Genomic DNA, 72,089 nt, shown 5'->3' on the forward strand with positions numbered 1-72,089 from the left:
GGATCCATCGAGAGAAAGCCTGGGCAAGGAAGGTCGTCCAAGAGCCACGATGGCAGAGAAGATCGCCATTTGTCGATTATAGCGAGGCGTAACAGGAGTGCTACAGCTTCTCAGCTCTCTCGTGACTTGTATGCAGTCACAGGAACCCGCGTATCAAGAGTGGCTGTTTCCAAAAGACTTCGTGAGAGAGGGTTGTTTGCAAGAAGACCTGCTGTTTGCTTCCCGCTCACTTCTACGGACAGGAGAATCCGTTCATCATGGTGCAGAGAGCATAGAGATTTGAGTATGGATCAATGGGCGACCGTTCTCTTCACTGATGAGTCCCGGTTCAGCCTAAGCACCGATTCCCGCCGTACATTCATATGGAGAGAACCAGGGACCCGCTACCTACCTTCCAATGTCCGCGAAATCGATCATTATGGCAGAGGAGGTTTAATGGTCTGGGAAGGCATCATGTTGGATGGCCGCACACCTTTCCATGTCTTTGAAAGAGGCACTATGACTGGTTCGCCTGTGTTCGCCTTTTCAGGGGTGCAGTTGGCCCTGAGTTCATTTTAATGGACGATAACGCGAGGCCCCATAGAGCTCTTCTGCTCGACGATTTTCTAGAGAGTGAGGATATTCGCCGGATGGATTGGCCAGCCAGATCTCCAGGCTTTAATTCTATAGAGCATGTCTGGGAAGCTCTGGGGAGGGCAATTGCCATTCGCAACCCCCCTCCGGAAACCATCCAGGGAATGAAAACAGCGTTGCTGAACGAGTGGGACCAATTGCCACAGGAAATGATAAACTGCCATATTTCAAGTATGAAATCACGCTGCGAGACCTGTATATCTGTAAGAGTGGACCATACCCATTTTTTTGTTTATTCTGCAACCGCTGTGTCATATCTTCCGACTCCAACGAGTGTCACACACGATCATGCGTGTGTATTACAATTATTGAATGGTTATTTGTTTTGTATTGTATCAATGTATATACATATCAAAAAATAACAATAACACAAAATTGTGTTTAAAAGTACAAGATGTAAAAATAGAAAAAATTGAACAATAAAATAAAACATACCAAATATGATATTTCAAAGACGTGGCTCGAGCTTTTTAGTATTTTCAAAAGCCGGGGGCAATGTCCCCCCTTGACCCCCAAATGACGGGCCTGGTTCCCCTTGCATACCGGGTAAGTGCACTAACCAATACACATGAGATATACTTTTCAAATCTTATAACACGCATTAGTAGTGTGAATGTGGTGGTCCAGCAGTTGCTAGTTGCGTGCGTCACATACGTTGGGCTTGACCGTGCTCGAAATTGATACAATTTATACAATCTTTATCAATAAGATTATCCAGTAATTACATATATTTCTGCAGAAACGCAATCACAGCGTATGATTTTTATTTCTATTTACAATAATCAACGTGATACCCGTTTACGCCACTGCGATTCCAGATTTTCCACTGCTAAAGTAGCAGATCTGCTCTTTGTAGTTGCATCTTTTTGTGACATGAATAGAGAATCCGAATGAAGACCTTTCATCTAAACGAGGACGAACACTATGACGACTGGACGTCCAGTCCACTCAGCAGCGTAAGCTGCGGAGCAAGAACCTGAACTGACTATGTAAACATGAGTGGAATATTGGCATACTAGGTAACAGAAGACGCTCACCGAACCTCAAAGACGCTCCTATGGTGCCGAGAGACGATCAACGGATGTTATATGCGAGATTTCTAAATTAATCATTGTTATTGGGCCCGATTGCCCTAAATCTATCTCTGTTACTTGATATTTAATAAAATTCCCGGACACATCCACTCTTCGGGAACACTTAGATATCTCACTGAGCGATGTGATGTGGGGTGTGTCCCGTCCTTCAATATCAAAGCCTTCATTAACTACAGCAATTTTCGCCCCAGTCGGCGTTTTGTATTAAGGGATGGTATTTTCTCGGCCCGAAATATACCGAGAAACTGAAGGTATCCGACTACCTTTCTTGTCACTTTTTTTTTAAATGGTTCTGGAGTGAACTTTAAATACATTTTTTGATAGAAAGTGTCTCGAAATGATGAGAACAGTGACAAATTTTGGTCTATCTATTATATTTTCCATGAAAACGTCGTTTTTATGTCAAATTTTAGGCAAAATTCATGTGATATTCGAAACACGATTGCAAAACATTTTATTAATGAAATGCTTTGTGATTTTCACAGTGCATTTAGCTAGTAATGTTATGAAGGTTATGAACCAAAATTCAAAGGATTGCATGATATGTTCATAAGTTACACTAAAATATGTTTAAGTACGTGTGAATTTTTTGAAATTTCATCCTACATTTTGTCTATAAAACACTGTAATTCAAAAAATATATGTGGGAACACCTTAGATTTTGGTTCATAACCTCAACAATGTATAGCAAAATATCACATTAAGATTTCGTAAGGATGCAATGCATCAATTTTTACAAATCATGTCACAAAGTCAAGTAAAATGTCAAAAAAATAGCATTCTTCGTAAAACACGTTTAAATTCTTTATTCGCGTATTACTTGTATGTAAAAACGCAACACTAAAGTGAACGTAACTTTGATTCTAAGCATCATATAAACAAAACAAGACCCGTTTTGGAATCACAACAAATAGGGCTTTTATAAAAAATAAAAAAAATGAAAATCCAAATTTTCTTCCAAAATGACGTTTTCAACGTAGTCGGATACCTGAAGCAGCGCTTAACGCTAATAATACAAATACAACGCCACAACAGGCAAATTGCCCAACGAGGTGGCTGACTTAAGAACATCATGGATCCCCGAGTCATTTTTTGGAGGCCCTACTTACTACCGCTACACCACCCATGCACCCCGCCCACACCCCCCCTCCTGCGGAACCACCAACGAATCGGTACATGCGGGAATGTGCGTGTACGTGTAGTGAAACCTGACGTGAAGTTTTTTTTTGTTTCTCTGTAATGCTTGTTATGTGTAGTGCTGCCATCTGCCACCAGATTTTCTAACTATGAGTGAAGTGTTATGATTGAATGATTTATCGTTGTAGGACTGCTGCTCTCTGTAGCGAGACTTTTTAACGGGGAGATCGGCTCGCATTTGCGCCTTGCAGTTGGGAACCACAGAAAACCAATTTCAGCCGACCACCACTGTGGGGTTCGAACCCGGATCCTCGCATCGCGAGTCCGTCACTCGCGAGTAACCACTCGACCACCACAGCGGCAAAGGTACCGATCCTGGTACCTCTCGCAATAAGTTACATAATGCGTGTTATAAGGAATTGAAAAATGTTTCTCTGGTGTATTGGTTAGCGCACTTTTCCAGTACGCAAGGGGACCTGGGTTCGATTCCCGGAGGAAACAAATATCTTTTCTTTCCGAATATTAGTTTCGTCATAACATCAAGAAAATTCGATTTCTCAGTATATTCGGGCAGAAAAAATACCATCTCTCTTAATTAAAAAAAGCATATATGGTATTTTATAGGGGGTTCAATGATTTCTGCTATGCCGCTTAAAGGGTTAAAGTTATATCTACGTATGTAAAAACAATAATTAAACATGAACCACCTTTCTCCCATGCGATAAACAAACTCAATCACTCCGAAAATGAGATTCCATCTTATCCGCAAAAACGGAACTACTAATATACGAAGGATTTTCTCCTGTTTGTTTCTGCATAAAAGGGGATTTCCTGATATGACTCCCACGGAAAGAAAACGCGAAAGAATAAAAAGACAACTTATACAGACCGTATAAGCAGAGAAACAAAAACCTAGCTTCGGCCCACAACAAGAGAAATAGCGCCGATTCTTTATGAAGTCTCCGAAGCTAATAAATACCGACACAAATCCCTGTTTTCTTCTTTTGCGACATAAAGAAAAGAATCGGATGATCCACCTTTGGTCAAAGAAAGATTAGAAGCCACGAACCGAACTCATATAGTCTCAGTGATTTCCCTTGAGACCAAACTCCCTCGATGTGGATTCTTTCACAAATATTGAACCTCGATCTCTTTCTATATATAATATGACCATATATTTCCTATTTCTTTTTCATTTATATACGCTTTCTGTTTCTTTTGTTTGAGATAGTATTCCGTGAACAATGTATGGATGGCATGTTTTTACTTCGAAAATACAGAATAAATTCCGTTCCAAATAGATTTGTCTCTACTACTGTCTCAGATCTTCAGAAATTTATGTGTCTTCTGTTGCCTATTATTATGAGAATAAGATCAATTTCGGTGGGGTTTTTTTTTTTCATGTTGTTTGAGCATCGAGATGTCAATACCAAATCGTTGATATTGTATGTCTTGAAGATGCGAATGGTTCTGTTGCTCTAAGGGATTCTTGCAATACTATCTGTCATTTAGAAAGCATTCGAAACAATATCGATGTCCTTTATCTAAGGAACCCTTGAAGTAATTTCCTTATTCTGAGGGAATCTCGAAGTTAAAATGTTCTAAGAATAACACCTGGAAAAAATACAAAATATATCAATGATAAATAAATTGCCATTGGAAACAATTCCCATGGTCTAGGATTCATCTGGAAAAATATTTTTGGTCTTAGAGCCTCTGGTGAAAATATCAAAAATATGTATATAATCAAGGAATTACCTGCAAAAAACATCATAAATACTTAGCGCCAGGCAATCACCTAGAAAAAGACATAATAAATACCTAGCGCCAGGGAATAACCTAGCAACGACATCATAAATACCTAGCTTCAAAGAATCACCTAGAAAAAGACATCATAAATACCTAGCGCCAGGGAATCACCTAGCAAAGACATCATAAATACCTAGCTTCAAGGAATCACCTAGAAAAAGACATCATAAATACCTATGAATTTATAGAACATCAAACACGAAATCTATTTCCTTGATGTTGATTGCGGTCCAGAGTCGAGAGAGCCAGCCTATACTTCTTATATACATATAATTTAGTCTATTTGTGTGGAGACCGACTTGCAATCAAAAGGTAATTAGAATTGACCTTTGAGTAGGAGGAGGATGGATTTATAGAAATATAATTGACGTGATGTAAGCGTTCCCCGAAATGTTGATGAAGTTTGTATTTAATTCATCTCTGTCTTAACAGAAGTTCCGGCACTTGCTCCGTCAATATTCCTACGTTAACACAGCGGCGGCTCTTGTGTAATATCAATTTGTTCAGTAGCGACATGGTTCAAAAGCCCGAGGAAAGGGTGGTGGATGAAAGCCTCAGCGATGAGATATAACAACGTGTTCTCCAAGTTATATCATTGTGATAGGCAACCATTAGTTTCATCCCTGTGTTTCTCTGTGAATGTCTGGTATGTTTCAATTGTGGTTTTGAGAGCACACCTGGACGTGCTTACCATCCGCTTAAAGTTCAAATCGATGTATTGAGATTTATGGTTTCATTTCGTGCTTTCATTAATGTTATTTTCCATGTTGGAATTTTCGATGTAGGGAATTTGAATCTTATATTTTTACAGATGCATATTTATGAGGTGATATACAGGGTGTCCCATGAATCCGTAAATAGTTTAAAAATTCATAAAAACTGAAGGAAATTGTGAATTTGAATCCGTTATTCTCACGAAATGGGTTTTTTTTTCGGTACAGAAAAAAAAATTAGTTCAAATTTTTGTCCACAAAAGGCGCGGTACAACAGCAAATCAAAGAATATTTGACCTGAACCTTTCTCACATCTTTTCTGTGTCCGAAACTTTCGCAAAACTTCTGCCGGTAATTGATGACTGAAGTAAAAATATTTAGCTAAAAGTGCCTTATCCAACAATGAAAACCTTATATTAGCGCCGGTGAGAGTAATATAATATGTATTCAGAAATGAGCTGTTAATGTACACACTGCATTTTATTACTCTTATTTTTCGCATATTTACAGTGATGTGCTTTCGTGCAGCGCCCTCTATTGACAAACATTTGAGCAAAAGAAATTCTGTAGAGAAAAAAATCCCCCTTCACGAGAAAAACTTTTTTTGCAAACCGGATTCATACGCAGTCGACCCCAGCTTATTATAATCATAGATAATGTTATCAATCGGATATTTTTATCGCTTTTGCAAGTAACGGAACAGACCAATGTCATAACGTGGGGAAAATTCGTTCATAGTTATCAGAACTTCGGATAATGTTATCACTTTCCCGTCGACAGTTTTTTTTCGCATTCTGAAGCTAGAAAATAACCAAACCCCTTTTTTTCCCTGTAGGTTATCGTTATCACGCTGCAAGCCTATACTAGAAAGTGTTTTCTTTCACCCCGTTGTTGACAAACATTTCCATTGTGATCCGTATACGCGCGCGTGTGGAGCTTCTTTTTCTATTGCTTTGCTATAGCGAAAGCAAATGCATGACAAAAAAAAGTCCACTATTCACAAATTTGTTTGATCATTTGATCATTTTTGTCGCACCACGGTCATTTTTCTGCACAGAAGGGCTAATTAGACCGGGACCTACAATTTATTGCCGATTCCGAACGGCAGGCTTGTTTTTTATACTCATCGAGAGGTTGGTGCGCTAACCCCTCGATGGGGGACTCCCTGTGGTAGCAATTTTTTGCTGCGGTCAAAGTAGCCGTTTTTTGTTGTACCCCTGTGTCAGGAAAGTTTTCTGACAAGGACGAACCGGGTATCGAACTCGCGACCCTTCTAAACATCCTTTGGTACTTTAGGCGAGCATCTTATCGACCGGGCTACCGCGCCCCTCACCAATTTGTCCTACATTGCATTTTTTGCGGTTAGATACGATCACTTTATGTATGAAAGCCTAATTTTTATTTGAACTCGGATATTAGCTATACCACTTGCATCCGTTTGATTTAATTATAGTTGATTAAATCTACCTGAGGACCATCCCGGACCACCTCTAGTCCGCGGACCATAGGTTGAGAAACACTGTGATAGACCAATTTTTTGAGTGGTTTGAAAAGGAAAGACGATTCAAAAGGGAAAAGATTCAAAGAAATCCACTTCCAAAATGTGATTATACCTGTATTGTAATAAATGGGTCGGCTCTACAAAGATATCAAACACAAAGGAACTTTACTTTGGAGCCACAAGGTAATGATCTGGCGTTGATCTCCCACAAGCGATTCGGGTCTCCGCTTTTTTTCCCGGAAAAAAAAGGACCTTTACTTTATTCGGAAGAGAGGAAAAGAATTCGGAAGTAATCCTGATTAATAGTGTCACGTGGTGGTGTTCAACCAACGAAAACGCTTGGATCGAGATAGGATGAAAAGGATGTTATTAAAAGAATGTATTTACCCTTTCGTTGGTTTTAAGACACAACCAAATTGAACATTTTCTTCTCGTTTTGTTCCTCTTAACACCGCGTTTCATGTTAATATTCCTGAAAACATGAGTGTTATATACACTGCTGGCCACCGTAAATGCAACACCCTGAAGGAAGCATGCAAATAATCTGAAATTTACAACATCATTAGCGGAGGTGAGATATGCAAATGATTAGAATTTCAGCGCAGACGCACATCACGCGCGCCTGTGGCGCCACTTCAAAGCGCTATTTAAGGCTTGGAGATTTCGACAATTTGAAGTACGGCAATTGTGTTTTTCTTGTGGTTTTTTCAAAAAAACGATCATCTTTTGATCAAGTATCCGAGTTCGACAGAGGAAGGATAGTGGCCTACCGAGATTGTGGATTATCTTTCAGGGAAATCGGTAGTCGTGTTGGACGAAACCAAACAACTGTAATGCGGATATGTGATCGTTGGATGCAGGAGGGTACGACGGACCGACGTGTTCGATCGCATCCACCTCAGTGCACCACTTCACGTGATGACAGGCGTATTGTGCGTATGGCAGTGACGGATCGCTCAGCCACATCACGAACCATAGCACAGCACATTCAGTCTGTACCGCATCATCCAGTGTCTGCGCGTACCATTCGACGCCGTTTACAGCAGAGTGGTCTGTCCGCAAGACCTCCATTGCTTCGTCTACCCTTGATGCAGAACCACAGACGTCTCCGCCGCCAATGGTGCGATGAAAGAAGGATGTGGACGGCACAATGGAATGAAACTGTCTTTACTGACGAGTCACGCTTCTGTGTGCAACACCACGATGGTCGGATTCGAGTCTGGAGACACCGTGGAGAGAGGATGCTGAACAGCTGCGTTATGCACCGCCACACTGGTCCTGCACCGGGTATTATGGTATGGACGGTATTGGATATCACTCTCGCACTCCTCTAGTACGCATTGCCGGTACTTTAAAAAGCCAGCGCTACATCTCCGAGGTGTTGGAGCCAGTTGTCCTTCCTTACCTTCAGGGCTTGCCCACAGCCATATTTCAACAGGATAATGCGCGACCATACGTGACACGCATTGTCCAAAGGTTCTTCGTCAATCGCCAGATTGAATTGCTTCCCTGGCCAGCTCGCTCTCCGGATCTTTCGCCGATAGAAAACATGTGGTCCATGGTTGCTCAACGATTGACCCAGATTACATCCCCAGCTGCCACACCAGATCAACTTTGGCAACGCGTGGAAGCTGCTTGGTCTGCTGTACCCCAAAAACACATCCAAAGTCTCTTTGAATCAATGCCGAGGCGTGTGGCAGCGGTGATCTCCAACAATGGTGGCTACTCTGGCTACTGATTTTGGCAGGAACCACACTTCACAGAAGTCTATAAATTTAATCATTTGATGCTTGGGCAACATGTTATCTACAAAATAAATATTGTTGCGATATCTCTTGTCTTTCTTGGTGTTACAATTTGGGTGGCCAGCAGTGTATATATATATTCTTTTTTTTCTCAGTATATTAATGACTTTTTTGCTATTACGTTTTGAACTTTACGTATATAAGGCTATTTTTAAGCTTTTAAAAATACTGTAGTAATTTGAGTGTGATAGAATGTTCGAACAATTTAACAACCAGTAAGCATAAGCGGGTGATATCCTCCTTTCAGCGAAAAAAGTTGCATTATTGATATAGGCGGGAGGGCGGAGGTGAAAATTCACCCTACTTCCCGTTCGAGGAGTCTTCATTCGCTTATGCTTGCAAGTTTTGTGAAAATCACTTCGCTTTAACGTCGGTGATTGGCGGTCCCGACTGATTCCCGTAGAAAAATGTTCATGAGAGTACTTTATAATGTCGGTGAAAATGCAATGACTACAAATATAGCTACACTTTTTCGGGGAAAAGCTTCCGTTTTTACGGCATTTCCCTGTAACTAGAGCTCATCATATGGAGTAAATGTTTTTTAGTCGTTCGATTGATACTTAATGACAAAAATAAATATTTATTACATGCTTGATGCTGGGAAGTCATTATTAGTATGCCCCTTTTATGGGGCATTCACGTATATTTTTCCGTAATTTTACCCAAAGTTCTCTATAATAATGTTCCGTTTTACTTCAATTCACAATCTTTACTAAAACGAAGATAATTTGGATAATTTATGAACTATATAATGCATAATGAATATGAACACTTAAGAATATGCCGCGCAATTTGGCGGATTTGCGTGATCTAATCCTCAGCGACTGGTTTAAACTGGATTCGACGTACCTGCCGAACCTTGTGGACTCCAGGCAGTTATCAAGGCCGGATTTTTCAAGGGGTGACTAATTTCTTGTCTGGTGAGCTTATTATTTAGCAACTGGTTTAATTTAAATTGGGTATAAATACAGTATTTTCGATTATACAGGGTGTTTCATAAAGAATCCTCCGATTTGAAATGTGTATATTACGAACACATAGATACTTAAGATTGATTTTATATCACATGGCTGATCATAAAGTTTTTTACAAACCAAATTAAAATTGCTCAATATCTCCATCTTGGGATGCAAGGCATATGTCTATACGGTATTCAAATTCGTCCAAAACTTTTGCGAGCATGTGTGCATCCACTGTACGAGTGGCCGAAAAGCTCGATGAACAGTTGCTACGGACTCACAATTCGCGAAGTTTAGAGCACCAAACGATTGCTGTTGTGCAGTCACCATCTTGACAAACAGTGAAGTGGTGGCCAGAGGAAGAGCGTTAGCGCTACCTGTCGGCAACTGCCTGAAACTCAATATTTCCCTCTTTCTACCTATACATTATTCGATCAAAACGGATTAAAAGACGAATAGTTACGATATTTTTTAAATCGGACGATTCTTTTTGAAACATATCAATTTTATACAGGCTGTAATAGTATAGTTAATACTAGAATTAATGCTTTCCTAACACTATTTTTCACATATCACCAAAGCCAGGATTACACTATAAAAGTTTTATTCGCGTTTTTTTTTTATGGAACTTGAAAAATGCAACGAATAAGCGTATCGATTATATTCGGGCGAATGTAATCAATAGGCATATTTTACACAAAAATTGCCACGTTTTTAAGACAAATAAATCACACTGGTCGAATGGTCGACGCGTTTCGGCTCTTCAATGGAGAGCCGTCATCAGGACCTCGTGGTCAGAACTCACACGAATGAAGAGTGATGTTTACGTCTGGTCGTCCGAAGAGTTCGCCTTTGTATTTGCTGCGTCCGAGTGGTCTTTGGATGCGAATTGGGGAGCCATCTGTTGTAAAGTGTTGAAAGTTTTTTCACGACTGAGGTTAATAAAGCCTGTCCAAGCTGACGAAATAGGTGGTGTGTTAACCTATTATATTAACCTATATTAACCTCAGTCGTGAAAAAACTTTCAACACTTTACAACAGATGGCTCCCCAATTCGCATCCAAAGACCACTCGGACGCAGCAAATACAAAGGCGAACTCTTCGGACGACCAGACGTAAACATCACTCTTCATTCGTGTGAGTTCTGACCACGAGGTCCTGATGACGGCTCTCCATTGAAGAGCCGAAACGCGTCGACCATTCGACCAGTGTGATTTATTTGTCTTAAAAACGTGGCAATTTTTGTGTAAATTAAAACCAGGCAAAGTTACTCATTTTTTGTGATAATAGGCATATTGGTTGATTCTCAAGTTTTGTAAAATATTTTTTATCAAATTTTTATACTATAATCCCTGCCTCATGGCCCCCCCACAAGGTGTGGGCTGACAAGACTCCAGCCCTGGAGCCCGGGATGGTTTTCATCGTTTTTTTGTTTTTTCACGCTATAAATTCATCATAAAGGGGCTCGTGAAAGTGTGGTCGGGGGTCCGTAAAAGATCCCAGCCTAGGGGGCCCTGCTTCAGGATGTGGGGCCATGCCCGGCCTAGTGCGTAAGCTCTTGCAAATTTTTCAAACATGAAGAAAAACATATTGTTCAAATATTACATCAATACCTTGCACGCATGATAAACAACATGAAATCAATATAACTGAATAAAACTGTTATGCCAAAAAAAGGAAAAAAAAACCGTGCATCCAATGTTTGTCATGTTAGTTTATTATGTAAGCGCAATGTGTTAATCTAATATTAAATACGTTTTCCCTCGATGTTCGAAAATTTGTAAAAAATTAGTATTAAAGATATGTGAATAGGTATGGCGGTACACAACATAGTATCATAGTAAACCCCATAGGTTTCCAACTGGTGTTACGCGGAACCCTGGGATTGCGTGACAGCTTTTTTAGGGTTCCGCATAATCAAATGACTCGGAACACTTAAAAAATCCCGGAACCGGGAGAGCTTACAAAGAAGGAAACTTTGTTGTTATTAATACTCTCGCAATATCGCAAAGCTGCGCTTTATTTTGAATTTTAACGATGAGTGCCGTTAAATACAAATACAAAGCCACAACAGGCAAAATGCCCAACGAGGCGGCTGAGAAAAAGAGGCCCATAACAAATATGGATATCATATCTTTCAAAAATACAGAAACCCAATTAAAACGTACAACGTCGTAGAAAAATCATTACAAACGTCGTTTGAAACGTCCTCGTACCCCTTTGCATAGGGGCTTCCACGATAAGATCTGGCACAATGATTTATGACAGTAAATTAAGCGATGGCGCCTAAGCCTTCTTTGATTTTGCCCTGGAGCTATAATGTTGTGGAGTCGAGACGGCAGTAGGGACGCACCTTTTTTTGGATAAATATTCGAAATTTGTTTGATTTCCATAGAAAAGCCTCATAATAATCAAGGGTTCCGCGGAACAACCATGTTACTGTCAACGGTTCCGTGAGAAGCTTTACGTTGGAAATCCCTCGTATGTGCAATAGAGTTTTTGAGGTATTTTGATCGCGTTAAAAGTTATGAGCGCCCCCCACCCCTCCATTGCAAAACCTTGGAAACGTCTTCCTCAGTTATAACGACACTTCGGTTATAACGACAGAAGTTTGTGAAATCTTCTATCTTCATCTGATATTTTGACCATACATAATGACTTACAGTCACTTGTCTACACAATCATACTAGGCTTAAAGTAGTTCTCCCTCGATTGTTTCCGATTTCAATCTGATTTCTCCCTTAAAAAAAATGTCTCCCCAAAGTAAGCGACAATACCTGAATGGGTAAATACGTTAATTAGACATTCTTTTCCCATTTCATCAACCAGTTTCTAATGATAGAGTTTGGGTTCAATTTCCTAAGCCAAAATACAAGCTAAATTTGGTTATATCTCCCCAAATTCGAGCCGATTTTTCCCAAAAAGGAAAAGTCTCACCACAACGATCAACATACTAACTACATTAAATTTTCCGAAAATAGAAGCTTCATCAAAAAGTCATCAAACACGCCGAACATAGAAGTCCATTAAAAATTAATAAAAACGGATAGGGATTTTTTTTTTTTTAATATTAAATGTATAAACATAATTACAAAACTTATTGTAAGGGAAAAAAAATCGGGAAAAAAAATATTTTCAAGAAAAGGGATTATTAGCAAAAGTCCTATCGGGTGTGTGTGTGTGTGTGTAAAACACCATTGCCAGATCCTAAAGATTCCTAAAAAAAATTAAAAATGGCGTAATGTTTCATTTTCTCTATAACGTTGTAGTTTTCTTTTCTTTCTTACTTTTAAGATCTTAATCCTGTATTTGTTTTTCTTCGTCTTGAAATTGTTTACTAGTTTTTTATGTTTGTTTTCGTTCATTTGCATAAATCAGTAGGGAAAAAGTTTTTAATAACAGACAAGTTTTATCTGATTTCATCAATGTTTAAGCTGTTTTTTGGGATAGGAAATAAGAACATAAGCTTTTTTTTTTCTGTTTCAACATTTTTTCAGTGAGAAATGGGGAATACAGTTTAAAAAATCGCCAAGAAGAGCCAAATATGGCCCATACTCTGGCAATCACGAATTACAATTTGGTGTGAATCACGTGAGCAAATAAAAAAATTTAGAGGAGACCTTCACATCCGACAGTGGATCGAAAATGGTTGTTACTGATGATGATGATGATGATTTTGATGCAAAAGATTTGCACCCGCATGCAGCACAAAAATTAGCAATGTATGGCAGCATAACGCAAATTATTCATTTTCATCCTGCACACCGATTTCAGAACCCATCATTAATATTGAATGAAATGTGAATAATAAATTATTTTTAATTTATTAACGTCGGGTTTCTTTAACCACTTACCTGATTTGCCCGTGTCAGACGTGGGCATTTGCTTGTTCTTCCCGAAATGGCAAAAATTACGGGAAAAATTACGTCCGACTAAAATTGCGATGTCCGTGCTAGATTTTTGACCCTAAAGGGCGCTAACTTTTAACCAAAATTAAAAATTTAACTAAATCAATCTGCACAAAAGCTATAACTTCATGCGACATTCGCCTGCAGATCGTGACACTAGATCAGAGGTTCCAAAACGTTTTGTTACATCACCCCCTTCTTCCGAAATTTTTTCTCCTCATCGCCCCTGAACTTGAGAAGAAACCCATAGGATTCTAAGTTATACCAGAAGCTTCTAACGCCCCCCTCCCGGACCATTTCATCCCCCAGTGGGCGATAATGCTCACTTTGGGAAACACTGCATTAAATGCATAGGCGGAGATAAACTTGTAAGACTGGGGGGGGGGGGCAAGATGATGATGATGATGTCGATTCATCTATACATATATGCATTAGATCATTCGGCTTCACCTTTGATGTTGGGGGGGGGACAATGCCCCCCACGCCCCCCTGTATTCCGCCCATGATTAGATGAAGGGGTTATGGACTCCTATTATAGCGGTATTTGGGTCCCCGATATACCAATTTTAGCTCTGGTAATCTTTTACGCTTTGGTTCTGATTTTCCAGTGTTTTTTCTATTTTCTCCATCTTTTCCTCTAGAGGGTGCTAACACCATTGATATCCAGATACATGATCTTGCATAATCTAATTACATAAATACATAATCTAGTTCAGTTAGGGTGGTATTCACCGACATAGTTTAAACTATATTCACAATTTTTTGATAAGAGATCGACACGGATATTGGTTAAACTTAGGTTTTTAACCAATCTATGTGTTGATCTCTTATCCAAAAGTTGTGTGACTACAGTTTAAATTATGTCGGTGAATGCAACCCTTTTTTTAGCCGTTTTTCCGTTTCAACTCATTCATTCGGTTTATAAATTCCCTTAAATAATTTTTTGAAAAGCTTGTTGATGCTCGCATGTAAAGGCTGTACAATCGACGTAAGTTTATCGGGTAGCAAATCAAACAACACTTTTGATTTGTTTCTGGTATCGTTAGTTCTGTGGGTTGGAACTGCACCTTCTTCAGCAGAAACCCTCCGCGCGAAGCTTTGACGTCACTGAGGTCGTCCATTTCACCTGCAGCCAGGCCGACGTATACGAAATCTTTACCTTTTTTTGCAGTATATCCATAATAACTATAGGTGAAATGGACTACTTCAGTGACGTCACGAGCTTCATGCGGAGGCTTTCTGCTACAGAAGTTGTTGGTTGGAACATAGCTACAAAAAATAAAATCACGCAATGATTAGTAAGTAGCCTAAATTAGTGCAATCGCGTCGCGGATCTTCGGGCAGGCCTCCAGACCAACCGTGACCCCCGCTCTGTCCCCCCTAGGGCAGGCATCTTCACAACCCGTTGCTCAGCACCTATAGTGCTCGATGTCCGTGTTCGATTTCGTGCTGGCGAGCCCGTTCTAATTAAAAACCTTGTGCAAATTATTCATTCAAGGACTGAAATCACACCTGATTTGCATGTCAGACTTGTCGTAAGGGTGCTCTTCTTTTGATGATTGGTACAGGCAGTGCTCGCGGCTAGAAAAAGGTTGAAGACCTCTGCCCTAGGGGATATAAGCTGGCTTGTCACAGGAGCTTCAAGCTGGCCATATGGTTTGCTTCGCTATATGGTTTGGTGAAGTGGGGGGGGGGGGGGGGTCGATATTATCCTCCTGAAAAAACTGAGCCATGTGAAGTCGAATACCGTTATAACGAACTCCAAGATACCGGAGAAATCATTTCGGTATAAAGGAATTCCAGGTTTGTGTATTGTTCCCATGAAAACTTATAAAGGGGATTAGAAAAGTGTTCGTTGAAACGAGATTTTCACTATAACGGTATTCGTTAGAACGGGATTCGACTGTATAAGCCGACTCTCTTCCCCCAATTGAAGAAACACATTTTTCAACAAAAAAAGAACTCGGCTTATACATGAGTATATATCATAGTTTCCCAACCTTTTTTGTCCCATCGCCCCCTTCATCAGAAATTTTTTCTCCTCCCACCGCAATCTAACCCATAGGATTCTATGTTGTACTTGTAGCTTCTACCGCCCCCCCTGGGACTTTCCATCGCCCCCAAGGGGGCGTCAACGCCCAAGTTGGGAATCACTGGTATATATTGTAATGCGCATCACTTTTTTCATTAAACTGTATTACATATAATGAATATGTTTTGGTATAAATATTTCTACATATGTTTTTGTATTAATATTCCTCTCACATATTTGCAATGTTCAACTTCTATTTTTTTTTTTTTTTTGATGGAAGACATTTTAGCAGACTTGCTGTAGCATTGTATCTAACGCCAATGGTAAGCGATATTTGGCAATTAGTGACATCCCGTTTTTATGGTCCCGATTTCTCTATCGAATATGGTCAAATAAGTCACAATGAAAAAAAAAAACACGTTCAAACATAGCATTTGATTTTTTCTGATTACTTTTTTTGTGAAAAAAAAGTAAATGGTCAATACGTCAACCTCGGTTGTAACGGTTAAATCTCGGTTATAACAACAGAACTTCGATTTCGTTACAATAAAGCTTGAGTGTATGTCGATTCTTCAACGCTATTAACATAAAAAGAAATGATTTTATCAGCGAAAATCCCATTAAAATTTCACATTCAAGTGTCGAAACAATTGATCAAACAAAAACGGCTTATAAAGAAGCATAAAAATACAATATATTCGTCGCTTTCAACTCAGAAACTCAGTATTTCAAGCTCTCGAGCAAGATAATGCGCATAATTATGCAAATTTCAGAATAACATAAAGCACTACATGTTAATGCTTCACACATCAAAATGGAATATCTTCAAAATGTATCTTAAAAGTGTAAACATTTCAACATGACGCAGTTTGTTTTTGAAAACAAAAATTACGTAGAAGTGTATTATGTTGTTGTCTGAAGAAAAGTGCATCCGAATATATTTAATTCTTCTCTTGATGCGGATTTTTACATATTCTAACAAAAACAAAATGTATAAAAAGCCATTTTCTCTCCATGAAATCAGAATAAACGTATGTTTATCAAAAAGGAAAAAGTAGGAAAAACGAAAACTGGAAAAAAAAAATGCAGCATATATTTTTGTTCATATCTAAGTTCTGATGAATAATTCAAGCGGATTCAAGAGGAAAAACTCCGGAAAATATTGGAACGAATCGCTTTTAAAAAGCGGAAAAAGATATATATATATACTTACTGATTTATTAAACTGGAAAAAAAAATCCTGTTTTTTTTTTCCAGGAAGTTCTTTTTCATGAGATTTCACGTTTTCTCTCCTATTATCTTCTGAAACAACAAAGGTTTCATATCGGGGATTTTTACCCGCTTGCCCGCGGACTCATGGTGGTCCGTGGGAATTTTTTCCTACCAGCCCACAAAACATTCCGCCTAATTCATGTAGTGTCTGTATACCTTGGGGTCATTCAAGTATTACGTCAGCATCGGGGGGGGGGGGGGTTCGGATTTGCTGACTTTTGATGACAAGGAAGAAGTGGGGGGGGGGGGCGTTGAAGGTTGCTTACGTCATCGACTACCCCTTTTTGAAGATATCGAATATTCTAAGCTGCTGACGAAATTTTGCTGACGGGGGGAGGGGGTGTCAGTGTTTTGCTGACTTTTGCTGACGGGGGGGGGGGGTCAAAATGGCTGAAAATCTACTTACGTAATACTGGAATGGCCCCCTTTATATCAACTAATTATAGGGCGTAGAAATTTTAAAAATCTTAAAAAACCGGAAAAATAACCAGAATAAAAAATGGTTTGCAGGTTTAGTATCGCTAGTCCCTAGGTCCTGTTTTTTAATACAGGAAGAAAAAAAAATTAAAAAAACAGCCTATAGGTGGCGCTGGTACGAGCGACTTTGGTGGAAATATGCAAATGAGACGGTTATAAGAACTTGCGCGCTCCTAATCCACAATCAGTTCACCGTTGTATGTGGACCTGCTGCACTCTGCCGTTGCTGAATTTGTGACTCGAGTGCAATGGTGGATTTCTGATATACAGTATATATTATTTCCTGGTCATCGAAATATTTCTATGTACAGTAAAACCCTCTTAACGGACACCTACTCCAGACCAACCGTGACCCCGCTCTGTCCCCTTAAGGGACATAAGCTACACTTTGATCTTAGACAAAAGGCCGAGAAGCGATGAAAATTCATCACTGTCCCCCACGGGGACTCGAACCCCGGCCTCTCGCTTGCCGGACGAGTGCTCTACCATCTAAGCTATGCAAGCAGCAGTGGAGAGGACATAGGCTGGTTCGTCTCAGGAGACGTAGGCCACGGTGGAAAAATCCAACGACGTCCAAGACCAGCAAACCACCAGCACCAGGCCAGACAGCCAGCCACAAACCAACCAGCAGCAAGACGCCTCCCACAATTACCCCCCACTTCCCCTATTTATTGTGCATAAAATGGCATATCAAGTGTATAGATATGGGGGGGGGGGGACATGGGCAGGTGCATAGAACCACTCATGTCCTCCAAGTGTCCTCTTAACGGACACCCCTCAGATGCGGTCATCCCTCTTTTTACTGCCGAATAATAATTTCCCTTCGTTTGATAAAAGGATGCATTCCAAACACCCCCTCATTAACTGCCACCACTCTTTCACGGACGGAGAAGTTGTTTTAAGTGTGTTTCGCTTTCTCAAAACACTAGTCTCTAGCTAATCCGGTACATATCGGACTAGGAACTATTACTGAAATCACCGGTAGTTACTGGAAGTTAATTGAAAAGCCTTATTTACAAGAATAAAAATTTCTGCACACAAACATGCACAGTGACACGATTTCCACTTCTATATTCGAAGAAAGCCCGCCTAAAAGCCCCAGATTACTGGAGGGCTGAACTCGCGCAAGGTTGGATTATCAAGAGTCTACTGTATATTCTTCAAGGCATTATTCACATGTTGATTTTACCTGTCCAACTTTTCTGCCTGTATTATTCAAACAGGTTTATCATACCCCACTTCTCAGAATGTTCTAATTATCAAGCCAAATACACTTTCCTAGAACTATCTCTACAGCTCGAATTTCAAGAATGCCATGCAATCACTGACAATGGATTGGACGTTGGACAGCCGGAAAGACAAAAACAGCAAAAAAAAAAACTTCTTGTACCCGGTTTATTGAAATTCTTTAGCGCGTGGCTACAGGCAAAACAAGAACAGGACATATAGGATGGTCATAGAATAACTTTGCTGATGTACGAGCCCCTTGCGGCATCCCAAAAATCCACGAATGCAAATGAAATTCGAGATATCGTAGGGGTTTCCTACGTAAAAGCTCTCGCGGAACCCTTAATTGTTATGAAGATGTTCCGCGAAACCCACAGTGATTATGAAGTTTCTTCACACGGAACACTTGATGGTTATAAGGCTGTCCAAGAGAATTCAAACAAATTTTGAATATTACTTTAACTGACGTGGTGCTCTCAAGACCATCCTGACGTCATCATGGGACCTCGGGTAAAAAGATATGCTGGGTGTCCCCCTTCTAATTTGCGTGCTTTATTCTCAGAATTTCCAATAGAGAACAGCTTTGCAAATATCAATAGCTAGAAAATTCTTTTCTGTGAAAGCTCTCCGGGTTCTGGGATTTTTGAAATTTCGTCATAAGTCTGAACGTAAATCAAATGTCACGGATTGATTCCGCAGAACAATTCCGTGACGTTTGTTTCGACGTAACCCACAAGAAGCTCTCACTGAACCCTAGGATTCCGCGGAACGCCAATTGGAGATCTATGCTGCATGGGAGTTTCAAATGAGCTCGTTAATGAATAGAAACGTAAAACCCTACCTCTAGCGGTTACAACAACTAAACTGTGAAAAACTCAAACAGCAACACTTTTTATGCACTGAAAAAGGGTTCAACGCAGTGAAACACCATAAATGGCGTTGAAGCTGCAACTGTATAAACGCCAGCGCAAGACACAAACAAAGAATGAAGATCTCACTAAGGAGTCTCTTCGGTAACCCCACGATGGAGGATTTACTGCGGCAGTAATGTGATATAATTGTGTTTCCACATGCTTCTTTGTATGCGTCCTACGCCGGCGTTTATCATGCTCTATTTATATCTTTCAACTCTATTAGTGATTTTTTACCGTGCTGATCACTCTTGCAATGCATAAAAATGAGTGTTGCCATTTGAATTTTTCGAAATTTTTATGATGTGACCGTAACCGCGCGAGGTAGGGGGTTCTGTTTCCCTCTTCATTCTCGAACGCATACTTTCAGAAACACCTATATTTCGAATTTCATTCGCATTCGTTAATTTTTGTTGCTGCTAGGGGCTCGTATATCGACCAAGTTTAACTACATACATAATTCATTTGCAATAATATACTGGCTAAGGTAATAATATCCTAATGTTGTTATTTAATGTAAAATACTTATTGTAAGTCCCGGGGATACCAAATTAATGCTCGATGTTAATTGTACTGCCTGGGGTAGTATGTAAGTATTTTTTACATTGACAAAGAATGCTCCCTTGCGGCGAATCATATTCGCCAGGCCGGGATAAGTAACGCATATCGGTAAAGTCATTTTATGACCACCCTATATTATTATTGTTCAATATATAGGTTTTACTGACCTGTTTTATTACACAGTCCATGTAGCTCGAGTATTTGTTTAAGTCGAAGTTTCCCTGCAGCCCCAGAACATTTTCGTATTTTCATGTTAGAATACTCCCTTATAACTCGAAGTTCTCTTCCTTTAAGTCGAGTTTTCAAGAATGAGTAAAATGTAAAAAATTGCATTTAGTAATACAATTAAGCAGATTTTCGGTGGATTCATATTTGTCTGCTTGCAAAAAGGGAATGACTTTCTCACAAAAGGACAAAATATAGACAGTAAAAACCTTCTGTACACTTCGTTCATAATTCGTTTGATTTATACAAGTACCATGACTCACTACATGGCATACAACTTGACTGCATATCAATCAAGTTGTGAGTTCCCAATGAATAAGTAATTCTGCCGATAAATAATTTATTCCATGTTTTCATGTCTATATTGCAACTCAAATGCAGAATGATGTCACATACGGGAGCCCTACCGACATCCAGAGTACAAAACAATACAGGTACCACGTCTATCATTAATCCTGTAGTCAGAGCTCGTTAAAATAAAGGATTCATGAGCCCCGCCGGCCATTATTACCTCACTGAAAATCCTCGGCCAATAAAAAACCGGCTTCTATTAGCCATCCCGTTTCCAGAAGCCGGACATACGGTCATTTCTTTCCGGGTCGTGTGTTTATGTCACCCGAGGGGGCTTGCTTGGCGTTATACTAGTGGACGTTGTCTCTGTCGGTGAAAGAAAATGGTCATTCCGATGGTCCCGAGGTGACGAAGGTTCCTGGAGGTAATAACCTGATAATTAACGAAACTCTATGTCTAAATAGTCAGTTGCTATTTCGAAAAAAAGTTTAGAAGAGAGCCGTAAAACTGCAGTTATATTGTCGTCGTGAAAATATGAAGGATACTTAAACTAAATAATTATTATCCTAATAATAAGTCATTCAGTACAAAGTAATGCCGTTTTCACTGAGTGACCAATGGAATTTTATATATTGTCCGTACGAATATGCTACTGCATGTATGGTCATCACTTCCAATCGAAAAGCTACATGGTAAGCCCCAACGATAAAGAAACCTCCCTCACCTATATATTGGTTATAGAGGGTGATTCATAACCTCGGGCCAAAATTCATGTTAAACGTGACTACTTGCCTGATGGGTTTTTAAATTTTTTTCTGCACAGAAAATGCCAGGTTTTTCATTCTATTCATATATACAGGGTGATTATAAAAAAACTATCCCGACATATGGGCCCCTAACTATCATACCATTCACAGAAACTGAATGAAATTTTGGCATAAGGTATTTTGATGTATGCGCTCAAGAATGATATGGAAAACAACAGTGTCACTCTAACAGTTACGGTTACAGTGAGAAAATTTCGAAAATATCAAATGGCAACACCAAGTTTTTTGTATTGGAATGCGATCTCCATTGTGAAAAACCCTACGCAGCGTTCGAACGGCAACTGTAGCATGAAAATCACCGGCGGTAGATAGGCTAAAAGTGAGGACAACCAATAAGGACAGAGAAGCAGCATAAAATAAAGCATTTTATTGTGTTTCACAAATTTTCCACATGACCTTGTGGAGGACTAATCAGGCTGGGACTAATGAAACGAACATTAATGCTCATAAAGGTTTAAACTAGTCACAATTGTTTGATAAGAGATCGACACGGATTGGTAAAATTGAGGTTTTTAACCAATCTATGTTGATCTCTTATCCAAAAATTGTGTGACTACAGTTTATACCATGTCGGTGAATACGGCCCTAATTACATTACAATAATACGTATCAAGATATTATATTGCGGTTGAGAATGAAGCCGTAGCCGTTTGTGCAGTTGTAGTCAAATGTTTACTTTCTGTTAGCACCCTCTTTTAGAACAAAAATGACGATGCAAATTACGATGAGTCAATTTTGCGAAGAGCCGGATGCCAATGGCAGACACGGGCAAGTCAGTCAGGCAAGTGGTTAAAGACAAGCAGTTTGCGTCGTACAATTCACGGTAGCAACGCAAACGCTAAACCGCTAGATGGCACCGTCATTGAACACATAAAGTGCTGCTAATCGTCATATCTATCGTAAACTGTAGGAGGGATATGTAGTTTCACGAATAAGAACAAAAAAGGCAGACATGCATTTCATGTTCGCGCTGCGTACAGGAAATGCTTTGGAAGCTCAAAGATTTCACCGGAAATGTTTTTTCCGACAAGTCGCATGCCAGATCTATAAATTTCCGAGCATGATGGTGTAAATCAATGGTGATTAGACGACCTGAACCTTTCTTCAATCTCTCTTTTTTTGTCCGAAACGCTCGTAAAGCGTCAGCCGGCAATTAGTGGCTGAAGTAAAACAATTTTACCGGTAGTGCTTTATACACCTATGTTAAACATGACAAATTTATATCACCTTATGAAAGCGCCAGTAACAAGAAAATTCAGAAATGAGCTGTTAATCGTACACCATGCTTTTTTTATAGCTCTCTGATTGGCATATTTCCAGTGATTCGCTTTCATGCAACCGCTCTCTATCAAAAAATCGGACATTATTCTTTTCTCTACTGGGGTTATTCAAGTATTACGTCAGCATCGATGGGGGAGGGGGTTTCCGATTTGCTGACTTTTGATGACAAGGGGGAGGGGGCTTTGGATGATGCTTACGTCATCAACCACCCTTTATGAAGATATGGAATATTCTTAATGTCATCTTATTCGGTGCGCCAAAAACGGAAAAAAAAACTTTTCGGTAGTTATTGGTCGCCTGAACTAAGCATTCTACCTATTGGTAAGTCCCCTACAGAGCCACGTTAATGATCTCTAAATATTTCACGGATCCTTCAAGTGCTCTGGAAATGTTTCCGAGCCGCTTAAGTGCTCTGGAACTGTGGCACGCATCGCTCAAGTGATCCGTAATTATGCCACCGATCACGTAATTTGGGCTTTAATAATTAATAATCAAGTAATTTGGGAACGTTCTGCGGATAACTTGAGTGATGTAGAACCACACTGGGGGCCGCTTAAGTGCTCTAAAACTGTGCCACATGTCAGGTCAAAAATGGCAAAAAATTTGCTTACGTAATACTTGAACGGCCCCCAGTAATAAAATCTCCCTTCGTGAAAATAACTTTCTTGCAAGCCGGCATTCAAATGTACAAGTTCCTTCAATTTTTACGAATCGAGGACAAGCAAGACATTCCATTAAGTGTTTGTGGGGGCGCGGTAGCCCGGTCGATAAGCTACTCGCCCAAAGTACCAAAAGATGTTTAGAGGTGTCGCGAGTTCGATACTCGGTTCGTCCTTGTCAGAAAACTTTTCTGACACAGGGGTACAACAAAAAACGGCGACTTGACCGCAGCAAAAAATTGCTACCGCAGGGAGTCCCCCATCGAGGGGTTAGCGCACCAACCTCTCGATGAGTATAAAAAACAAGCCTGCCATTCGGAATCGGCAATAAATTGTAGGTCCCGGTCTAATTAGCCATGGTGTGCAGAAAATGACCGTGGTGCGACAAAAATGATCAAATGATCTTTTTTGTAAACCAGTTGTATAAACCAAAACCAAACTAAAACGTATTACAGACGATGACCGTTATAACTAATTTCAGCGTTCCGTGGAAACAACCGTTATATTGAGTGGTGGTTATATCCAAAGGAAAACATACCTAGTTACTTGATGAAAACATTAGGCACTTATCCTACCGGTCGTTGTAATGAAATGGTCGTTAAAACGAACGTCGACTGTATTACTTTTTAACATTTTTCGAAATTTGAGAGAAAAAAATTCAGTCAATTGTTCTTCACTTAATGATTGCATTTTTCAGAAATGGATGATTTTTTTAACGTTTTTCCTGAGTCATGCTTACGATAGTATCAAATCTAAGCGCTAATAACACTGGGCATTAATGAATGTGAAAGAACGGCAAAGCATTTTGGGTGAAAAAGAAACTTTTGCAACCTGAATGTCGTATTCTACATTCCTGCAAGCGAAGCTAAAATATGAGTGTCGAAATGCATCAGTACGATTCATATTTCTCAAGAAATTGAAAGAATTCAATTCTTCTCAATCATTTCAATTTTCCTGAAAAATCAGTTCACACCAATTTTTTCCCTTATCTCGCACCCCCATAAGAACCACTGATATAAGTGAATATATCGACTTCATTTAAATATTCAATGTTTGTAAATGTTTGTTTATGGCTAAGTAATCCCATTTTCTTGTTTTAGAATGTCTCCAGCTTATATGAACTGTCTTGACAGCTTTTGTTATGTGCACTGGCGTACGAAGGAGGGGTGGTACCCACAGAGCTCAATCTATGGTGTACAGTAGAATCTCGCTAATCCTGCACATATCAGACAAGGGTGTGCCAGATTACTGAAATCGCCGGATTAATGGAAGTTGATTGGAAAAGTCCATTTAAATAATATAAACTTTTGCACACAGACATGCAACGACATATTTTCCTCTTCTGTTCAAAAAGTTTGTGCGGATTCAGTTCCATGTTTGCTTTTCTTCAGCAATCTCTAGTGGCAAACACTACGATGCCCGTGCCTAGCAAGTGAAAGTCAATTTCGGGAAGAAGCGGATGCCTTTGTCTGACACGGGCAAGTCACACTCGTAACACATTCACTGACGATCTCGCGCCTGCGCGTGAACCCCCCATTAAATATCAGCCTAATATGACCGACAGCGATTGTGTTAACTTTTCAGCTTTGGAGTCACCTGTGGATAGTGTCCCCCATTCGGTACCCATTATTTTGCTATTTTTCCACGTGGTTGCTCGCAACGTTTTGATTTTTCCATTTTATTTTAAATTTTCCAAAACGTATTTTTTCAGGTCCAAATTACCTTATTGTTTATTTTATTATTATTATCGTGGGAATAACGTGGTATTCCAATTCTCTGTCATATACCTACTAACAGGAACAGAAAGCTAAAATGTGTGCATGCAGGGTCTATTTAAAGTGTGACACCTAGGACAAGAAACAAGAATATACTGGCAGCATGATTTGTTTTCCGTCGATAGATGAAAATGTAATACAAATACAAATACAAATACAACGCCACAACAGGCAAAATGCCCAACGAGGTGGCTGCTAAAAAGATGCCCATAAAAATATGGTTGTCATATGTTTCAAAAATACAGCAACCCAATTAAAAATGCAATTAACACAAATTACAAACAATATATACACATGATAAAATATTATACAATGCCCATAAAGAATACTTATGGTTGTCTTATTCTAAGAATGGATAGCTTCTCGATTTACCCCAACATGTTTATCGTATTTCTTTTTAAACGTGTCAATTGTGTTACAATTTACTACCTCCGGGGGTAAGCTATTCCATTTATTAACAACCCTATTGGAGAAAAATTCCCTGCGACACCATAACCTTGCATTGTCCCTCACCAATCGATACTGGTGTCCCCTTGTAAAAGCAGTCGATTGGCGGTGTACTAAAAGTTCATGGTCCATCCTATCCATCCCATTGAAAATTTTGAACACTTCGATCATATCTCCTCGACACCTGCGTTCATCCAATGTAAACATATTCAAAAAATGAAGTCTTTCTTCATAACTCAAGCCCCGTGTGCCAATAAGGACACGCGTAGCTCTTCTCTGCACCCCTTCGACCAAGTCTATGTCCCTCTGTAGGTATGGTCTCCAAAACCTTACAGCATACTCCAGTCCAGGACGAACTAAGCCTCGAAAAAGCGGAAGAATGACTTTAGGAGAACGCGAAGAGACCTTTTTGAAAATGAGACCAAGCATTCTATTCGATTTTTTGACAACCGCTGAACAATGTTCAGAAAACTTAAGTCGCTCGTCAATGAGAATTCCCAAATCGGTGACTCTAGTTGCATCCGGGATAGTGACACCATTCAACTCGTAAGAGAACCGTGGGTTGTTCGAACCAAAATGAGCGACCATGCACTTATCTACGCTAAACGTCATGCTCCATTCATTTGCCCATGCTGCAATCTTGTTTAAGTTGGTCTGGAGCAACTCCCTATCGCTTTCATTTCCGATTACCCCCATTAGTTTCACATCATCTGCGAATTTGCTAGTAATTCCATCGATACCCTGATCGAGTTTGTCGATAAAAAGTGAAAAAAGTATGGGGCCAAGGACACTTCCCTGAGGAACTCCACTTGTGACGTCTGTCCAACCAGAGAATTCCCCGTTCACCATAACTCGTTGCGACCTATCTCTTAACCACGATTCTATCCAATTCAGCAAGTTGCCCCCTATTCCAATCTCGTGTAAACGCTTCAAGAGTTTGCCATGTTGGACCCGATCGAATGCCTTCTGGAAATCAAGATAAACAACGTCGACATTTTTGCTCTTACCCAAAGCCTTAGTCACGTAATCATAGAAGCAAAGGAGGTTAGTTACACATGACTTCCCCTTCCTGAACCCATGCTGATTATCCGACAATACATTATTCTCGTCTATCCACTTCACAAACTGCCTTTTGATGATAATTTACAAAATTTTCGAGAGGGAGCTCGTCAAACTCACTGGACGATAATTAGACACCACTTCTCTACTACCCTTCTTAAATATCGGAACAACGTTAGCCAGTTTCCAATCTCTCGGGACGATACCCTCAGCAACACTACTCCTGTATATCTGTGCGACTGGCCCCAACATATCATTAGCACCTTCCCTGAGAACCCTGGGATAGATATCATCTGGTCCTGGTGCTTTGCTTGCACATACATTTCTTAGAAGATTTAGGACCTCCACGTCTTCCACTTGAATACCGTTGAGCGTTTTATTACCCCATGCAACACCCGTATATCGAATATCATTATCTCCATTAAAAACCGACGCGAAAAAGTCATTGAAAGCACTACCCATGCCTACATTGCTCTCTACTTTTGAGCCTCCTATCGAGAGGGGGCCAACTGTCCCCTTACATCCATTATTGACGTATCGAAGGTGGGGGAAACTCAGAGAAAAGTGCGATCTATCAGTACAAGAAAATGAAAATATTCACGACCTGTTTTTTTTTTTTTAAGAACTTTCAGAAAAATAAAATCAGAAGCAGATTAAAAAAACAGAATGAACTTGATAAAAATGTACAAAATTATCAAAAATATCAATTTTTGAAACTTTTACTATAAATTGATTCAAAAAAATATCGATTGATATTGCAACGAACTACTTTGTTATGAGACGTAATTTTTTTCAATTGTTTTAAGGCAGCGGCAAAATAATTCACGCTCACATGAATTCACGCGTTGCTATTTGCGTGGTTCTGGTGGGTATTGTGACTAACACTTAGAGGTTATAAGCCAATCAGGCTACTGTGACGCTACAGAAACATCACCGTATGTGTAAAGTGTACCTCATGCTGTTAATAATAATTATATTGATATGCAATAAATACAGTGGCGTGCCGAAACACAATTTCTATGTTTGGTTTTCTAATGAATCTATTAGCATTATGAATCAATAAATGATAGCAGGGCCCAGCTTCGCGAGCCGTTACTATTGTCAACTTGATGCAACTGAACCACATTTTGATTAAATCAGAAAAAAAATGAAAACATTTTTTAGTGATTCAATAAACGATAACTTATTATACGGGGGTGCCCCCCCCCCATTCCCCTGTATCGCCAAGTTCGCTGTTTGGGAACACCCCCCCCCCCCTCATTCCCGTGCATCTGACAATTTGTGGTGAATTATAATATAAGAAATCATATTTATCCCGTGCAACGGTTAGAAGAAAGAAATTAAACTTTTCAAACGAAAATGTTAGAAAAAAAAATTGGATGGTTACGAAGGGACTCGAACGCATAGCCTTCGTTTTTAGCGTTCCGTGAACTTCCCACTGCATCAATCCTGGTTGCCGAATTGAAGTTAAATTTAGAATATCCATTATTAAATGTCGCTAGGAAATATGGTGGCGCCAAATGGATCAAAAGTTACGGTAGCCTCGAGATCTACTGTGACGTTTCTATGACGTCACAGTTGCTTGACTCTGATTGGCTGGTAATGTTAAGATTGTCAGAATTTCTAAGCGCTACAGGTATTATTGTGAAACTTTATCATTCTTTCCTGGCTACACGGTTGTTCACTACCTTCTTTTATTTTTAATCTTATTCTAAATTTCCCCGAACTCACTTTTTGAGAGCCAAATTACCTAGGAATTTTCTTATTTTTGTTTTTTTTATCGCTCTGGTGAAATCGAATACCAGCTCTGTACTTCCTTCTGTTAGAGCATAGTTCCCCAACCGTTTTTGTCCCCCATCGGCCCCCCCCCCCCCAACGCAATCTAAGTCATTGGATCCTATGTTATACTCGTAGCTTCTACGGTTTACGAAAAATTCACCGACAGCAATTCACCGCCATGCAATTCACCGCCGGAAAATTCACCGACGACAGTTGTATGCGAGTCAGTTAGCGAGGGAATGAGCGATTGAGTTACTGAGCGAGTGAGTAAGTGATTCAGTGAGCGAGTGGGTTACTGATTCAATAAGCGAGTAAGTCAGTCCGTGAGTGAGTGAGCGATCTAGTGAGTGATCTATTGAGTAAGTGCCATATCCTAAAGGAAAAGTTTAAATAATGACTTTATGAGAAGAAATTCAGATGATACGGATTCGGGTTGCTGTATTTTTGAAATATATGACATCCATATTTATTGTGGGCATCTTTTTCTCAGCCACCTCGCTGGGCATTTTGCCTGTTGCGGCCTTGTGTTTGTGTAAATTACAAATTGCTGTTGCCTAATACAAGATAGTATATTCAACAAAATTCCATTAACTTTGTTTTACTCTGAAACCTCTAATGGAATGTTAAAAGGAATAATAACAGAATTAAAAGATAATAAATTAAGTGGATACGCGATGAAACAACCCCCTAAAAAAATGCTTAAAATCATCTCCTGTTATCATTTTGATGTTATAAAAAACATCGCTGATCATCAGTAACCAATGGATTTTTCTTATGCTGAACTAGCTGTTACCCGAGATTTCACGTGATGAACTTTCAGAAATCCCGCCTTAGTGCGTATCTATGTGTACTCTATACTTACTTACTATATTTACTTACTCTATATTTACTATATATGCATATATACTTCCTATGTGTGAAAATTATGAAACTAATTCATAGTCAAACACATTGACTGGGCGCAGGGAATCCCGTAATATAAGTTTAATTGTATAGAGAGATAGACAGATACAACCGTACAGCATGGCTGCGTAAACAAGACCGATAGTTGCCACTCATATCAAAAGTAAATTGTACAAGATAAACAAAACAGAAGAGTTGCCATTCTGTAAACCAGCAGAATATAAAACTTCAACACTCCCACCAATTCTATGGTTTACAGGTAATATATGTAAAACAAACATTGTCAAAAAAATATATATATATAATCATGAAATTTTCACATTGAGCATATTTCGCAATTTTTCAAACCTCTCTTTTAGAAGGCGTTTGGTGAAAATATCGGCTATTTGATCAACTGATTTAACATATTTCACACAGATGGATTTATCCTCATATTTTTCTCTTATGAAATGGTACCTAACATCTATGTGTTTGGTTCGCTTATGGAATACCGGGTTTTTGATGAGTTTTATGGCACTTTGGTTATCAATGCACAAGGGTACTCCATCGGCATAAATAATTTCACCAAAATCCTTGAGAAGTTGAGTTAACCACTGAGTTTCTTTCACAGCTGTCGAAGCAGAGATGTATTCCGCTTCTGTAGTTGATGTAGACACAACTGACTGTTTTTGGGTAGCCCATGTCACAGCTCCATCGCTAATCTTGAACACATATCCTGATGTCGATTTTCGAGTGTCCACATCATTCGCAAAGTCAGCGTCGGAATAACCAACCAAGGTTGATTCATCACAGCTCTGTTGTGTATACTCGATTCCGTACGATAATGTACCTTTCAGGTATCTAAAGATTCTTTTGACGGCATTCCAATGACAAAGTCCAGGATTTTCTTGGTACCTGCTCACGATATTAACGGCAAACATTATGTCGGGACGAGTAGTGATAGCTAGAAACATTAATGTTCCGACTGCTTCACGGTAAGGTACTGAACCTTTTTCAAGTGGTGTTGAGTCTGCAGAGATTATAGCATTGGGATCCGCAGGAACACTGACAGGATTTGCATTCTCAAGAGAGAATCGTTTCAGCATTCTATGAATATAACTTTTCGAATGGATGAAGATGGAATTTTTCTTTTCAATGAACTCTATACCAACGAAAAGTCCCTTTTCACACACCACAGCTTCAAAAGTGTTCTTCAGATTATTGACGATTTCGATGAGGATGTCCTCATTTTCACAAAATAGTAAACCGTCATCTACGTAAAGGGCTAGTAACACAGTCTTTAATTTGAATGTCCCAAAATAAACTGAAGAATCTGCAACTGATTGTACGAAACCATAACTTTTTAGAAAGTCTGAGAATTTCTTGTTCCAACATCTTGAAGCTTGTTTCAGACCGTACAAAGATTTCTTTAGTTTTCACACCTTGTTGTAATCGCTTGTTAATCCCGGAGGTGACTCAAGATATATTTCTTCCTCTATTTCACCATGGAGAAAAGCGGTCTTTATGTCAAATTGCATTATCTTGAGATTGCGTTGGACAGCAATAGCAAACAGAACCCTTATCGTGTCGTATCTTGAAGTTGGTGAATAGGTTTCTGAGTAATCAATTCCTTCAATCTGCGAAAAGCCTTTTGCACACAGCCTTGCTTTAAACTTCTTAATTTTTCCATCTGGGAAATATTTAATTTTGAATACCCATTTTGAACCTACAGTCCTTTTGCCATCTGGTAAATTGACAAAGTCAAAAACTTCATTCTTCTCAAGAGCATCGATTTCTTCTTTAATCGCTTTCTTCCATTCCTGTGACTGAGAACACATCGCCTCTTCATATGAAACAGGTGTTTCGATTTCCGTCACATTCGCTTCGAAGTAAGAAGGAGACTTTATTGCAGATCGATCTCGAAGATTGTACCTATGGGTTTCTCTTCCAGGATCAGGATTCTTAGATTCGCGATCAGACATATCATCTTGCATATCTCCATCACAGTTCGGGCTTATATCATTGTTTTCATCCGGAATGACATGTACCTTGGATGTTGAGGGAAGCATCTTCACATCATGGACTTCATTGAACTTGACATTTCTTGACACTGTCACAGTTCTTTTATTCGGATCGAATAATCGATAGTTGTTCGAGTCTCTATCATATCCCACGAAAATCATCTTCTTACTTTTGGGTTCCAGTTTTTTTCTTTGAGAGTCCGGAACGTGCATGAACGCTTCGCTTCCAAAAATTTTGAGATGATTCAGGCAATTTTTCTTTCCAGTCCAAAGTTCATATGGGGTAGAATTTGGAGATTGACTTGTTGGTGTTCTGTTCAGAATATATACTGCAGTATGCACTGCTTCTGCCCACAAGTATTTAGGTAGCTGTTTTGCGTACAGCATTGATCTGGCACTTTCAACAATTGTTCTCATGTCTCTTTCTGCACGACCGTTTTGTTCGGGTGTGTATGGTGCCGTTGTTTCCATCAAGATGCCTTTACGACCAAGGAAATTGTTGAACTCGTTATTGATAAATTCAGTTCCATTGTCAGTTCTGACTGCTTTGACAACATGTTGAAATTTGTTTTCACAGAGATGAACAAATTTTCTGAACTGTTCAAACGCATCACTTTTGTGTTTTATGAAAGCAACTGAACGATAGCCTGTGAAATCATCCTTAAAAAGAATGAAATAATTTGATCCTCCCACCGATTGAACAGACATCGGTCCACAAAGATCACAATGAATTAGTTCACCTGGGATAGTCGATTTATGTTCCCTTCTTGTGAAAGATAGCTTATGTTGCTTTCCATACTGACAAGCCTCACAAAAGAATTTTTCGGCATCAGAAAAATTAATGTTTTCTTTCAAAATATTTCGTTCACATAGCTCTTTAAGAGCCTTCATATTTATGTGACCAGTTCTTTCATGCCATAATTGCAAGTCGTTGTTACTTGTAATATTTACCTCATCACTAAATATGACTTTGAAAAGCATTTTATACAAATTATTTGCAGTACGAATACCTTCAGCAATTAATCTATTGTCATTATAAATTTTCACATAGTGATTTTTTTTAATTATCTTCATGTTCCTGGCAGCCAGTACACCTTCCGACAGTAAATTTCTTTTTAGACCAGGGACATATAATACTTCATGGATCTCCCCATTATTCCATGTACCATTCACGAATTTCTTAATCAAAACCTTACCTTTACCAAGAACGGGTAATTCAGTGTTGTTGCCGAGCTTAATTTGACCATCTGCCTCTTGATAATCACTAAGACACTTTTTAATACACGTCATGTGAGCAGATGCGCCACTGTCAAGAATCCACTCATTTTCACCTGATTGAAGAGCACTGGAGATACTTTCAGCGCTGAGCAAATCATGACTCACGTCGGTAAAATTGGACGCACCATCATTTTCGGACGAACGACGATTGAAGTCGTGCTTTCGTTGTTTACATTCGGAGGCATAGTGCCCTTTCCTTCGGCAAGAATAACAGATCACTTTCGACTTGTCGAGACGCTTTTCGGATTTTTCATGACTCTGAAAATTTTTGTTTTTCGACGAATAGTACTTCTTCGGCTTAGAAACTGAGACACACGCAGTTTCACTCTGTTCGTTGCGCGAAATCGAAAACTCTTCATCGATGAGACGTGCCGTTAGATTGGCGACCGTTTGCTTACTTGAATCCATAGACAACCAGGCTTGACGAAAGTTCATGTATTTTGTCGGCAAAGTACTTAGAATTTTCGTTGTGATTGTAACATCACTCACCTCTTCACCAGCGTCCGTGATTTGACGAGCGAGGTTTTCAACTTTCGCTATATACTCCACAGCTGACTCGCTGCTTTCCATTTTCAGCTGATGAAATCTGTCCAGCAATAACATTTTGTTGAAGGCGGACTTTTGCTGATAAATCGAGTCTAGTTTGTCAATCATTTCTTTCGAGGAACGACAGTTCTGCACCAAGGATATCTGGGTCATCTCCATCGCCGAGGTGATAACAAACATCGCTGTTGCGTCAGCTTTCTCCCATCGTGCGAGGGCAGGACCTGCATCCGGTTTAGCATTCTCGCCTACAACCACGTCGTAGACTCCTTTAGCTTTCAACGCACAGTTCACCAAGAACTTCCATTGGGAATAATTCGAGCCGTCGAATTTGTTGATTGACGAAATCTCAACTGCAGCCATCGTGGTAGTCGAAACGTAAACTAACGGATTCGGAAACTAGTTCACAAAGAACATAAATCCCTCAAAACTTACAATTAACTTGTCAACAGGGGCTGGGGACATAACCTGTGAAAATTATGAAACTAATTCATAGTCAAACACATTGACTGGGCGCAGGGAATCCCGTAATATAAGTTTAATTGTATAGAGAGATAGACAGATACAACCGTACAGCATGGCTGCGTAAACAAGACCGATAGTTGCCACTCATATCAAAAGTAAATTGTACAAGATAAACAAAACAGAAGAGTTGCCATTCTGTAAACCAGCAGAATATAAAACTTCAACACTATGCAACGGAAATTAGTGACGATTTTTTTATTACGGGAGTCGGTGACGTTTTTTGAGTGATGGAAATCTGTTACGTTTTTATGTTACGGAAGTCGGTTACGATTTTGGGGTCAAGTTTCCATTTAACTCTTGCATATATCGGGACATATTTGACCCATCGGGACCAAGTTACGTGCATGTACCCAGAGGTTCCCACATCCTACAGCAGGTCCCCTAAGCTGAAATAGATGGCGGAGCCCCAAACCAGCTTTTTCACGGGCCCCTCTGTGCTTAATTTATAGTGTGAAAATATCAAAAAGGATAAGAAACGTTCCGGCTCCTGTCAGCCCTGCCCTCGTGGGGGTCATGCCGAGAGGTATGTATACGTAAAATATGCATTTATCACCAGTGCTCCCAACATACAGGGTCGGGGTACCCGGGAGATTGCACATATACCTTCATGGGGAAGTTAAAAGGTTTCATTTCCAGGGGTCCTTGACGGAGCTCATTGTTTTCTTGCTGGTTTAACATTGACAAATTTGCGATAGCGGAAGCCCAAGGTATATCCAGTCTGGGGCCCCATAAAATTTGCGAATTCGGACACGAGTAATTGCGTGGGAGGGGGCTGGATTTTATTCGTTGGTAAAATGAATATTTGCAGTGGCCCTCAATTCGATTATCTTCCGAGTCAGGGGTCCCGTTTCATTTTGGGGGCACTGGATGAATCTCATTCTTTTCTGTTGTTTAACATTGTAGAATTTTAAACAGCGGAAGCCCGAGATAAATCCAGTGTATGGGTGCCCCACTAAATATCTGCGTATTGGGTCCCCGTTACTGGATGTGGGCCCTGGATTTTATTCGTTTTAAAATTGATAAAGATTAAAAATTTTCGTGGCCACTCACAGGGGGTATGTCCGACAAGCGTTCAGGTCGGGGCCCCATGGAAAAGTTGACAGGTTTCATTTCGGGTGTCCCTGGATGAATCTCATTGATTTTTGTTGTTTAACATTGTAAAATTTGCAACACATCGGTAGCCCGAGATAAATCCAGTCAGGGCCCCCACTACAATTCAACGAATTGGAGTTTGGGGACCCCCATGGGGAAGTTTTCTGGGGTTACTTGATGAATCACATTTGTTTTTTGTTGCTTTATTATTATAAAATTCGCTTCTTCAGTGAGCTGGTGCTTTCACGTGTCCCTTTCCATAGCACGCTGATGAAGTGGGACGAAATAAACAAGATATGTTGTGATGAGAAGGGGGGGGGGGGGTTGGCCGCCAAAGATGGCAGGGGGGCAGAGCCCCCTAGTAGTGTATATAAAATAACATGTCATGACTGGTTCATCATCGCCGAGCCAAAACCGCTGAAGCTGTAAATAGCAAATTTTGTGAATAGTTTTTTCACGACGTAAAGACTCACTACTCACTAAGAAATGGTTTTCGACCCCTAAGGGCGTCATAGGGGGGGGGGGTCAACAAGGGAGGGAGGTCAACGTTGAAATCATGCCGAGCCGAAACAGCTGAAGCTATAAATATGACATTTGATCAATATTGTAATATAGACTCACTGAGAAGGGATTTTTCCAAATTCATCCCCCTAGTGGGGGGGGGGGGTTTCAAAATTTATACGGAGCAATCATCACTGAGCCGAAGTCGCTTAAGCCATAAATATGAAATTTAGTTAGTATAATATTTTATAATGCAGATACACACTAAGACGGGATTTCTGAAACTTCATCACCCATGGGGGGTTATGAGGTGAGAGTAATTTTGAGATTGCAAAATCCACGCGAGCGAAGCCGTGGGTAACAACTCGTAATAAAATATAATGCTTACTAAATTTCATATTTATGGCTTCAGTGATTTCGGCTCAGTGATGATTACTCCATTTAACCTTTGAACCCCCGTTTATTAGGGGGAGGGTTGAATTTTGACATTTGACTTACAGTCCTAGACTTAAAACGAACATTCGATTATGTTGATTTAAATATTCTCACAAATAAAAACACTTCTCAGCAGGCATATGAGGTAATATACTATATTGGTTTAAAACATATTAGTACAATAGGAAACAAGCTGCCATAATAAATGGTAAAATCAGCACATTTGAAATATAATGAAAAGAGTCCCACAAGGATCGGCCCTTGGGTCATAATTATTTCTAGTTTATATTAATGATTTATGTAAAATTAAGTAGAACGGTAAAATAATTTCATTCGCAGATGACACAAGCCTATATGTTGAAGACGGGAGTGGATTTAGAGCTCGCTGTTGGTAGGGGTGATTTTACAAATCTTTAAAAATCTAGTCTAAGCATCGGTGACCACATGTCCTGCATTTTGTCTCGTATTTTCCGTGACAGTCCGGTTTTTCTGTTTTTTCTTCTCCATCCAGACTTTTTGAAAAATGTCACGGTTTTACTCGTTTATAGTCGAAGTTTTCTTGAATTTGTTGTTTAATTTTTTGTTGTAATATTACCATATAGAAGTCCGAAAATTTCATAAAATATCGCATTTCGTTTGAGGGGAAATCTAAGGAGGACACCTACATCCAGCAGTGGATTGAAATTGGACTCACTGGGTCACTCAGTCACTCACTGGGTCACTCAGTAACTCATTCGCTCACTCCCTCGCTAACTGACTCGCAATAAAACTGTTGTCGGTGAATTGCTAGTCGGTGAATTTTCCTAGCGGTGAATTGCATGGCGGTGAATTTTCTGGACACGAGCTTCTACCACCGCACTGGAACATTCCATCACCCCCAGGGAGCGTTAACGCCCACGTTGAGAATCACTGAGTTAGAGCCACGACGTTGGTCGTCAATTTTATATGACAATGCCTCAAGGGTGATGTCTAGAGCCCGGATTATATGCACCTAAAAAGTGGAGAAATATGCACCTAAAAAGTGGAGAAATATGCACCTAAAAAGTGGAGAAATATGCACCAAAAAAGTGGAGAAATATGCACTTAAAAAGTGGAGAAATATGCACTTAAAAAGTGGAGAAATATGCACTTAAAAAGTGGAGAAATATGCACTTAAAATGCCAAAATATGCACTTAAAATGCCAAAATATGCACTTAAAATGCCAAAATATGCACCTAAAATGTCAAAATATGCACTTAAAAAACTGGCGAAATATGTTCTAAAAATATACATTAAAACCCCCAAAATATGCACATACAAAACCGAAAATATATACTAAATATTCCTGAACAGTTAAAAATTTTAAATATGTACCAAAAAGGAGAAAATATACATTAACAAAAATCACCGGTGAAAAAAAAAGCAGATATGTTATTAAAATGCATATCTTCCACTTCTTAGGCCGGCATTACACTATTTTAAAAAAATTTCTTTTATAAAACTTGAAAAATGCAACCAATAAGCGTATCGGTTACATTCGAGGGAATGCAACCAATCATCTGATTGGTTAGTTATTTTGTTACTAAATTTTTTAAATAGTTTTTATTAAATTTTCATAGTGTAATCCCGTCCTTAGTGTATACTCACTTAAAAAAAATATTCGCAAGTATGTATATACTGTCATATTAAAATAATTTCGACATATTTTATATTTAGGTATTTTTTAGTTTGTTGTAGGTGCTTCAGTAACAAAAGAATTTTGACACTATTTCTAAAAAAATCAACATTTTTCATATATTTCTAGAAATAGCCTTACAGTAAATCGGTTGTTATTTTGAAAATACAGTATTACAAACATCTCTATTAATTAAACTGCGGGAGGGAAAAAGCCGATGTCATGAAAATATTATGAGTAATATTTGTTTGAAATATTACAAAAAAGGTGATTGAGCTTAAATAACCTTTAAAAATATGCACTTATTCTGAAAATTGTTTGATTTTATGCATTTATGTGCATTATGCTAAAAAACGCCAAAATTGCATATGCAAAATATGCATTTATGGCTCTGAAATATATATATATATATATATCTCCCGGAATATATGCAAATGCATATGGGCATATGCAATAATTTTCTTAAACATTTTCAGAATTGCCTTCACTTTTTTGTTATTTTTGTTTTGTTTTCGGCTCATTGAAATTTCTAGACGTGGAACTTCGAATTCTCTTTCGTATGCACTAGAATCTCCCTAATCCGTCACATATCAGACCAGGGTATGTACGCAAGATTACCAAAATCACCAGATTACTGGAAGTTGATTGGGAAAGTCCATTTAAATAATATAAGCTTCTGCAAGCAGACAATGCAGTGAGTGGCACGTTTTCCTCTTCTATTCACAAAGAAAATACTCCTAAAACACGCTTGATTACTGGACGGACTGGACTAACGCACGGCCGGATTAACGAGAGTCTACAGCAGTGTTTCTTAACCGTTTTTTGCCCGTGGCCCCCTCTGAACCATATTTTTTTCTCGTGGCTCCCCTGTTTTACCCAGAGTCTTCAACTCTCATCTAGAAGCAAGATCCTTTATAAGTAATGAAATGATTTTTTCAGTGAATTTATACTGAACGAAAATTTTGCAAAGAAAATTGGCCTCCTGACCACTGGCCTAGAATTTATTGATCTCCATGCTATCCCGAGTCCTATCATTACCGTCTCAACATCATGGGCCCCCCCCCCCCCCCAGGCAAAGTGATGCTATGGTAGTCCCATACTTAGCTGGAAATGAAAAACAGCCTACATATTTCCTACTTATTTTCAAAATTAATTTATTCTATACAAAATATCATAAGGTGGGGTCACTTATGGACATGGGGCCCTCCGGGCATGACCCCTCACAAGAGTTGGACTGACATAGCTGCAGCCCGGGGCCTGATATGGTTTTCATCATTTTTTTGTTTTTCACTCTATAAATTTAATATAGAGAAGGGGCCTGTGAAAAACCCCATCCTAGGGAACTTGCAAAATATAGGCGGTGAGGCCCAGGTGGGTCCATGCCCTAAGATGGCCCTGGTTTTATGGGTGGTTTTGTGGGATTCTGCAAGTGCATTTCACTAATATAAAAGCTTTATTTCTTCACACCTTAATTTTTCTTCTCAGCTCTCTGCAGCCTTCCGAACCACCTGTCATGACCCCCTTCTCCATTTTCTTCCGTGGCCCCTTGAACTATCCCAGTACCACTAGGTGGGCCACATGGTCTCCGGTTGAGAACCACTGGTCTACAGTGCCTACGAACAGGAACAGAAAGCTAAAATGAATGTGTGTAGGATCTATTTTAAAGTGCGTCATCTCTAGGACAAGAAACAATAATATATAACAATATGATTTATTTTTCATCGATAGATGGCAATATAATGATTGGAGGAAACTCAGAGAAAATGTAATCTATCAGCCAAAAAACATTGAAAATATTCACGACTGGTTTTTTCGAAGAATTTTCAGAAAAATAATTTTAGAACCAAATTGAGGGAAGAGAATGAGGTTGGCAAAAATACACAAAATCATGTGAAAATTTTAAAAACTTTTACTGACCATATCGATATCAGATAATATTCATTGCTAGTGCAACAAACTAGTTTCTTATAAGATGTATTTTTTTCCACGTTAATGACAATGATAGAATATTTTATTTTACAGCTAAAACCATGCGCCACAATCCGCAGTAGCGTGGTTCTGGTCATTTTGGAACGGTATATCGGTGAAGAGTTGGTCACCATTCTTTTGCTATTTTACCACGTGCTTGCCCGTTACTTTTTTATTTTATTGTAAATTTTCCCATAATGCACTTTTTGAGAGCGAAATTACCTACGATTTTTGTGTTGATTTTATTGTTAATATCCCTTTTTTTAATCCTTCTGGTGAAATTGAATGTCAGCTTCGTACCGCCTTGCATGCGAACCACGACGGTGAGGGCAAATTTTATAAGACGACGTCTCGTGAGTGATGTATAGAGTCCGTATTATATGCGCTAAAAAAATGGCAAAATATGTTCTAAAAATATGCACTTAAAAATGCAATAGATATCTCTTAAAATGCAAAACGTGCACTTAAAATATCTAAATGTGAACTGAAAATGCCAAAATATTCATTAAATACCACAAAGTAAGTACTAGAAATCTTGAAAAAGTCAAAAATTCCAAAATATGTACAAGAAATAACAAAATATGCATTCAAAAATCATCATGCAAAAAAAAGCAGATGTGTATTTAAAATGCATCTTTCTATTTCCAAGGCCAGGATTACATTATAAAAGTTTGATAAAAGGTATTTTATAAAACTTGGAAAATTCCACCAATAAACGCATATCGGTTGCATTCGAGCAAATGCAACCGGTGATCTCATTGGTTAAATTTTTCAAGTTTTATCAAAGAGCTTTTACAAAACTTTTATAGTGTAATCTCGGCCTTAGTGCACACATATGTATTTCATTTACAAAAAATATCCGCTGATGTCTCTTCCCGAGCGGTGGTGGAAGATTCCTAGACCCTCGATATTGGAGGGATTTTCAATTAATGAACGGAACATAAAGAAAACGACTTTATATTTCACTTCACACTCATAAAACACACACTTTACATGACGGAAGCCACATTCGAACTCTCTTCTCACGTTGAAGATAGATTTTTTTTTTCTCTCTCACGCCTTCCTTCAACAACGAATAAACAAAACAAGGCACGTTATGTCGTATAAAAGGCCACATTTCAATCATAGTTCGAAAAAATATGTGGTAGATGGCTGCACTGTAACAAGCATTACACAGAAACAAGCTTGATGTCGAGTTCACACCACGGACATGCGCATCCTAACATCTACCAATTCGTTAGAATTTCCGCAGAGGAATGTGGACGAGGTATATGTGTGGTTTGGAGTAGTGGTATAAGGCAACAGAGAGTTGTAAAATGCCAATACTGAAATAAAATAGATCAGTTACACCTACGATTTTTGACAATTTTTTTGTCGGTAAAGGACAATATAATAATTGGGGAACTCAGATGCGTGGCTCCGTTTACTGCTCTGAGGTTTTCTCGTGAAAATTGGTCGCCAATTAATGCGGTAGTCACAATTTGCGTGAAAATTTAGTCAAGAGTCCATTTAGGAGACCGAAAAAAAAATAATATACGAGAAAAAAAGGTTTTTGATGAACTCTGTATGATAAAAAACTTCAAATGGTTTGTAAATATTACAAAATATTATACAAAATATAGAATTTTGAGCAATACTTATGCGCATATTTGTAAGAACAGCGCAAAACGTTCACGAAAATATGAATGATTTCAAAAAAAAAATTGTAATTTCTATCGCATGTTTTTGCTTTTAACATCTGGAGTTTTAAATGAATTTTGACAATCTAAAATAATAAATTTTCATTCCGCAGAATGCTGATGAATTTGGAATACGATTCCCGTAATTCTTTTGCTTAAGCAGTGTGTCTTAACGCGTCGGCCCATCCGGGCACGATCCGGGGGCCCATGGTAGTTACATGGCATAGTGATTTGGGAAACTCAGAGAAAATGTGATGTATGAGTCAAAAAGCATTGAAAATATTCACGACCGGTTTTCTCGAAGAATTTCCAGAAAACAATTTTAGATACAAATTGAAGAAAGAAAATGAGCTCGATAAAAATATTTCGAATCATCAAAATATCAATTTTTGAAACCTTTACTATAAATTGACACAAAGAAGTATCGATTGATATTGCAACAAACTAGTTTGTTATGAGACGTATTTTTTTCAGTTATTTCAGACGTTGAGACATCTACAGAATAATTCAAGCCTACGATAATTCACGCTTTGCTATTTGCGTGGTTCTGGCGGATATTGTGAAACTTTATCATTCTTTTCTGGCCACGCGGTTATTCACTACCTTCTTTTATTTTAATCTTTCACTGCTCAAAACAATTAGGGGAGCACATGGTTTTAACAAAATTACGCAAAGATGTATACCGATAAGTAACATAAAATGAATCATCCATAATTTAAAGCCTAGCAGGAAACGGAAGAAAAAAACTTCATATGCAAATCAAAGTTCATGACGTCAAAAACCAGTAAAAGGAGATAAGGGCAGAAATCGGGATGTTGCAGAAACGTCTGTTTTACTGCCGTAACTGTGAAATTCGATTGCGCAGTATTTTTTTTTTTTTTTTTTGAGACAAGGTGACTTGAGGAAGTCCCAACAACGTGATTTACCGGAATCCATGGCATGGCGTGTTATAGGCAGACTGGAATCCGGGCAAACACAACGTAGTGTCGCGGACGCTGTTAGAGTCGCCAGAAGTGTTGTTGCAAGGCTGTGGAATCGATTCCAAGAAACAGGAAATGTTAGACGTCGACTAGGGCAAGGTCGGCCACGTGCCACTACAGCAACTGATGACCGGTATGTACGGTTAACAGCCCATCGAAACAGAATAGAGAATGCTACGCAGCTGCAAAGACGGTTGCTCTTGGCAACAGAACGAAGGGTGTCCAGCCAAACAGTACGTAATCGGCTTCATGCGGGAGGGCTCTATGCACGTAAGCCAATGGTCTGCATTCCGTTGATCCCACGCCACCGTGCGGCCCGAAGAAGATGGGCTGCTGAACATCGAGATTGGGAGCAACATGATTGGAGCCAAGTGCTGTTTACAGAGACGAGTCCCGATTCAGTCTGGAGTGTGACACCCGACGTGTTATGGTATGGAGGGACAGGGGCACTCGAAATAACCCCGCATTCGTTCGTTAAAGACGAGCTGGTTGGATGGTATGGGGTGGAATCAGCATAGGCGGACGTACGGACCTGCATATCATTCGGAATGGCACTTTGACGGCCCGAAGGTATGCAGACGAGATACTGCGACCTCATGTCATCCCTTACGCTGGAGCCATTGGAGATTCCTTTGTTTTCCTGGATGATAATGCCCGACCTCATAGAGCTCGTCTGGTGGAGAACATGCTTGAAGCTGAAACAATACAGCGTATGGAATGGCCAGCGTGCTCTCCTGACCTGAATCCGACGCATTGCTGCGCGACCAAGGCCGCCTGTTACTGTCCGAGACTTGCAGATTGCACTTCTTGAGGAGGGGAACAGTATTCCCCAAAGTCTGATCGATAACCTCATCGCATCCATGGCAAACAGGTGTGCAGCAGTCTTAGCTGTTCGAGGAGACCACACGCCCTATTAAAACTCATGCATCATGTCTAAACAGTACTTTTTTTTTTAATCGTTTACATGTAACCAAATTGTTGCCCTAAATCATCTTTTCATGTTTTTTCCATATTTTGGAAGAATTAAAGCTTAATTCCAAATTTTTTCACGTCTTTTTTCTGTATTGCGCATTGATACGTGTGTACTATCCATTGTATGCCAATACGTGGCTGTCTCGCACGGTTTTCTTCACTTTTTTGCTTGCTCCCCTACTTGTTTTGAGCAGTGTATTTTAAATTTCCCCGAACGCATTTTTTGAGAGCCGAGTTACCTACGAAATTTTTTGAAAATTTTACAAACCATTTCGTTTTCAGATAATATCCATTGATATTGCAATAAACTAATTTCTTATGAGATGTATGTTTTTCAACGTTAATATTGTAATATTGGACTAGTTGGCTTTCTGTAACTAATTACGCGCTGCAATCCAAGTTGCGTGGTTCTCGTCGTTTTCTAAAGGTATGTCGGGAAAGTTCGTCACTCACGCCACCGAAAAGGAGCTGTTTAAGGGTAGTCGTTACCAATCTTTTACTATTTCACCACGTGCTTGCTCGTTACCTTTGTTATTTACATTTTATTGTATAATTTTCCCAGAACGCACTTTTTGAGAGCGAAATTACCTATGATTTTTGTTGCTTTTATTGTTCTTTTTTATCGTTTTGGTGAAATCGAATGCTTCGTACCCTTTTACATTCGAACCACGACGATGGGGGCAAATTTTATAAGACGACGTCTCAAAAGTGATGTCCCTTCCTGGGCGGTGGAAGTCCTAGACTCTTGATATTGGAGAGAGATCTCCAATTAATAAACGGAACCTAAAGAAAACGACTTTATTTCACTTCACACACATGAAACCCACACTTTCCATGACGGCAGCCACATTGGAACTCACGCTCTCTTCTTTCACGTTGAAGATGCTCACTTTTTTTCCCTCACGTTTCAACGAATAAACAAAATACAGCACATTATGTGGTATAAATTCTACAGAGAGTTAATAAAATGTCAATACCAAAATAAAATAGATTCGTTACACCAACGATTTTTCTGGATATTTTTGATATATATATTATCGTTGGAAGGCGTGGGGAGGTTACAATTCTCTATCCTATACCTACTAACAGGAACATAAAGCTGAAATGAATGCAGGATCCATTTGAAGTGTGGCATATATAGGATAAGAAATGGGCACTTACTGGCAAGACGATTCATTTTTCTGTTCAAAAATGACAATGTAATAATTGGAGAACACAGAGAAAAGGACGTAATCTAATCTTGCAAATATTCACGGCCGGAGTTATTGCGCAAAGTTGACACAATAGTTACGAATAATTTGCTGTCTTTTACCGTATATAATTGGTCGAAAACTCTTTTTCCTCATTTAATCTTTTGCTGGTCCCTGAAATGCTCGTGACTAAATTTTCACTGGAAATTGTTAGCACAAACGACCAAAATTCCAGACTGATTCGCCTAGTATTTTTATAAAATTTCAGGGAAAAGTGTCAAATCTCGAAAAATACACAATCATTTGGAAATCTAGTGTACTAGCTATAATACCCGGCGCTGACCGGGTTTTCTTTAGTGAGTCTTTTTTGGATCACGTGATCTCTCTCTCGGTCTCCTTCTTTGAGGGACATACAATACCGTGTCCAAGTTCACCAATATTGTGACTTACTGCGCGACTCATGAAATAAACAAACCTAGATTTAAAGAAAAATAGAAATGAATATACAGGGTGTTTCAAAAAGAATCATTCGATTTTAAAAAAACCCATAACTATTCGGCTTTTAATTCGTTTTGATAGAATAATGTATAGGTAGCAAGAAGGTAATCTCGAGTTTCACGCAGTTGCCGACAGATAGCGCTAACACTCTTCAGTGTTCGTCAAGATTTGCTTTTCCCCACAGATAGAAACAGATTCGGATGACTTCTTTTTCCAGTAGGACGGGGCACACACCACACTGAAGCTTGGACATTCGAGAAGTTTTGAACAACCGCATTCCTAAACGATGGATGCGGATGATGCCGTACGGGACCCGACGATTCAGTTAAACATCACTTAACGCCGGACCTCACAGTGTGCGATTTCCTCTTGTGGGGGTTTATAAAAGACTAAGTTTATGTGCCTCCTCTTCCAGTTACATTAGCCAAACTCAAGATACCCATAACAGCAGCAGTGGATGCAAACATGCTCACGAAAGTTTGGGATGAATTTGATTACCGTATAAACACATATGCCGTGCATCCCAAGGTGGACATATTGAGCACCTTTAATTTGGTATGTAAAAGAACTATATGATTAGCCATGTGATATAAAACTAATCTTAAGTGTTTATGCATTCAATATTTTTCGTAATATACGCATTTCAAATCGGGTGATTCTTTTTGAAACACCCTGTATTTTTTTTCCTTTTTTAAGGGCGCTAGGTATTTCGATTCCCCCCTCCTTGAACTTCAAGTTATCCATCTGCTTATTTCTGCTTCGGAAAATGCTTAATTAAAGCTGTCAAAATTTTTCGATGTACTTTATGGGTCATTAATTAATTTTAAAACACCCTAAACTATATGAATTTAGGAAGTTGGATATTAAAAGACAATATAGACGCTTTTTTATTTTCGAGCTTGAGAAAATGTAAATAAGAAATTGAAATCAATGTTATTGTATGGATATCCAATTCAAAAGTAGGTCCGAATAATTACTTCATATTCAGTTTTCTGGGCGCGCGCTTCGTATCATTTTTCTGTTATCTCTAAGCCAACTCAATATATTTCAGAAATCGAGAATTCAAAACAATTTTTAAAGTTATTGATGTGGCGGAAAACCCCCCCAATAAATTTCCGCATTTCTACATTTAAAATCGAAAATTTTAACACTGATTTCTATGAGGATCATCCTTTGCCTGACCTTCAAAGTGATGCTGATTATGACGTCTATTCAAAAAGCCTCATCACTGGGAGGATTGTTTTCCCAGGATCGAACCAACGATCCTGACGGCAATCAGCATCGTGGGAAACGAACATCTTATCATTACACCACTCTGGGACTTTGAAAGAGAAAGATTCAACGATATGGTAATATTCCGTTGCCTTATGGTCAGAAATATTTAAAAAAAACTCATTTTTCAATGCATTTACAAAGACTTCATGAAAATTTGTTGAACAATGCTATCAATGACTCGACACATCACTAATTCCCGAAATATTTTGACGGGAAAAATGAAGGGTGAAAATTCCAACTTATAAAGCTCGTAAATGTCCAAAGAGTTCCGAGATCCTCGAAATAATTAATTTTTAGTTTAACTTTCATAAACGGCTCAAAGGCTTAAAAGGTGACTTTTAATTTAGTTCACGGCTTAAATATTTGTCGCTCAAAAAACAAAGTTTCTGGAAATTTCTTCTTCGGGAATTCTTTTTCCTACATTTTTCTTAGAGTCACCTAATTAGGAAATATGATACGTCCGTCGTTTTTATCACATAGGATAAGTTCATAAAAATCCGAAAATTTTTCCTCATTTAAAATATATATATATGCATATACTTCTGTTTATCAAGTTTCAAATTTTAACTGAAATTTTATTCTTTTTTAAAAAGTGAGTATTTTTTCTTCATATATTCAATGTTTATTTAAGTATACATTGCGCTGGTATCTATAACTCGTGGTATTTATAAAATTGGAAAACATACGAGTCACTTTTTAATTCGAATACTTTGCGCTATAAATTTGATAAATTATTAGTGGAAGTTTAAAAATTTAAATACACTGACTGAGGTAGATACATTTTCTCTGGGCGTACCGAGTCTTTAAGACTCCCATAGGAGTTTGATGCTGCTCCGTACGAGCTGGATGAAGAAGTTAAGAAACTGTTTGTATGTGATAGTTGAGTGTGTGAGTGTACGTGTATAAGAGGCGCGTCAATAAAAGATAGTAAAATTTACAGCCCATGCTGTACTCAGAGAGTCAGTGTACGTCAAATTAATTCAGATCATATTAGAAAAAATGAATTCGGTAATTTGTGGCTTACTTATCACAGAAATTTGAAATTTGTAGAGCTATGTCCGAAGGAAGTGAAGTGTCAAAATTCAAGAACGCATTTCATATGCAATTACAAAATCAGTCAATTATCTCACCAAATAATTGACAAAAAAGTGGAATACTGCACCTAATGGTTACAAAAGAGTATATATATATGTTCATTCTAATGAATTGCGTGAATACAATATATATGATTACATGTGGATACAAGATTAAATGCGATAAATATGGGTAGGCGTTCAGTATATATGCAACACTATGCCTCCAATCAATGAAGAGAGAATTAGAACTATTTAAACTTTTTACAAAACTAAACCAATTCATTGGGCCATATCAGGCCAGTATGTTCTTAGGTCGGAGAAACCTCAACACCTCTCCCACAGGATAAGGCGAGATGTCTCTTATGTGCTGATATTCTGATGTTTCAGCTCTATCGAAATATCCTGTACATAGTTTGACTAAGTAGTCATGTATGGTTTCAATGTTCAAATCCTTCATTATGTGAAGATTTCTGATATACCATTATGCCCTGGTATATCGCCGAAGTATTTTATTTTGCTGCACTTGTAATTGTTTGATGACAGAGGGTTTCGCTGTGGAAAAGCATGGTGCTGCATAGCACATAATTGGTCTAATGACTGACTTGTACATAATGGGTTTTGTTTTTGAGGCTAAGTGCAGAGCGAGTGTAACAGACTCTGTTTAGAAGTCCTGCAGCCTTAGCGGCTCAAACTTTCACCTCATCAATGTAAGCTTTGAAACTAAGCTTTTTATCCAAAATAACACCAAGATATTTTGTCTTGAGACTTGGGTTGTAATATGGTCTGCCCCACTGTGATAGTGGTGTTCGGAGGGAGTTGCCTTCTTGCAAACCATATAAAGTTGCATTTACCCTCGCTTAAGACCACTACATGTAGCTGACACCAGATCTCGACTCTTCGGACCATTTCTTGCAAGTTCCTCAGAGCTTGCTGTGGGTCCCTGGATGCCATAAGGATTTTCGTGTCGTCAGCATAAGAAGCTAAGATTCCTCTTTGTGGAGCAGGAAAATCGTTAATAAAAATATTGAAGAGTATTGGGCCAATTACTGACCTTTGACAAATAGATGCCTTAAGTGGACGTCTGGTGGAGAGAGCGTTTTTGATACGGACCTGAAATGTCCTATTCCTGGGGTAGCTGTGAACCATATGTATAAAGTGGGAAGGAAATCTTCTAAGTATCATAATGACAATCAGTGCTTAACCTTATCGAAGGCTTTCTGTATGTCTGAATCAAAACATGCTACATAATCCTTGTGGATGAAAGCATCCTGTATGTACTCCACAACACGGACCAGTTGTGTTACACAAGAATGTCCGCTACGAAAGGCATGTTGTTCATCTCGGATAAAGCTATTATCCTCGAGATACAAAGATAATCTCGCCTTAAACACTCGTTCAAAAATCTTGGACAATCCCGGAAGCAAACTGATCGGGCGAAAATCATTCGCAAGTAGACTTATCTCCCTAGTTTTTGGAATGACTTTAATAATGGCATGTTTCCAGATATACGGAAAATGACAGATTTTTAACATACCATTAAAGATGTTTACTAATGTGGTGATAATATAAGATGGAAGTATCTTCAAAGCTGTGTTAGTAATATTATCAAACCCAGGGACCTTTTTGTCTTTAAGTCCTTTAATTATCTCGAGGATCTCCTCACGATCAGTGGGAGCAGCCGTCACGATGTTATGTGGCTGATTGTTTTGTAGAAAGTTGTTAACCACCTGTTCAAAGTGTGTTTCTACAATAGGCGGTTGGTTACTATTTGGTGAAAACTGGTCTTCATATGTATTAGCGAATGACTCCGCTATCTCTTCATCAGTGTATACAAGACCATTTGTACCATGTATTCTGTTAATGTTGATGGCTCTGGGCTTACAAATTCTAATTAATTTCCAGAGAGACCCATCCGATACATCAGCCTCATCAAGAAAATCATTCCACTTCTGAGAGTGGTATTCCTTGAGGCTGTTTCTTATTTCTCTGGATATACGGTTCAGCGTGTTACGGAGATTGGGATCTCTCGTGTGCTGTACTCGTCTTCGGAGTTGATTTTTGAAGTTAATTTGACACTTCAACTCCTCAGGGATGCCATAATTTTTAAAAGGCTTAATACGCCTTGTCGAATTATTTACGGCATTTTGAATTACCTCAGTAATTTTTTCTGCTGCTATATCAATGCTCTCTTTTGTCAAACTATTGATCTCAATGACTGGTTCATTTTCCAGTATTGTACGGACGATGGTCCAATCTGTATGAAGCATGTATGGAACTTCATAAGTGATACCACTGTCAATCTCGAATAGTACCGGATTATGGTCAGATCCGAGAGCACTGAGCACCTCAATGGTGATTCCGTGTAGTAGGTTTTTTGTCAAACCAAAGTCAAGTACGTCTGGCCTATGCTGAAGGTTGTAGGGATGACGTGTAGATGACTACGGTGCTTGAACATCAATCATATTTGAATGCACCCCTTGTTTGCGAGCACCCTACCATCCTGATTTGTTGTGTCGCTATTGAAAAGTTGGCTTTTAGAGTTGAAATCACCAGCTACAAATATGGGCTTCTTACCGTTACTTCTAATTATCGCTTTTATTAAGGTGATATCGAGTCGATATCGTGGTGGCTTGTAGAAGGAACAGATTACCATCGGTTGTTGGTTTGGGTGATGTACCCTAATAGCGATGGCCTCACAAGTTGTGGATGTAGGAAGATCAACTGTCTCAATATGAAAATTCCTCTTGATAAGAATAAGGACACCCCCTCCAGGTAGGTTGGGGCGGACATGCCTATGGCATTCATATGTATGGACTTGGAAGTTGCGTGCCGGTGAAAGCCACGATTCTTGTATGAGAACCGCATCCGGGTCAAATTCATCAATAGTTTCACGCAATTCATGGCGGTTATTGTGGATTCCGTCAGCATTCCAGCTGATGATTCTAAAAGGCTTAGGAGCCGTTGTAAAAGTGGTGTTACTAATTGCTATCGTATTAGTGTTTGATATTCGCAAAAAGCAGAAAGTGATAAGTGAATTAGATTTTCTTGGCCAATAGGATAACCTCTATAAAGCTCTGCCAGATAACTGCGAGCTTATCTTTCTCTTCAGTGGTATCCTTAAGCTTTTGGAAGGTGGTATTTGTGATGGTTGTTAGAGCAGTAGCAATGTCATTCCTCTCAACTACCTTTTTCGACGGCCCTTGTGATTCTACATCGATCAGTGATGGGACCAGTGGGTCCTGGGCCTCTGTTGTTGAGGTCATTGTTGAAGCATGTTCCCCACTCAAAGTATGAGGGGGTAAGACGTTTCTTCAGCGATCCCTCAAATTTGTGGATTTTGTTTACCACCTTTTTAGGCTGAGCCACATCGGAAAAACTTACCCTGGGCTGAGTGTTTGCTTCCTTGTTTTTATCTTGGGAGTCTATGAGATTAACCTCTTTTTCTACTTGTGGTGCGTTTTCACCCTAAGGAGTGAAAGAAAGGGTCTTAGGTTTAGGCCAGGGCCACTTGGGACATCCTTGAAATGAGCTTCTGTGTTTCAGACCACAACGAGAACACTTGTTTTTATGCGCTTTGTTCGTGTGTTGGGGGCAATCTTGAACCCTGTGTTTTTATGCGCAAATGCCACAGACTGCAGAATTAAAACAGGTCTGGGCCGAATGGCCAAACCTCTGACATTTTCTGCACATTAATTTTCCAGGGCCACCCCTAAGTTTCTCAATTGTGACTGGAAGCCCCATCAACTCCTTAATTTTATATATTCCACTATTTCCTTTTCCCGTTTCAATTATGAACAGGGGCATGAATCTCTTGATTCTGAAGTGTCTCATTGGGCTTACTTTCCCCACATCATGACCCTCACTAATAAGAGCCGTTTGTATGCTAGTAACTTCCATGTTTACTGGAAGCCCTCTGATAACCACTCTTAGTGGACGTTCAACGTCCACCTGGAAAGTATGATACTCAAAACCAAGCTCATTAAAGAGCTTTGTACAGTTACGAAAATCATCAGTGTGAAAGAATTTAACTGACATCTTATTAGCACCCGATTTAACTTCAGGTGTGTGCTTGCATATATCAACGATCTTAGGATAGTGCTCATGCCAACCAGTCCAATTATTCAACATGACAGGAGGGATATTGTCTTTTTTCTTAGTGTGGGTCACCTTCTGAAAACCGGTAAGATCAATATCTCCGTTAGCTATATCATCTTCATTACCCTTATCCTCTGAGCTAATGAGATACTGTGGTACCGTGCTACTACTGACTTGGTCCGAGTGTTGTATTCTACGATTCCCATCTTCATCCTCACTTTGTGACAGCACCTTACAAGGGGCTTCATTGGAAGCAGAGGGGATATTACAAAATTTAAATACAACGAAATAAAAAATTATTATAACCAGCGGACGCTTTGATTATAATTTAATAGTTTACCAGAATTAATTAACAGCTATAATTTAATTAATAAATTAACTCCGAACAGCAAAAGCCCATATATAATTAATCAATTTACCATCACGAACTTATTAGTTACTGTCATTACAAAGGTTTTTAACAGCTGGTTGTGCGAAGATACATTTTTTGGAAAGAAAGAGAAGTCAACTGCCCCTGCGGGGAATCGAACCCACGTCCGTTAACTTTCTGGGTGAACGCACTGGGAACGAATGTTCCTCAATCTTTTCTTGGAGCTCATGTGCACTGAACAGGTCCGTACATGGACGGTCGGACCTAACTCGGGCCAAAGCTCACAGTTGCTGACAATGCCACCAGATGGCGACCAGGATGATGTGTCACTCTCCGCTATTCATACAAAGGTTTTTAACAGCTGGCTGTGCGAGGATATATTATTGTGAGCTTTGGCCTGAGTTTGGTCCGACAGTCCATGTACGGTCCCGTTCAGTGCACACAAGATCCAAGGAAAGATTGATAAATTCGTTGTCCCTGTAGTCTAGTGCGTTCCCCCCGAAAGTGAATGGGCGTGGGTTCGATTCCTCGCAGGGGCACACAGTTGAATTTTTTCTCTTTCCAAAATATATTTTCGCATCAGACAGCTGTTAAATACCTTTGTATGGATACCAGAGAGTGACATCATCCTCGGATACTGTCATTATTGATTAATAATCATGATTCATCGATAATTAACTAATTATATATTATCGTCTTAATATCAATTATTTTGCGTTGTTCTTTAAGGCATGCACTATCGGATTACAAGTCGGAGTTATTACTAGTCGGAGTTATTACTAGTCTTATCACGGGGTCGTCCCCCAAGTGTGTACGTGGCGAGACGCTCAGCTCTTACACTATAGTGATTATCTTTATATTGATCCACACAAGACCCCGCCGCCCCATGCGACAGCGTAAGCAGCGACCCGTCATGGCGAGATAATTGTTTTACTTCAGCTACAAACCGCTGGCTGAATCTTTACGAAGGTTTCGGACGCAGAAGATATTGAAGATCAAGTACGCATTCTGGGATTTGTTACCGTGCAGCGCTCTCTATTGTCGAAAATTTAAACTTTTCTTTTCCTCAACTAAAAAAAAATCCCCTTCGTAATAACATACGGAGGGTTTAAACCCCATCCACAAATTTACCAATTCCTTCCATTTTTATGAATTTTCAAAGTATTCTTGAATTTATTGGACACCCTGTATATAGTTGTTTCAAAAATAATACGGAAGAGGTTTTTTTTGCCGATTCCGATGTCCGTAAAAGATAGATTTTCACGATTAAAAGGAAATTTAAAAATTTATAAGAAATTTCAAGCAGAAAGAGTGTATTACTGCGTAACACTGTTTTTAACCTTACTTGTGACTCGTAAATATTCCTCTAACGAATTAGTGCATTCCGAAACGTGTTGTGAGTGCACATATACGTAGCTCTAAGGAATTTTTGTTGTTGGAATTACGCTTGTTGCGTGTTATACCCGTGCTGCCGTCTATATTTTGAAGTGAAGAAGACAAATGCATTATTTTTTCATCTTATTCAAGCACCTTGTAGTAAATCTGCCTTGTAGATCGGTCTCGCGTTGTAGGATTATTGCATAATGCATCACATCCGTTCATTAATGTCCTAATCGTATGATCTGATCATTTGTTTTGAAGATAGAAGATCAATAGTCTTTCTAGTTCATGAACACAGAAATATCACCATGACTTTCGGGTTTTTTCTCGTTTCACAAATTTTTTGTGCGGCTGCGTATGACATGGAATGTGATTAATCCCTTCCCTGTCAACGGGTTTTCGGCAGCAACTTGACATGATCCATAAAAATTGTCACAGCAAAAAAATCCCCGAAATTGGAATGGATAAAACATTGCACACCGTTATTGAAATATTACGCCTCATGGTCGTATTTAAACTGGAATAAACATCTACGGACAGATATGTGTATAGTAGGTACCTGTATGTCTCAACTGGGGCGGGGGGGGGGGGGTTTACGGAAATTTCGCCCCCGCCATTTCACCCCGGATATTTCGCCTGCCCTGACCGTGCGAGTAGGTGAGTAACCAAGTACGTGACTGTATGAGTGACCATATGAGTGGCTGAGTGAATAAGTGTAAGACTGACCAGGTGGGTGGGTAAGTGGCCGTATTAATGATAAAGTTAATGACTGTAGTGGCCCAGTTAGCGACCGGAAGAGTGACCAAATGAGTGGGTGAGTGACCAAGTGAAAAGTTTAGTGACAGTATGAGTCACCGGATGTTTAAGGGGCCGTAAGAGTGACTTCGTCACTTATACGGCTACTCACCCAATAACTCGATCACTCATACAAGCAGAGAAGACGAAATCTCAGGAACGAAGTGTACCGGAGGACGAAACCGGGCTAAGTGTCGGATGTGAAATATCCAGATCCCATGTCAACTTGGTGAGTAGAAATGTAAATTGTCTTATATGGATTGTGTGCTGTGCATATACGTATATACACACGCAACTGATCATGATTCAATCATACTGTTGTCCAGTACTTTTCAAGCGTGTACAAATACAAAGTATTTTGAGTGATCAAACATTACCTAAATGCGTTTGCCGACTTAAATGGAAAGAGGATAATGAATACGGTTCTCCTGTATAATGTTCATCTTGTAGTCCATTATGCGAGGTCAAATACCATTTGAATAAAACAAGCGAATCTGTTGGTTGTATGAAAGTTTTTTTTGGAAGTAAATGGGGTATATTTGCTATGTAATTATTTTCGCATTTATTTCGAAAATTTTGAAAGCACTTGACCGTTGATTTTAATGAAAATTATTATAAATTATATAGCGTGATGTTTAATAAACGTTAGTTTCTGAGATTTTTGAGCAGAACTTATTCAAGAGAGTGAACGTATTTCATTTCAGAATTGCGTTTGCGTCTTTAATATTGTTGTTATCAATTGTAAGTGATTGTCGAAGAGATGGGTAGAAAATCTCAAAAAAATTTTTTAATAAAAATTCAATGATTGTGTGTGCCATAAAAAGTGTGGTTTTTCTCTTAGAGATGGCGCTGTGCCATCTAGGAGAGAGTTAAGTATTGAAAAATTTTACTTTTTTTTTTTTCAAAAAAAAACAACTACACCGTGATGAATATTTGGTTGCAATGCGTGTGTGCACATTTTATGTCAATCGGTTGTTTTCCTATATAGTTTCACCTATTTATAATTATCATGGACTTCCCTCCGCCCAGTATATTCGAAGTTGGAATGACCAGCTAGATCAGTACTTTTTTTTTTTACATAGCATCAGTTTGGGAGGAGGGGAACTATAAAACAAATGCAAATTATAAGGAATAAACTTGGCAACAAAAATGAAAAAGCAATACGCATAAATTTCGAGAGAACTTAGAAAGAAATAAGGAATGTATTGTTAGTTAAAATCAACAAGATTTCATTTATTTCGTCGTTTCCCAGCCCAATGAGTCTGTCTGACGACTTACAAATAGCCTTTCTGAAGCGTTATGACGAAAAAAAAAAGACAAGTTTGCACATGTATGTGTAAAGTATGAGTGTATGTTTGTGTAGAGTAAATAAAAATCAAGTCCAACGTCGTGTCCAAAGTACAAATGCCGTATGTGCTCCGAAAGATCCCAATTAGGGGGAAAAATATTCAATATTTCAAATATTTGTCTACATTTCGTTGGTAGACAAAAACCATGTATACAACACACATATAAGATATAGAGATAACACATACAAGAGTGAGTACAATGTACTAGTGGAAAAGTAGATAACGTTGGATATAATAGGTTGATTTATACAGAAAAATAGATATGCACGATATATACAGGGTAACAGTTCAGTTAATGGACCGACAAACTCAGAGGGTTGTTAGTAGGCATCAAGAAGAACAAAAATTGCAATGGAATGTGGTGTCGCAAACCACGTTGAGAGGGTGGAAGTTGCGAAAAACGCATGCGGGCTCGGAGTCCAGAGGAGACGAACTGACATCCAGTTGATCACTGAATGCGATCGTGGGTTCGCTCACCATATCTGACGTAAGCAGCGTCGCGAAACGCATGCGCTGGGGTAGGATCACACGCTTGCGGACGACGTAAATTAGCGCTATTGCGGTAGTAAGCACGTGTAGCAGTGTGTGATGTCACTCACGAACGAGGAATAAGCTACCTTGCATCTGATTTACGGTCGAGCAGATGACAATGTCTTTCATGCGACGCCTGTGGGCACACCGGAGGATCTCGTAGCGCGGATTGCCGTCGCTGCGGCAGACATCAAAATCATACCTGGTATCTTCCAGCGCATCCGGGAATCGTTTTTTTACGCCGTTGTGGATTGTGCAATGACGTCAGCGGTCGCCACTTCCAACTACTCTTGTAATAATTTTGTGAAATAAATCTTTTTCTAGTTATTATTGTGTTTTTGGTCGTTCCAGCGTAACGTCGAAACCTGCGTGCGTTTTTCGCGATTTTCATCCTCTCAACGTGGTTTGCGACACCATGTTCCATTGTAATTTTTGTTCCTCTTGATGTCTAGTAACAACCCTCTGAGTTTGTCGGTCCATTAACAGAACACCCTGTATGTGTAATACATTACATATATATATAATGTTTTCCAATTTATTCTTTTTTTTCTTCCTATTTTTTAAAATTATTCTTTTTTTCCCATTTTTTCTCGAAAACATTTATAACAAAAATAATAATATAATACATAATTTTCTTCATAAGGTCAGCAGAGTGTACAGTTAGTGTGCAATACCTTTTCCGTCCTATGGTATATTGTTCTCTGTAATGGGTCGTAATGCACTATCTCATTGAGATGGTCATATTCGGAGTTCTGTAGTTCGTCATAGTGGGTTGTAGATAGCTCCTTGATGAAATCCAGTATAAGGAGTATACCCAGGTCTTTCCTGATGTCAGCTACACGTATAAATTTAAGTGCTCTAGCATGAGACCTTAGGATCCTGTTTTGCTGAGATTGTAGCTTTTGCATGTTGCTATGACTTGGCCCTGACCGGGGCTGCATGTGTCATAATTGGTCGAAATATAGTTATTTAGTATGACCTTAATTATTTAGTATGTCCTTAGAGAGACGAGCTTGGGGAAATGTCAAATTTGCAGAGCATGCCTAGGGCTTTGGTGGACTTATTCCGGACATAATCAATCTGCGGACCAAAAGTCATTGGTCGATTCAGAATACAGTCTATGTATTTCACTTTTCTTACTGGTTCCACGACCGCGCCACCGTAGATGGGAGCGTTTGCTGGGTCCGTTTTGCTCGTGAGCCAAATAAATTGGCATTTGCTGGGGTTCAGCTCAATAACGTTGACGCCACACCAATCCTCAATGTCCTCGACAGTTGAAATGAAAGCAACAAATAAAATACATAAAATACTTTCTCCTGAGTTTTCAGACTTTTGACAAGAAGAAGTGAAAAGTTCACGGAATATGCATATTATGAAATTCCAAATTTTTTTTTATTAATAGTGAAAATGGTTATATGATAACACAATTAATAAAATTTTGTCGATTTGTAACAATAATTGAATAAAGAGCTTGAAAATAACCACAATTTTTAATGTCACTGATAAAGAATACATATTGCTTCAATCTTTCTTCTTTTTTAAAAAGGAATGGTGAACTGATAATTTTAAAAAAATAGGGTGATAAGGAATTGCAAAATTTATGAAAAAATTGCTTTGATGGAGTTGGCCGCTGTGGTGGTCGAGTGGTTCTAGTGCCGTACTCGTGATGCGAGGATCCGGGTTCGAACCCCACAGTGGTGGTCGGCTGAAATTGGTTTTCTGTGGTTCCCAACTTCAAGGCGCAAATGCGAGCCGATCTCCCCATTAAAAAGTCTCGCCACAGAGAGCAACAGTCCTACAACGGTAAATCATTCAACCATAACACTTCACTCATAGTTAGACAAACTGGGGGCAGATGACAGCACTACACATAACAAGCATTACACTGAAAACAAACTTTACGTCAGGTTGCACTACACGTACACGCACATTCCCGCATGTACCGATTCATTGGGGGTTCGTTGGGGGGTTCCGCGGGGGGGGGTGCATGTGTGGTGTAGCAGTAGTAGGTAGGGACTCCAAAAAATGGTTCGGGGATCCATGATGTTCCTAAGTCAGCCACCTCGTTGGGCAATTTGCCTGTTGTGGCGTTGTATTTGTATTGTATAGTTGAAAAATTATTTGTTACTCAATTACAAGTCAGTAAAAAATACTGTTATATTATTTACGCTTTTTTTTTTTTGGAGTGTTGTTGTAGGAAAAAGATTTGAAATATTGTGACCGCCCATGCAGTTTACAATTGAATGCTGAAATTTTATACAAATACAATGGCACTACAGGCAAACGAGGTGGCTGACTTAAGAACATCATGGATCCCCGAGCCATTTTTTGGAGGCCCTACCTACTACCGCTACACCACACATGCACCCCGCCCACACCCCCACACCCCTCGCGGAACCCCCAACGAATCGGTACATGCGGGAATGTGCGTGTACGTGTAGCGAAACCTGACGTGAAGTTTCTTTTTGTTTCCCTGTAATGCTTGTTATGTGTAGTGCTGCCATCTGCCACCAGTTTTTCTAACTATGAGTGAAGTGTTATGATTGAATGATTTATCGTTGTAGGACTTATCGATTATCGTTATAATGATTTATCGTTGTAGGACTTATCGATTATCGTTATAATGATTTATCGTTATCTATATTCATTATTCTTTCAATAATTTAGGGGTTAAACTATAGACCAATAATACATATATTATTTTTTTGTTGTAAGGAAATGCATAAATTATGCAAGGGTTTTCCAACTAGTTCTTCAAAAAGATATGTGTAAAATTATAAATTTTACATGTGTAATATCAGCAAAACGAGTTCAGAAAGTGTTGAAACACTCCATATAATGACCTCCCAATATAACGTTCGTTTTTTGAGTGGAACGATGAAGGGAGGTCGTTATAACGAGTCGACTAATTATAATTACGATGTACAGTTTTAGCACCGGAAAAAAGAACCGTAAATAGACGAAATAATTTGAGCACTTGGAAAAATAATTAGAAGTAAGAGAAACAAATAATAGAACAAAATTAATTTGAGCACAAGGAAAAATAATCATAAATGGGAGAAATAATCTGAGCACCAAAAAAAGAAAATTATAAATATTAGAAAGAATTTGAGCACCGGGAAAAAATGAAAAAAATAATTTTTGGACCGTCGAAAAATAAATGAATGAGAAAATAAATTGAGCACTGGGAAAAAGAACAATAAATAAGAGAAAAAATTTGTGGACCTACAAAAATATGAAGAAAAGAGGAAATAATTTCATATTAATAGCTAAATAAATAAATTAATGGGAGAAACAGTTCGCTGACCAGACCTGTTAGTGGCAAAGACAGAAATGAAAACTAATACCGCATAGAGACGGTAAAATACAGGGTGGGCAAAAAGTCCGTAGAGACTTTAAAAATGCATAAAAACCGGAAAAATAACCGAAATAAATAACGGTTTGCAGGGTTAGCGTCGCTACGTCACGGGAATTTTTTTTAAGACAGGAAAATAAAATAACTCGGAAAACAGCCGATAGGTGGCGCTGGTACGAGCGACTTCGGTTTAAAATATGCAAATGAGACGGTTTCAAGAACTTGCGCTCCTAATCGACAATCGGTTCACCGTTGTAAACACCGTGTATGTCAACAAGGATGCTGAGTGAGAAGGACAAAGCTTTGTTGTTATTTTATCCCTATTATCTCCCTGTGGTGGCAGTCATGTGGAACACACACACACACACATACTGCGTATTAAACAATTTGGAGGCATTTTGTTCGTTAGGGGCCGTTCAAGTATTACGTCATCATCGATGGGGGGAGGGGGTTTCCGATTTGCTGACTTTTGAAGACAGGGGGGGGGGAGGGGGTTTGGATTTTGTTACGTCATCAACCACCCTTTATGAAAATATTAAATATTTTTAACAGCATCTTACTCGGTGCGCCAAAAACGAGAAAAACCTTTCGATAGTTTGTGGGCACTTGAAGTGACATCCCCCCCCCTATTGATAAGTGCCTTACAGAGCCACTTTAGTGATCTCTAAATGTTTCGCGGATCCAAGTGATCTGGAAATGTGTCCGGGCCGCTTAAGTGGCCTGGAACTGTGCCACGCATCACTCAAGTGATCCATAATTACATGCCGCGGATCACTTAAATCTGAGAATGTGCCGCTGGTAACATGAGTGATGTAGAATCGCATTAAAACTTAATATAAGTTAAATAAGTAAATGGCAAACTTAACTTAAATAAGTAAATGGCAGTTTTTAAGAAAATCGAGAAAATTTTAAATGGCATTTCAGCTGTCTGTATTTCCACGCTAATTCATAAATACGTTCTGGAACTTACATTAATATCATTCGTCTGATATCTTTGAATCAAAAAAATAAAACATTGAATAATTTGGAATTTAAGTATAGAAAAATGTCTTTCGAAATATGCCTTTTTAAACACTTTCACGTCCTACAAATTACACGAGAAAACTGTACAGTATCGAGAATTTCGATATTCGCATTCAGTAATGAACGTCGTAATGTCTTCTAATCGTAAAAAATGCTAAATTTAGAAACAATTTATTTTTCCCTAGTAGTTTCCTCTTTAAAGCTAATCATTGATATTGCAAGAGACTTCAAAAAGAGGTGAAAAAAATCAAAGATATTTGAGTTCTGAAGATACTTTTGAAATTCTTGGTATTTCTTTTACCTTTTTTCTATAAAAATAAAATTTAAATCAGAAAGTAAATGTTGAAATAGTACAAGTTGGAAGATTTCGTCTAGGTTTTTCTTTTTTTTCGAAGAAGCTCTCGACTAAATAATTGATGAATTGAAAGTAAAACTTGTACATTATTAAAAAGCTTTTTCCTACTGAATCATGTAAATGAACAAAAATTCAACATGAAGAGACACACGCACACATAAACGATAGAAGTAAAAGAAGAAAGAAAAAAAGGATTAAAATGTGTTTGAAAGAAAAGCCATTATAGGAAATGAAACATTTCTCCATCTTGGGTCTTTTTTGGATTCGGCAACACTGATAGGAAATTTTAATTTTTGCTCGCTTCTAGCTGATACGAATCTTTTCTGATACGGGGCCGTTCAAGTATTACGTCATCATAGATGAGGGGGGAGGGGTTCCGATTTTCTGACTTTTGATGAAAAATGGGGGGGGGGGTTTGGATAATGCTTACGTCATCAACCACCCTTTATGAAAATATTAGTTGGATTCAAAGGAGCAGAGCTGATGACGAAATTTGCTAACAAGGGGTCAAAAATGGCCAAAAATTTGCTTACGTAATACTTGAATGGCCCCTAGAATTCAGCTCAAGAACGAACGCTTTTAACTTTTTTTTACTTAACATACACCTCGCTACAACGATATACCTGATATAACGATAAATCCCTTTACAACGCTATTTTTTCAGATCTTGTTTGGGATTGCCTATAGTCAAATAGTCAACTCCTCTCTATTCAACGATACCCTTCACTATCATAAATTTTTCTATAAAGATAATTTTTTTGAGGATATTTTTAACATTTCGCTCAAAATTACTTTCCATTTGGTTTTAAATTCGTCATCAGTTTTTGTTCTTTCTAAGGTGTTTAACTACATTGGTGATTACTATCTACCCTCTAAAGATGTTAATTAAGTTGAGGTGAAGCTACTTTCTGTGCAGTAACACAAGTGCTGTGCTGTCAACTATTTTATAGGATAAAACACCTGACTGAATTCAATTCATCAAGTAGTAAGTTACAATTTTAAATTTGTGAATAAACACTCATAAATGCATTTTGTGGGTTAAGTAACAACGCCAACAATTTAGAAGAGACGCCAACAACGATGATGATAAATGCTGCCTCTCGATATAACGCGATAACCTCTGTACAACGATGTTTTTTCTTGGTCCGTGGAATACCTATCTTTATATCGAAGTTCCACTGTATTTAATATATATATTTTTGTTTAAGTTGTCCAGTAGTTTTAGGATGTCCTTTGTAGCTCAATTATCATTAAGTAACTTAATTACCTTTGCAGCACACACCCGGAAAATGTGAGGTTGGTGGTTCGGGGGGGGGGGGGGGAATGCGACTGTTCTTTATCGAACACCACTGTCGTTACAATGGTGGTCGGATGAAGTTGGTTTGCTCTGGTTCCCAACTCCAAGGAGAAAATGCAAGCCAATATCCCTGTTAAAAAGTCTCGCCAAAGAAAGAGCTCACAACAGGCCTATAAAATATATATACAATCTACTTCAACAAACACTAACTCTTACCCGATGACTGGTCGTATACCTAGAAATACATAAACAGGAGGCACCCTTACAAATGCGGTGGATGCTTGAGTATCTTTAGAAATATATGGGAGGTTTGCATATTTCTGGAAATGTGCTTAGGGGGCTGAAAAAATGTGTAAATGCGTAAAAAGCTTGCATACCACTGGAAGTTCCTGATATATTTACTTATACCTAGAAATGCGTGGGAAGCTCGCTTACTCCTAGACATGCACATGAGGCGTACTTTTAGATACGTAGGAGGCATTTTGTTGGATACGGTTTCCTCTTAATACGAATCTTTTTCTAATGTTTCTTAGAGTCTAGTTCAACAACACAACTAACATTCTTTTTGATTTTTCAAACATTTTGCTTTTGGTTCAAGGAGTTCGGTTGTGTTGTAATCGTTAATACAGTAAAACCTCTCTTGCGGATACCGGAGGGACGAAAAAATTCGTCCGGAAAAGAGGGGTGGCCATTAATCAGGGGTATGAAATATATAGGGGAACCCAGGGTAGAACGGGGTACAAAGTTGAAGATATGTTTTAAAAATACAAAAGGGATCAGAGAGCTGCAAATGTTTCTATGGACACATTATAATTTAATAATCGCAAAAATGCAATGATATTGTAAGAAAACAAAAGAACAATATATATATTTTTTCAAAAATAGAAAATTGTGTAATTTGCCCCGTTCTGCCCCGTGCATGGGGCAAACGTGGCACGTACTTCTCACTCAAAGGCGTTAAATAATGCTGCGCATTAACCGTAACAGTTTTCCACCCATTACTGAGCACTGCGTTTCAAAGAAGAAGGGTCCTATGATGAACGAACCTGTGAACCCACACTGTCACTTTTGGGGAATAAAATGGTTTCTGCGTGTACTCACCTGGATTAGACGTCACCCAGATGACAGTTATGGGTATTAACGTCGCCATGAAGCGAAAAATGAGCTTCATCTGTCCACAAGATGTTAAAGACCCATTTGAGATTCCGTTCGATTTTGGGGAAAGTTGGAAATGCGTTGGAGACTGCTTGCCTTTAGAAGTGCGGTGGAACGTGAGTATCTTAGGAAATAATTAGGAAGCCCGTGTACCGCTGAAAATGCTTTAAAAGCTTATATATTTCGATAAATGCGTAAAAGGCTTGTTCACCATTGGAAGTGACTGAAATGTTTGCATATACCTAGAATTGAGAGGACGCTTACCCACCACTATAAGTGCCCGATAGATGTACGCATATCTAGAAAGGCAAAGGAATCTTCCTCACTCCCTACACATGCATGCGAAAAGTACGTACCCAATTCAAATATGTAGAAGGCATGGTATTTCTAGAAATGCTTGACAGGCTTGTGGGTTTTTAGAAATGTTTGAGAGAACTATTTGTTTTTAGAAATTCGTAAGAGGCTTGTGTGTTCCTAGAAACGCTTAACAAGCTTGTATATCTCTAGAAATGGATGTGAGCATAAGCGGAGATAGACTTGGAAGTCCCCCCACGCCCCCCCCCCGTATCTCCGCCCATGGATGTGAGGTGAATGCATATCCCTTGAAATGAGTGGAAAGCCTGTATATTTCTAGAAATGCGCATATCTTGAAATGACTGGAAGGCTTTTATATTTCTGGAAATGCGCGAAAGATATGAGTATCTCTTGGAAATGCGAGGGAGGCATGAGTTTCCGTGAAAAGCTTCTAGTATGAGCTTCTTGATATTTTTGTACATGTATAATGCATGTATTGTATGCAAGTACTCATGTTTGAGTACATACATACCCTTTTGAAACGTGTCGGAGACTTGCGTATCCTTTGAAATGCGTAAGAGAATTGCGTATCTCTTGGAATTTGTAAGAGACTTACGTATCCCTTGAAATGTGTAGGAGACTTGCTGACAGCACTAAAAAAAACGTGGTAAATTAACGTGTAAGTGTGCTAGAAAATGGGGCACAGAAAGCTTCGAATTCCCATATAGCCTATTTTGCACTACAAATGATATGCAGCACTTTTATAATACTTTGAAAACTTTAATCGTGACCGCAAATCATTTTCACGCACACCTGAATCTGAATGGCATGTTATGCACCCTCTCCAGGGGAAGAGAGGGGGTGGAACGCGTAACACAGGTTGAGAATCCGGGGAAAGGAAAAGGGTTTTCCCAACCCTATTAGAGATTTAATCAATTTCATTTTCTCTATTGTTATTGAATAGTAGAAGAAGGAACAACAGAGTTTTTTTTTTCCTTTCATTTGTGTAGTTTCTCTCTCATTTGTTTAGCTTCAGAGAATCAGGGATTTCGACGTAACAAAAAGTCGGCACAGAAATATAAAAATAGACTTCATCAAGTCTCCAAAGGAATAAATGCTGACACAAATCTGTTTTTCCGCGACACAAAGAAGAGAATTCCATGATCCAGCTTCAGCCAAAGAAAGATTAAAAGCCACAAACCGAACTCGTATAGTCTCAGTGATTTCTCTTGAGTCTAAACCCCCCTGATGTGATTCCTTCGCAAATATTGAACCTTGCTCTTTTTCTATATTATATCATATATTTTCTGTTCCTTATATATTTATCTTTTTAGTTTGATGTTTTAGTTCTTGTACAATTTATAGAAGCCAATATTTTTCATATCTCATTTCAATGGAAGTTTTCTGGTTTTAAGAAATATAAACCTGATCCCATTTTTAATTGAATGAGTTTTTACAGTTTCTTTTCAGAACCAACTTACCAACCGACCAACCTTTATACTTTACAAATGGCAAGGTTTCCAAAGCCACAAAAATAAATCATAGAATGGCGTTAGCATTTCTAAAACGAGTCATTGGAAGAATGTCGTGGAATGGTGTACAGCAGAGCTCTTCACCGTTTTTCCAGTCGCGAGCACTGCCTGTGCCCGTCATCGAAAGAAGAGCACCTTTATGACATGTTTGACGTTCAAATGTATGAAATCAGGATGATTTTAATCTTTAAATGCAATTTGTGCAAGGTGTCTAGTTGGAAAGTTGCTCAAGTGTTCGCGAGCACCAAATCGGACAACAGCATAGAGCACTCTGGGTGCTTCAGTGAGCACCATGGGGCTCGCGAGCAATGGGTTGAAGATGCCTGGTGTACAGGGTGAATATGATTAAAGTTACAGTACTCAGACCTGTGTAGCGCCTGTTCTGGTGGATATATTTCGTTGAAACTTGGTATGGAAGAGTAGGTAAACCTTGCCTAATAACACCACCAACGAAAAAGGCAAATACAAGGAAAATACAAAACTCCTAAAGCATTTCGCCATTCTATGAGAGTGTCGTCTTCAGAGAATAAAACGATGACCGAGGATCGGTGGTGTTGATTTATTGCCGTTTAATACTTTTATTTTTGAAGGTCCCGAATGTATGTGCCTTCGTAGAAGACTTCGAATGAAGACACGTCACCGCTCACCATCATTCTGATCACGACGTTTGACTTGGACAGGCGTATATTTTTTTTCTTCCCGCTGAGCAACCGAGTTACAGTAAAACTTCGATTAACCGTCACCGTCCGGAACGGGGCGTGTAGTCATAATCCCTACTTTCTTAGTAACGCAGGAAGCATTAGCATGCCGGTGATCGGTTACTGCGAGCAAAAAAAGGTAGCAAGACGTCACGATAGGCGGAGTTTTGGACGAAACTGAATTTCAAAGTCCATTAACTAAAAATGAAAGGATTTTTTATTGAATCCGTAAACGATAGCTGTGCCCTCGCTTCGCGAGCCGTGATTATTGTCTTCTCGATGCACGTGAACCGCATTTGATTAAATCAGAAACAAAATGGTAACATTTTTCTAGTAAATCAGTAAATGACAGCAAAGATGGAAGGATAGAAAAAATAAAATTGGACGGATTTCAGACCGAATCAATCACACAACCTTCGGTACGCGAGTCTCGTACTATAACCATTACTCCAATGGTGCATGTCGGATTCCAGCACAATTAAATGTATCTATTGTTAAACGTGACCAACAGAAATTTCGCCATGAGTGACGTAATGGTTCATCACTCAGTTTGGCTAATCACGATGCGCTGAATTTCTACAATGTAGCTCGAAGTGTAGGGATTGTTTATAAGCGACAGGGGCTGTGACGGATAATCGAATAGACTTATGTATAATATCTTATAATACATACGTACAAGTATCGTGATTTCACTGCGGACTTGGGATGAAAATGAAAATAAAAAGCTTTAAAAATGAATAATATATACATATTTTAATTTTACAAAACTATCAATATAAATTCCAGGAAAGCAAGCCTCCGATAAAAGCTTTCCTGTAACGTCGCTCCATATTTTCAATTATGCCCTGGTCCACGGGCTGGATAAGTGGAGTTGTATTGGGTGGGAGAAAAAGAGGCACGTTATTTTGTCATCATTAAGTTCACAAGAGTGGTGTGCCGGGTCACTGTACATTAACGGCAGTGCTTCTTGCGGCAATTGCCTTTCGGTCATATGAACTTGAGGCTCGGCCCGAAAACATTGTGGAACCATTCCAAAAAGTTGTTTGGTCCATCCAAGCAATTTTTTGGGCATAATAGTTCACAGTCAATGCGTTCATATTTAAATTTTTGAAAGCACGTGGTTTTTGGATTCATCGATTACAAGCAGGGGTAATCTATGATTGCCGATTGCATTTGTACGGACCATAGCAGTGATCCGATCTATTTGAACTTGAAACTTGGGGCTCTTTTTTCCGCATTTTTTTTTACGATGACGGATAACAGAAACTGACGGTTAATCTAGAAACAACACGAAGTTTTACTGTATTAAGATTCGGTAGCCAATCCAAGTGGGAGCCTTGGTCAGCGTGGTATTTTTATCCTCTGAAGACGACACCCATGGCAGATTTGTTCACTAAGAATTTCTGGCCGGTAATCGTGGTTGGCTCTAAATCAGAGGAGGAGGAGTTTTTTTTATCGTGACTGTAGTCTAGTACAGGAGTGAAAAGTAAATTTAAAAAAAAAGTGAAGCGCTCTGGATATACAGCGTTATGACAGTGCAGCCAGGACCGTCTTGAGAGCGTCATGGGCCCCCGGGCCAAATGAGTTTTCTGAGCTCCTACCAGACAAATTCTTGAAAATTTCCACCTGATGTCTTTTAAAAGGGCTCGGGATCCATGATGTTCTTAAGCAGCCACCTCGTTGGGCAATTTGCCTGTTGTGGTGTTGTATTTGTATTTGTATTTTTGTGAAGCCCTCTCTTCTCTTGAAGCCCCGGGCCGTGCAAAGTGGGCCCATGCCTTAAGACGGCGCTGAGCGCAGCCAATTAGGAGCTGGCACTCTGACATCACAAAACTTGCATTAAAGGGCAAAATATCAACACCTCCTACAACAACATCTAGCTATAGATGGCGTTGAAAATATACTCTCGTGTGGCCAGGGGATGCAACGTCACGAGGGGGGTAGGAAATGTAACAAACTGTCTTTGTCCGACACAAACCGTAGAAAGCAACCCCCCCCCCTCCCCCACTCACTTTATTTCCTTACACGGGCAAATGTATATTGACGTCCCCCCCCCCTCCTAGCACCACCACAACCCGCCTACTTCATCACACAATCAGTTATTCTATGAAATTTGTTTTGGGAGGAAAAGAAAACGTTTCACTTTTTGTGATAGTTTCCTTTCCCTCATAAACTTTCACTCTTATGCCCCTTTCACTTTCACTTCGATATAGAAGTTTCACTTCAAAAAATCATGAAAGTGCTGTATTTAAATCCATCGCTTACGTTATAAGTTGAGCACGAAACCGAACAATTCATTATGCAATCACTGGGATAGTACCTGACGTGTTATACAATGGAATCCTCACAACCCTTCTCGTGCCAATCAGGAAGGATTGATGGATTTAGCGCTAGTTTAACCAGCGTCTGAATACAAAGCACGATGTACGGTATATACCATATGAGTATTTGCATAGGGCTATACGGAGATAGCTTAACCTACATCGCGATTTGTTTGACCCAAATTAATTCCGATCTGATCTTTGTGAGTGCGTTCATCTTCCTTCACGTAGGAATCCAAGTTTCTGCGCGATCCGTAATTCCGTGAATACACCTGTGCCTGCTTCATTAATTTCTGTTTCTATTGTTCGTAGGCAGGGAGAGAATGTATCGACCGAACACATTAGAGAGCATTATGCGACGCTCCCTGAATTAAAATCTATTATAATTAATAACCATCATTAATTTTATCATTACCTCCCTCTGTTTCTCAATGTATCCGTGATTTTAAGTGTAATGTAAAATTTTCCAAGGAAGTTGAGAAAAAATTTACTGTGGATATAATCTCGAGCTGTTCGAAGTATATTCTGTCATTCAGTATTTCAGGCACAAGGATGAATTCTAAAGCATAAAAGCGTTAGAGACAAATTATGGGTGTCATTGTCAAGAGAAAAATACAGGGTATGCATAATTAAAGTTCACTAATTTTTAGAGCTTTCTATAGCCAAGCAATTTCAATGAACGGATGGAAAGAAAACTGAAAGCGAAAACATGTTTCGACATTTTCATCACTAGAGGGTGATAAATGCGAACCGTAGTGAAAACGCTACTCTTTTAGGCTGCTCAAGCCTCATCGCAGGGTATCTAAACATCTCCAGCAGAACCATATGAAATTATAATTTTTCTATTACAGATTCTTCTCATCTCTTTTATTTGAACGGTTCTAAAGTTTCATAATTTTCTAATGATTAGTTAAGGCTGTAAAAAATTCAGTATAACCAAATAATAGGCCCCGCACGAGTAAAGATTTCGTCGCGAGCTTCCCTGCAAACAAACATTAATGTATGGTACTGCGGACGGGAATGATCTTGATGCCAAAAAAATATACCAAAAAGACGTACAACAGGTCAAAAATCGTTCTTGCGATTTTACCAATGTCTATGCAAAATCAGTTCCTTGTGGTGTCCTCAAATTCTGTCATGTCCTGTATCTTGCATGCTGCTGACGGGGAAGCTCGTTTCACACAGACGGCGGTGAAAACGATTTCTGTGCAAAACAAGCTTTTTGTAGAATGTTTGCATCTGGACATGCTCTGTATCCTGCATGCTGGTCACACAGAAACCCCATTTCATACAGGGCATCCGATGTGCAAAACGAGCTTCTTGTGGTGTCCCCCACATCCTCACAACCCTGTATCCTGCATGCCACTGACAAGGAAGTCCGTTTCACATAGGCATCGAGGATTCGATGCCTTCCTCACATCTTGACATGGCCTGTATCCTGCATGTCAGCGACGCAGAAGCTTTTATACAGACACCGAGAACCGATGTTTATGCAAATTAGCTCCTTGTTGTGTCTTCAGATTCTGGCATGTCCTGTATCCTACATGCCGCTGTCAAAGAAGCCGTTTCGCACAGGCACCAGGGAAGCCAATATCTGTACAAAACGAGTTTCTTGTGGTGTCCTCAGATTCTGACATTTCCCGTGTCCTGCATGTCGCTGGCAAAGAATCTCGTTTCACACAGATACCGGGAAAGTCTATATCTGTGCAAAACGAGCTTTCTTGTAGTGTCCTCACATCCTGACACGTCCTGTATTCTGTCGGCGAAAAAGAAGCCTTTCACACAGACACCGGGGAACCGAAGTCTGTGCAAATTAGCTTCTTGTGATATCCTGCTTCCTTTATCATGTGTGCCGCTGACAAAGAAACTCGTTTCACACAGACACTGGAGAAGCCGTTGTCTTTGTGACGAGGTCTTGAGAGCCGATGTGTTTAGTTTTACCTATAGGCCTATACGATAATTCTGCCTTTTCAAGATTCACTTTCAGTTCTACACAGATTTAATTACAGTAGGGAGCAAGCCAGTTTATAAGAAATTTGTACTGGTGGGCCACTCGGAAAAAAAAGGACACTCAAAGACAGGATCGTACGTGGGGGAATGAACGGGGTACAAGCCCTCTAATTCCCCCTCCCCCAGGCCGACCCAAAACGTATTCATTTTTCAACATTTTCGTAAAATAAAAATCTAAATATCAAAAGAAAATACCTTTTATACGTTTTTAAATGTTTCTGTCAATTTAAATACTCTTTTGACGTTGATAACAATAAGTTTCCTGCGAAGTTCTTTGTGCCCCCCCCCCCACCCCACCCTACTTTGTGGGGGGACCATACGCAGAAAACATCCTGCTTATGTCTTTGCTCAGAGGAATGGACTTCCGTGTAATTGTAAAAATGTGAATGTTGGGAATATGAAATTTTATGAATTAGTTGATTAAACATTAATTTTTTCCAGCACTTAATAACTCGAATAAAAATATTTTAATTAAAATTATCATTGTGTGCAATTATAAAACGTCTATTTAAATTAAAAAAATAATATATATATTATTCAAACATTAAATTATCATCAAGACATTCTTATTAATAAGCTATCAAAGCATTAAATTTTATCATTTTAAATATTCCAATTAAACTTATCGGTGTACGAAAGGTTATTTGTATAACCGTATCATATATGAATTATTTGTATAACCCTATCATATATGAATTATTTGTATAACCCTATCATATATGAATTATTTGTATAACCGTAATCATATATGAAAATTATGTGCAATTTGGTTAAGAATTGAAAAATCGATTAAAAATGTGTTGATACCCGCCATGCTAGAAAAATATTTTCACTAGCGCGTCATCTGCTGTTGATTTAAACCACTTATTTCTGGATTGATGCATATTTTAACAATATGTTTATTTAAATTATTTTTTTTTGAGATATTTATAGTTGAACTTAATCAAAGTGGAATTCGATACAGTCAAATATTGGTTAAAATAATTTATATTTACTTTGTTCTCGTGACCTGAGTCTATGAAATCATTATATTAATATCTGTTTTATGTTTCGTTAGTTACGCGTTCCAATTAAAATTAGTTTCGTTTTCACCAGAGGCATCTATTGTTGATCTGTATATATATATATAATTGATTGTATGCGTATGTATTCTATACAAATCTGCAACTGACATCTTTCATAAATTTACCACTCTTGCCAACAATTTTAATAACTGTAGACGTGGTAAAAAACAAAATGTAAGTGTAATTAATAATCTTGAAAGGATTAACTTCTCTTCGAATACAAACATTCTAATTTTATAAAGATCAGGGCAAAAATATTTTCTCTTAAAAATAATGCCCTTCGCTGGTTTGTTAAAAACGAGCTTAAGAACTTTTAAACGAGATTAAGAACTTTTATTTAGGAATGATATTGTGAAACTTTTTGATCTTATTAAATTTAAATTGAATACTAAAAATATTTCCGAGTTAACTTCACATGTAAAGGAGATTACTAATGAATATTGTGTCATGAATTTCTCTGATAAAAGATTTGATAAAATTGCTATGGGTCATATATCTTATATATAAATGTGAAAGTATGTCTGTCTGTATGTATGTATGCATGTCTGTTCTTTATACAAATCTACAGTTTTAGACCGATCGTCGCCAGATTTTGCATATATACCAAACAGGACCGGGATTGAACCGTATGCTACTTTAAAAGTTTGTCAGAGCTGGGCAAATGCCCCAAATGAGCAAAAAAACTGTCGGGCAACAATGGTTTCTGGGCCCCAACAGTCACTTTCGGAACGTTTACTTAGGTTACCCTGGTTTCCAACGATGCGTTTCAGACGTGTATATATTCTTTTACAATGGTTTGTCACACCTATAATTCTGTTATTATAACAGTTTATTCCTTTATAACGGTTTGTCACTTTTCCGATCCTCCCAGTAATTAAAGAAAACCCGGGAAAACACCGGGTGTTTGTGCTAGCCTATATACAGGGTATCCTGTAAGTGCTAATGCGGCCTTTATCTCATCAACCACCCATCGTAGAGGTATAGTTTCAATTTTAAAAATGCTTAAAAGGCGTTTGAATAATATTCGCTGCACAAGCTGGACGTATGACATCGCTAACAACAGAGGACAACTACTACGACGACAAAACTGAGAATAAAAATGTTCATCGCCAGCTGATGAACTGAATGCTTGCCTCAAATCATCAACACTCTGGCACGAAGTCAAAAAATTATCATTATCTACCAACATGCGAGTTCAACTGCAAAATGACTCAGCACTGCTATCATTTTCACATTAGTTGATCAAACGTGGCAATGGAAGAATTCCCGTAGACCCAAGCACTGGACTGATTACGTTCCCAAATGGATTTTGCCAGTTGTTAAACTCAGTTCAAGAACTTGCAGACAGTCTTCCCGAACATTCAACAAAATCACCGAAACCATGAGTGGCTTTGTGAGAGAGCGATTCTGGCACCGAAAAACAGGCCCGTCATTTAGGGGGGCAGAGGGAGGCCGTTGCCCACCCCTGGCTTTCGAAAATACACTAAAAATGGTTATATATATATATACGCAA

The sequence above is a fragment of the Pholcus phalangioides genome, unplaced genomic scaffold (assembly GCF_987345545.1).
Source record: "Pholcus phalangioides strain wild (caught in Gottingen) unplaced genomic scaffold, Ppha-v1.0 ptg000032l_1, whole genome shotgun sequence".
Lineage (NCBI taxonomy): Eukaryota > Metazoa > Arthropoda > Arachnida > Araneae > Pholcidae > Pholcus > Pholcus phalangioides.